The 72,089-nt window shown below is 34.6% G+C and overlaps 1 protein-coding gene and 1 long non-coding RNA gene across 2 annotated transcripts; one reads left to right on the plus strand and one right to left on the minus strand.

The window, feature by feature from the left end:
• The first annotated feature begins 29,660 nt into the window (after window positions 1–29,660).
• Window positions 29,661–30,368, plus strand: LOC105420217 (protein FAR1-RELATED SEQUENCE 9-like). Its single transcript, XM_011622964.1, has 2 exons — window positions 29,661–29,832; window positions 29,953–30,368. The coding sequence occupies exons 1-2, from the start codon at window positions 29,661–29,663 to the stop codon at window positions 30,366–30,368; spliced, it is 588 nt and encodes a 195-aa protein (XP_011621266.1).
• A 20,587-nt stretch (window positions 30,369–50,955) lies between these two features.
• On the minus strand, window positions 50,956–52,164 carry LOC148782070 (uncharacterized). The gene is made up of 2 exons (XR_016055389.1): window positions 51,901–52,164; window positions 50,956–51,717 (listed from the first exon to the last, which is right to left on the minus strand). It is a non-coding gene; the product is annotated as an uncharacterized LOC148782070 (long non-coding RNA).
• Window positions 52,165–72,089: the final 19,925 nt, after the last annotated feature.

Below are 72,089 nucleotides of genomic sequence, written 5' to 3' on the forward strand. Positions count from 1 at the left end.
TGAGCATGAGAGAGATATTTTACGTGAGAAAATAGTAAGTAAAATTTTTATGATATATGTGAGATATATATTGCTCTCTCTCTCTCTTTCCCTAAATATGCACGCATCTATCTATGTCTCTCTAATATGGTATTTCATTCTCTCTCTTAGACATGCTCTCTCTCTCTCTCTTCGCTCTCTCACTCTTCCCTATTTTCAAAGATATGCTAAATTTTGATACGGATATAATACGGTAAGTTAGGAAATTACTCTCGCTATCTCATTCCCCCTAAAATTTATGCATACTTTCTCTCTTCCCTTTCTTCCCCTAAAATATAGGTACCTTCTTTCAAGTAAAAAAAGGAAACTTGCAGAAGTGGGGGCTCTTTTGAGGAAAAAAAAGCATTTCAGATCGTCTTTTTGCTCATTGAAGCAGTCATCCTTTGGTTTGAAGGGAGCTTCAAATTCTTCTCTTTTTACCCCCACCTTCCATTCTACAACATTTTTATCTTTTCACTTTCAGATACACACACTTTCCCTCTAATTGTTTTCCATTGTGATGCTTCACAGATATTGATCGTTTGTTAGGATTAATGGTTATTTTATTTCCCTCTCCTTTCTTGTTTCAGCTAAGTAATATCTCACAGATCGTTATATTTTGAGGAGAAGTATAATGATTTTCATCCTCACATATGGGCTTCTATTGTGCAGCTTAATGATTCGTATTTCGATTCGGCAACAGTAATGGTACCTTTCCATTTGAAGGGAAATAAGAGAGAGGTCAACAAGTAAGACAAATCCTAGAGAGAGCTAGAGGATAGTATAGTCCCTCAACAACCTTTACAATCTCTTGTGAGCCAAACCAAATCTTCAATACATCATCGAGGAAGAGAGAGAGAGAAAATGTTTGCAAGGTGTATTCTTTTACAGTGAGAGATTGGAGAGAGAGCACGTAAGTGTGCCACACAGAAAGGATAAAAGTAGCGAAAGAAAAGAAAAAATCCCTTTTGTTCTAAAATAAAGGAAGTAATTCTGAGGCAACTGAGTAATTTTATTTCACCTTCTCTTCCCAACCCTAATTGAGGTAGAAGCTCTGAAGAGATAAAACACACCACGCTCTTCTAGTGTAGCGAAAGAAAAACAGAGAAATATCGGACAGGTGCGAAGTGAGATTCACTGCGATCTAGCGCCCTGAAACAATGGTTTTCACAGTGTTCTTTGGATCTAGTGTCTTTTTTTTTTCTTTAGTGAGAGACAGAGGCAGTGGAGAAGATGAGATGTTGTTTTGTAAGGGGAGCTTTTGAATTAATGTGGATGAAAAGTTGGAGAGAGATTGGAACAGGGTTCATGAGAGAGGGAGAGAATAGAATGGGGTCTTGGTGATTATGGGTTTCTTCAAAGACGATCTAGTGTTTATGGTGTTTATGTGGTGTTGGTGTTTATGTGAGAGAAAAGAACGTGGTGTGAACAGAGATCGAGGGTACAACTAGATGACTGCTCTCCCAATGAGTTTGGTTTGTGGACAGAGATTGAATAAAGCTGATGAGAGTTGGGAAAAGATGAGACTAGGGAAAAGATGAGATTTGGGAAATGATCTATCGAGAGAGAGATTTTGGTTTGTGTTATGGGTTTCCGAGGAAGATAGATTTTTGAGAGAGAAAACTATAGATCGTAGAGAGAGAGACTACTTATTTGGGCTGAGAGAGAATAGAGATCCCGAGAGAGATTTGGGATGGTGTTTGGGTTTCTAAGGAAGATGATAGTGGTATGGGTTTTTGAGAGAGAGAGAGAGAAATACAGATCGTAGAGAGAGAGAGAGTGACTACATATTTGGGTTGAGCAAGAATAGAGATCGAGAGAGAGATTTGGGAAAAGATGAGAGAGAAAACAGAGAAAATATCGAAGGAAGAAGAGTACCAGTATTGAAGAGACCAGAGAAGGAGCAGGGCACCAATGGTAGAGGCTTTTGGGCTAAGGTGATTACACAGAGAAACAAGTCAAAGAGAGACCAGAGAGGTTGAGAGCAAAGAACCTTGCTCTGATACAAGGTGAGAAATAATGTTTCTCTGTATTGAATGAATCAATAAGATTACATTACAATTGTAGATTTATAGAAAGGGTAAAATCAATACTTACTAAAACTATAGGATACAGTTGCTATATAGATATAGCATATAGTTAGACACTGATACTTCTGAATGTCCAGTTGCAACATCTTTGAATATCTAGTTGCTAAAATTTGTTCACACTCCCCCTCAAACTCAAGATGATTTGAGAGGAATCATGGAGAGTTTAGAATCAAATTATGAGAAAGGATGCGGGGGATGAGACTTTGTGAAGAAATCAGTGAGTTGTGCAATGGTGGGCACATAAGGCAAGGAAATGGTGCTTGCGGGATAGTCCGGTCGAACATAGTGGTAATCGACTTCAATATGTTTCGTGTGGTCATGGAATTCTTGATTTTGAAAATATAAATGGCACTCTTGTTGTCACAGTAAAGTGGAGTAGGAGTGCAATGTCTGCTAGCAACCAACATAGCCAAACAATCTCGCCGATGATTTTTTCCATAGCTTGATATTCAGCTTCCGTTGTTGATTGAGCACTTTGTTTATGTTTCTTGCTTTTCGAGAGATTAGAGAATCACCGAGAAAAATGTAGACTCCCGTAGTAGATTTGCGATCACTCGAATTTCTTGCAAAATCCGACTTTGTACATGCCCGGAGCTCTAGTGAGGAAGAAAAAGAGAAGACTAAGGCCTGGTGACGGGTATGCTTGATATAACAAATGATGCGTAAAATGGCAGCGAAATTAATAGAACGCGGGGCACTCTGATACTGACTAACCATATGTACTGCATAAGCAATATCGCGGCATGAAATTGTTAAGTATATCATTTTCCCAGCCAGTTGTCGATAAAAGGTTGGGTCAGGAAGAGCTTCTCTGTCTGTAGCCCGAAATTTGTCATTGCCCTCAAGAGGGGTATCAACTTTCTTGGTATCATCTGGAGTCAATCATGAGAAACAATCTCATAAGCATATTTTAGCTATGACAATAGATATCCACGAGGAGAGTAGGAAACTTCGTAGGAAACTTCTAATCCAAGAAAATACCGCAAGAAGCCCAAATCATTCATTTCGAATGTGTTATTGAGATTTGATTTGATTTTGTGAATTGTGCGGATATCAAAACCAGAAATAGTCATGTCATCCACATATAGTGATAAGAGAACCTGTCCTTCAAGAGTTTCAGACACAAATAGCACTGGATCCTGATGACTTTGTCGAAATCCAACGGAAATAACTTCATTACGAAATTTCTCAAACCAAGCACGAGGTGCTAGTTTGGGTTCCTATAGGGCCCATCGAAGTTTACACACGTTAGACTCCACAACTTCAGAAGGTAACTTCATTTATACTTCTATATCAAGATCACCATTGAGAAAATATTTTTTGACATCTAATTGATAGAGAGGCTATTGCTGAACAGAAGCTACTGAGATTAGTGTACGAATTGTAGTCAAATGAGCGACGGGAGCAAACGTTTCTGCCAAGTCGATACCATATTGCTGATTGTAACCTTTTGCCACCAGGCAGTCTTTGTATCTTTCGAGACTACCATCTGCGTTGGTTTTAATATTATATAGTCATCGATAACCTGTAGTGGTTTTTCCTTTCGAGAGAGGTTCCAGGTCCCAAGCATGTATACGTTCGAGAGCATTCAACTCATCAGTCATTGCTTGTTGTCACACGGGTTGACTTACAGCTCCTTTATAAGTCTGAGGTTAGGAAAACAAATGAACAGAGGCATCGAAGGCTTGGTGCTGAGGTAAGAAGGTTTGATAGTCAGCAAATCGGGAAGGTGGAACAAATACTCGAGTGCTCTATCTAACAGTAGGGAGAGGCAGAGGATTAGCAGGTGCAGGGTTCTGGTAGAACTGTCAGCATACGGTGAAGTTCCTTCTTGGACTTCAAAAGGAGGCACATGAGTGGAATGACTAGAGGAATTAGGAAAAGAATCAAATAAAGGGATCAAGAAAGAAAGGTGAGAGGGTGAGGGATTGTTCATACTGTCAAATAATAGAATGTACTCAGAAAACACCACATGTCGAGATACCTAAAGTCTTTTGGTCACAAGGTCATAACACCTATATCCTTTTTGATGATCAGGGTAACCGATAAAACAATATTTGGTCGTGTTTGTAGATAACATATCTCTCTGAGTTGGGAGTAACAAAACCAACCAAGTACATCCAAAAATACGTAGTAAGGAATAATCAGGTGAATATGTAAACAATTTTTGGAAAGGTGTTTCGCCAAATAAGTTGGAATGGCAGTATGTTGATGAGAAAGATTGATGTACTCACCACTTCTTCCTAAAAGTCTTTTGGGATAGATGTAGAAAAAAGAAAGGATCTTGTGGTTTCTAAGATATGACAATTTTTACGTTCAACAACACCATTTTGTTATGGTGTATAAGGACAGGTTTTGTAGTGTTGAATGTTATGATTAGCTAAAAACTATTGAAGCAACCCACTGATGTATTCCCCTCCAGAATCAGATCGTAGAGTTTTAATTTTAATGGAAAATTTCTACATAGGAATAAAATTGAGTGAAGATTTTAAAAAATTTAGTGCGATTATGCATAGAGAAATCCCATGTATAACAAGTATGATCATCAATAAAGGTTATCAAATAGTTGAACCTCCTTTAGATGGAATAGGTTCAGGACCCCACACATCAGTATGAATATGATTGAATATAAAAGGTGGAACATAAGTACTTCGAGAAAAATGAAAAGCATGACATTTAACGAATTTGCAAGTTGCACAATGTTGGACATCAGTAAAAATTTTATTTCTAACAGTACCAGGCCCATTGTGGGAAAATAAAGACTGTAAACGAGATGCAGAGATGTGACCAAGACATTGATGCCATAGAGATGTGTGATCAACAGTGGAAACAACACAAACAAAAGAGGTCGGCATATGCAGATAGTCCAGGTGGTACAAATTTCAAACTTTATGCCTAGTCTCAATCACTTGCCCTGACTATCAATCTTAAATGCAGCAAGAAGATGAAGAAAAAACAACATTACAATTTGAATGGGTAATCTGACTGACAGACAATAAATTCGTGGCAAGGGAAGGAATATGGTAAACATTAGAAACCCTTAATTTACCAGAGGGGTAAGAGGTAAGAGATATGGAGCCCATTTGTGATACATTCATAGTGGCTCCATTAACAGTCTAGAAAGTATTAGAAAAAGGCCTACAATCCACTAGAATTGACTCATTGGAGGTCATATGATGAGAAGCTCTTGAGACGATCAGTAATGAGGTAGAAACAGAGTTACCTGAAAAATGAAGGAGTAGGTTCAAAGGCCAGGTGTGACCGAGAAAGCATTGACTGCACTTTTTTTAGTGTAAATGTCAGAAATGGTGAAGCAGGAGTAGGACTGGGACCTCCAATTTGAGTTGGTGGGTACTTGATCAATGGTGGTCTTGTCTCAGCAACTATAGCGGAGATGGGTTTCTTCTTGTTTGGGCAGTTATACTTGATGTGTCCCAGTTCTTTACAATAGTTACATCAGACATATATCATGTACTTGGGAGAGATATAGTACTTGATGTGTCCCAGTTCTTTGAGGCTGGGTTGCCGCAAAAACTGTTTCTCCTTTAAGACTTGAGTTAAGAGATTTGATCTTGATTTCTTCGCAATTAGCCTAAAACATGCTTAATTCAGAGTAGGGAGAGAGCTTTTGTGGACCAGGCCATGTCTGACCATGCAAGTGTGCCACATATAAAGGATAGAAGTAGTGAAAGAAAAATAAAACTCCCCTCAGATCTAAGGACGCAATTCCGAGGCAACTAAGTAAGTTTGCTTCACCTTCTCTTCCCAACCCTAATTGAGGTAAACACTCCGACGAGATAAAATACACCATGCTTATCTAGTGCAGCAAAAGAAAAACAAAGATGTACCATGATCATGAACCCTAAAACTATGGTTTGTGCGGTGATCTATATATGTAGTGCTTTTTTCTTTTTCTTTTTTTTTTTTTTCTTTTTTTTAGAGAGAGACAGAGGTAGTGGAGAAGATGAGATGGGGTTTTGTAAGGGGAGCTTTTGAATTACTGTGGATGAAAAGTCGAAGAGAGATTGGAATAGGTGTCATGCGAAAAGGAGAGACTAGAATGTGGTATTGGTGTTTATGGGTTTCTCCAAGTTGATCTAATGTTTATAGTGTTTATTGGTTTCTCCAAAGACGATCTAGTGTTTATGGTGTTTATGTGGTGTTGGTGTTTATGTGAGAGAATAGAATGTGGTGTGAAAAGAGATCGAGAGTACAACCAATTGAATGCTTTCCCAATGTGTTTTGTGTGTAAATAGAGATCGAATAAAACTGATGAGTGTTGGGAAAAGATGAGAGTTGGGAAAATATGAGATTTGGAAAAAGATTGAGAGAGAGAGAGAGAGAGATTTTGGTTGTGTTATGGGTTTCTGAGGAAGATCAGTTTCAGGGAGAGAAAGAGAAATAGAGATCGTAGAGAGGGAGACTACTGATTGGGGCTAAGACAGAACAGAGATCTAGAGAGAGATTTTTTTTGGTGTTTGGGTTTCTACGGAAGATGATAGTGTTGTGGGTTTTTTAGAGAGCGGAAGAGACTACTGATTTGGGCTGAGAGAGAACAAAGATCGAGAGAGAGATTTGGGAAAAGATGAGAGAGAAATCAAAGAAAAGATCGAAAGAAAGAAGAGTACTAGTATTGGAGAGACCAGAGAAGGAGCATGGCACCAATGGCCTAGACTTCTGGGCTGAGGTGATTACACAGAGAAGTAGGTCAAAGAGAGACCAGAGAGGCTTGAGAGCAAAAAACGTTGCTCTGATACCATGTGAGAAAAAATCTTTCTCTATATTGAATGAATCGATAAAATTTCAATACAATTGTAGATTTATAGAGAGGATATGAAAAATACATACAATTTCTTTATAGATGTAGCTTATAATTAGACACAGATAGTTTTGAATATCCAGTTGCTATATCTTTGAATATCCATTTGCTATATCTGTTCACATGCGTCTTCGTGTTTAAATATGTACTCTCACCCTCTCTCTCTCTCTTTCTGCATTTATATATCTATGTGTGTTCAGGAAATATGAATCGCTCTTGAAAAAGATTGTATTGATTTTCTTCCGATTGGTTGGATCGTTGGTACAATAATATATTTCACGGGCGTGGTCTTTCTCTTTATGCATCTATATGTCTGCAACTATAAGTTGTGTGGTTTGTCGACGTAACACAATTTCAATATCTATCTGTTCATCTATCTAATTGTTTGTGTTTCAAATTTAAATATTATCCCTCCCTCTCTCGCTTGATCGTTTGACCATAATGTTGTAGGTTTCCGAAAATTGTGACTTTTATAATTTGAAGAATTTATTGCTTTGATCTTTTTCCATTACATGTGGAATTTTAATGTGATTATTTAATCAGAATCTCTTACAATTGCAATACTACAATAAAGAAAGGTATTGGTTAGGTTTGCATTATATTTGTTAATTTTTTTGTAGTGCTAAAAAACCTATAGAAGGATCTCTGAAGCATGTTTTTTCATGTTAAATGTTTGACCTGAAAGAGGTTTTGCCTTTGAGTGTTTGCAAAAGGCTGCCCTATTGTTTATGTTAATGTTCAAAAAAAAAAAAAACAAATCAGGCCGATTCTTTCAAAAAATGTGATTAATAACGCATATTGGCCTTAGTGATATGATTATACTTTTGTTGGTTAATGAAAACATTTAAATTGCAGAGCATCACATAAATGGATGTTGGCCAAGGCTTTGAGTAACTCGCCCTAGTCGAACTTGTTAAAAGAATTAGAGATCCGGACAGAAAACAATAATTTATTATATAAGATCCCTTCTTTTACATCATACCTTGAATGGCATGGTGATTAGCTCTGCCGCCCTCACGGGATGCCACTATGCACGAGGTCTGGTGTTGGATTCTTGCAGGCATACAGGCCGAGTAACTCGATGGACTCAGTGGAGTCGCAGCACACTGGTTAATAATGGTTTCAAGTGTTTAGAAAATCGACTCGGCCAAAGTACTCGGGCCTTGACCGAGGCAAGTTTCTCGGGTGAGTCCATTTAACTCTCCTGAGTCCAGCTCTTTTTTTTTTTTGGTAAAGAAGATGAAAAAAAAACATAATATGTATAATTAGTCGGCATGTTTTCACATACATAAAGTTAATGAAATATTGGTTACACTGTATGACATTGAGCAGCCGCCTTGCTAAGAAGTCTCGGGTTAAAATCTTCGAACCCTACAATTTGTTTCTTAAACTTCTATCATATAAAAAAAGACAGTCTTTCAAACCAAAAGGAACACAAGCAAGTTCGAACTCGGACAACGCTAAGAGACATGCATACACCTTACATTTTATATGACTCAAATTTTGTGTGTTAATATAAAAAAGTTTACTAACATGTTGTACAACCTACTCGGCGAAAGCATGCCTCACACAAAGGGCGTGGCCGAGTCCAAGTGCTCTCGGCTGAGTCTCAGAACACATGGGTACCGTAAGAGCCATTTGTTTATGGTTTTATGTGATGATTTATTGATGGGACGAACAAATTACCTGAGGTTATCTTTGTATTTACTATTCAAGTTCAGCTGTATCTAAAGACCAGCCTTCAAGCTTTTTGAGAAAAATAACACAAGGCTTTCCCTGTTCTAGCTTAAATCAGGTACGCCATAAACCATCAATTGTTAAAGGAATACGGTTTCTATATCGTGTTGAGATGTGATGCTAAATCATAACCCATGGTGTTTTCAATATGATGAGAGCTATTTTAGTCATAATGAAACTATTCTTTCTCACAAAGCTTTTTAACTCATTTGAGTTGGGTGAGAGAAGGAGGTAAGAAGAAAAACAATAGGAAAAACGTAGAGAGAGAAGCATTGGGAGAAATTTTGGGGGTTTTTTGCTACAAATAACACCACCATTTGGGTTCTAGTTGTGTCATTTTATCGGAATTTCTTCGCATCTGTGCATCAAAAATAGAAGTCGACTGTAGGTGATTTTGTTGTACAAAGTTCTTTTGTTTGAGCTTTCATTGAGATTATATGTGGATACTCTACATGACCCCAATCTTATGAGTTTTTCTTCTTGATAGTGAATACATCTTTGTCGTCTTACCCGTGGACATCCCTATCTACTTTCAATTACACTTTTTTTTCCAATTACATTGGACTTGTTATTGCATCTTTGGCATGTTATTTGAGTTTTGAAATTATTGTCGTGGGGTGTTCACCACATCGAGTAGGGATTTGAGACATCCTGATTAGCTCAAAAGGGATAATGGGGTTAACCCGATATTAGATAAGTGGTATCAGAGCTCAAGGAATTAGTGTAGTAGTTTTGAAAAAATGGCATCTCAAAGTTTGAGGTGGAGAAGTTAAAGGGGACAGATAATTTTTAAATTTGAAAATAAAAAATGTAAGATTTATTGATACATCAAGGGCAATACACGGAATTACATTTATAAGATAAAAAATTAATCAACATGATGGATGATGATTGGGATGAACTCGATATGAAGGCACGAGCTACTATTTACTTGTGTTTAGTGAATGAAGTTTCGATTAATATGGTTGGCGAAAAGACGACAAAAAATTTATGGGAAAAATTGGAAAGTTTGTATGAAACAAAATCTCTCACAAACCGATTCTAAGGCAAAAACTCTTGTGACAAGAGACCGATCGAATGAATGGGGTAATTCATCAAGGAATCATTCAAGAAGTAATTCATGATTTTGATTAAAATCTAGAGGGCAAACTAACAAGAATTGTTTTGGCATTGTGGGAAGCCCTATCATATAAGGAAGAATTGTTTTAAAAGAAAAGGGGTGAATTCTTCCAAAGCTCCAAATGCAAGAGGTGAAACGTCAAGTGAATCTGAGAATGAAGTAAATCAAGTTCAGGAGTCTACATCCGGATCATAAAAGATGAAGTATTGATGGTGGTATATAACTCTATTTTTTTATCAAAATTGGATACTTGATAGTGAAGCCACCCGTCACATGTGCCCTCAAACATCATCGTTTGACTCCTATGAATCATGTGAAATAGGATCAGTATCCATGGGTAATAACTCAACCATCAAGGTTGATGGAATGGGTTCAGCTTGCCTATGGGTGATAAGGGTATGGAGGTCCTGATTAGAAGTTTTATTCTTATACATAAAATCGATGGATCCGAATTTTGTGAGCATTGTGTCTTTGGAAAACAAAATAGACAACCTATCTAGACCGGGAAACATACAAGTAAGTGCAAACTTGATTACATTCACTCAGATGTGTGGGGCCCTTCACCAACTACGTCCTATGGAGGTGCATTATATTTTTTTTTATTTGTTGATAACTTCTCAAAAAAAGTATGGACCAAATCACTCAAGTCCCAAAGGGATGTGTTTTGTACATACAAGAATTTTAAAGTCGAAGTTGAAAAATCTACAGGGAATCACATCAAAGTCTTTTGGATCGATAATGGAAGAGAGTTTGTATCAAAGGAGTTCAAAATTTTTTGCAAGGTGGAGGAAATTACTAGGAATTACATAAATGCCTACAATCCTCAATAAATGGCATGGTCGAGAGGATGAACTATACTTTGATGGAGTGTGTGTGGTGTATGTTAATCAATGCCCGTTTAGAACAATAATTATGAGCAGATGCTATATCAATTACTTGTTATCTTATCAACCGATCACCTTCGGTAGCATTGGGAAGCAAAACACCCAATGAGGTACGGTATGAAACTCCTAGTGACTACTTTGATTAAAAAAATTTAGTTGCAATGCCTACGTACTTATTCCAAGTTGCCAAAAGAAAAAATTGGATCCAGGGTCAAAGAAGTACATATTTAGGGGTTATAGCATGGGTGCGAAGGGTTATCGGTTAGAGAATCCAAGTACCCAAAAAATAATCACTATTCAGGATGTGCATTTTGATGAATCCAAGGTATTGGCAAAGGGGATGATGATGTAGGATAATGGTCAAAAAGTGCAACAAGAGAGCCCAGAGTTTGAAGGCAACCCCAAAATACTTCCACCAAGTGGAATTATGCCTTATGACAACATACCCGTTGATCATGGTGAAGAACATGAAGAACTTCGAAGTCAAGATGAAGAACTACATGGCCATCATGATGACGTTGTGGCTTTGGCACATAAGTGCTGCACTAGAGAAACTCGTGTGCCCTGATGGAACAAAGATTATGTGGATCCAAATACTTTGCATGCTTTGACAGGTTAAAATGAAGAGCCAACATCATATCTTTCAGCCATTGACTATAACAACATCAAGCACTGGTAAAAGGATATGGAAGAAGAGATATTTGCCCTTCAAAGAAACAAGACTTGGGATTTGGTAGAGCTACCAAAAGGTAGAACAGTCGTTGGTTGCAGATGGGTGTTCAAGATAAAGAAGGGCCTCAATGGCCCACTCGTAAACTATAGGGCAATATTAGTTGCAAAAGGTTTTTCACAAAAACATGGCATTGATTTTGAAGAAAATTTTTCACTAGTTGACAAGTTGGTCTCAATTCACTTCGTGCTTGGGTTAGTTGATACGCATGATTTGGAGCTTGAGAAAAAGGATATGAAGGCAATTTTTTTGCATGGAATACTTGAAGAGGAAGTGTACATGCAACAACTGAATTGCTTCATAGAGAAGGGCAAATTAGGACTTGTGTGTAAATTGAAGAAGTCCTTATATGCACTCAAGCAAGCATCAAGACAATGGTAAAAAATGTTTGATATGTTCGTGATGAATCATGGGTACACAAGAAGTAAGTGTTTGAAGGTTCTTTGATTATAGTACATTCTTGATTTTAAATTTATTTGTAGATGACACGCTTTTGGTGTGCAAACGTGAAGCTAAAATTGATGAGCTCAAGACTACATTGATCAAAAGACTTGAGATGAAGGATCTCAAAGCCGGCATGGCAAACCATTGGTATTTAAATTGAAAGGGATTGCCAAAATTGAATTTTGTCACTACAATATCTCAAAAGGGTTGCATAGAGAGGGTGCTTGAAAAATTAGGGATGAAAGATACAAAGTCGATGAAGACACCCCTAGCGCTTCCCTTCAAATTGTCTTCAAGGAAAAGACCAAAGACAAATGAAGAAATAAGAAGCATGGCTAAGGTGCCCTGTGCAAATGCGATTGAAAGTTTAATGTTTCTCATGGTATGTAAAACACCCGATATTAGGCATGTGGTTGGTGTTCTAGGTCGGTTTATGGCAAACCCCGGAAAGATTCATTAAGAAGCAACAAAATGGGTGCTGCGGTACTTAAGAGACACAACTAGTTAAATAATTACATTTGGCAAGGGCTCAACTCAAATGCAAGGCTTTGTCGATGCAAATATTGCTGGTGATCTTGGTACAGCTAGGTCGACCACCACATTTGCTGTTTGATTTGCAAATGGATCAGTAAGTTGGCTGTTAAGACTCCAAGACACAGTATCATTATCAACTATCGAAGCCGATTGCAAGGCAGCAATGAAGACATCAAAGAAGCTAAGTGGCTTCAAGGATTGATGGATGAGATTGGCATTGCATGCAAGCCCATGGAACAATTTTGTGACAATATGGGTGGTATTCATTTGGTCATGAACCTGGTTCACCACAAGATGTCAGGACACATATTGGCTCAATATCATTATATATGGCAAGTTGTTGAAGATGGAAGAATTTGATTGGTTAAGAGCAAGACTATTGACAACCTTGCGGATATGCTTAGAAAAACCATCGAAGTATAGAAGTTAAAATAAAGCCCAACTTTTTAGGTTTCAAAAAAGGAAAGTGTTGTATATTGTTTTTGACGTATTGTATCCTCGCCACAAATAAGGAGAGAGCCGGTAACAACCTGGTTCTGCCGGTGCCTAAGACACCACCAGACCATGGAAATACTCCAAGAATAAGCAAGAAACTGGGCAATCTCTAAAGAAGTATTAGAACGGCTTCAAAATGAATGAAAATGGTAGTTTGGGTTGCCCTAAGGATATTCACAATGTTTTGACATATTCTGATAAGTTTTGATATGATTCGAATGAAACTCGGCTTTCAAGTTTAGCTCCTTTAATGTTGAAAGTGGACGACATAATACATCCCTATTTTTTGGGTCTAAAAAATGAACCATACCATTGTCATTGAATATAGAACATCGAAAAACCCCCAAGTGCAAACTTTTGGCTCAATCGAACCTTCCGAGAACATTCTGGGCCTATATTACCGTAACAGGGCAAGTTTTACATTATGACGGTGTGGCGTCAGCGAACCAGTTTCCATTTATGGAAAGACCATGTCTTCTCAAATTGGGTTATTTTTCAAATGATCATATCTTCATGGCCCGATCTTTTTGGTATAAGGCACGCATCATTGCGTGAACTGAAGTGAGAGAATTTCAAGAGAGAAGATGAGATCAAAAATTTGCGAATTCATAAGAAAACATCCAATTCTTTGGAAGGCATTAGCTGAAGATTCCAATGACGGATAAATGAAAAAATGGGTCTGTTGTGGCCGTATGTCGAAGAGTTACAATTTGGTACAAGTTTTTTGCACAATTGGTAGCCGGAAGATACCAATTTTGAAGTGGTAAAAGCTTAATTCTAGACGAACACGGATGAAAATTACTGTAAAATGATTGTGACAGTGTCGTCTACAATTTGCAAAGATTATGAAGTTCCGCAAAAAAAATATGTTTCAAGGCTATTAAAGGGTATCAAAATATTCACAGGAATGCAAACATCAATTCTATGATGTTAAATCATCTGAATTACCATTGTAGGTGTCCGAAAAAGCACCCAAAGACTAACCATGGCAAGAGGCCCCTTATGGAGGGATAGTTTTGTCATTTATTGGTAATATTTTTAAGTTAGTCTTTCCTCTACAAAATGATATAATCAGGTAACCTGTTACAACATGTACGAAAAATCTGAAACAAAACCCCCTGTAGTATGCATAGCAAGATCTAAAATCATTGCAGCTGGACGTGTAACCTTTGCAAAATGGTCTGGAAATAGAGAAGAAAGAGATACCTCACCTTCTCAAATTTTCTCATAATGTTGAGATTTCACTTTATTTTTTTTAGAAGATATGCTATCTTCTCTCTCTCTTCCCTTTCTACCCCTAAAGTATAGCTACTCTCTTTCTCTCTTCCCTCTCTCACTCTTTCATAATTTATAATATTGAGCTCTTACTCTCTCTCTCTCTTTCTCTCTCACTCTCTCTGTCTCTCTCTTTCTCCCTCTCTTTCTTCCCTTTGAGTTAGGAATATTCTATCTCCCTTTCTCTCTATTTAAGATATTGAAATAATGTGGAGATATGGAATCAATATTGAGACATTTCTCCTGTGTTTACAAATTCTCTCTCCCTCTCTCTCTCTCTCTTTCTCTCTCTCTCTCTCTCCCTTTCAAATTTAGTTATCCTAATATAAATGCTTATTCTATCTCTTTCCTCTAAGTTAGGAATGTGCCCTACAATCTCTATAAAATCAGGGTCCCTTCAGATTTTCACGACATGTGTCCACCCCATAACTCTAGCTTAATAATATAGTGTGTGTCTATATATATATAAAACACGTGCTTTGCACGTGATTAAAAAGCATTGACTATCTAATGAAAGCACAAATTTTTGAGATAAAAAGATATATAAATTTTTATCATGGTAAACATAAAAAAATTATATTTACGTGGAAAACTCACTAAAATTTTGAAGTAGTAAAAATTTTACTTATAATTTTTGTTTGTTATTGTTTACTCCAAATAGAACATCCACAAAATAAGATAATGTATAATTTAATTCAAAGTAAGTGCTTATAAACTACACAAATCGGTAATACAAAAAAACAAAAAAACAAAAAAAAAAAAAAGTAAAATAAAATACTATGACTAACCATCAATATGGACTTTGTTAAGCTTCATTCAATAGTAAATAACACCCGAAAATCATAAAAACCACATGATAATGTGAAAGAGAGGGCGGTGGACTTTTATATAATTATCGTTGCATTAATAATTTATAATGTATAACTAACCAACCATCGTTATAAGACATATTAAAATTATGATTAATAGAAACAAAGGATGAATATTGTTCATCACCTTCACCAACTAAAAAAAAAACAATAACAATGAAGCTTACAATTAAAAAAAAAAAAAAAAAACTTCCTTTTTGTCCAATAGATCATAACTCAGTTACCAGGATAATTTGATAAACTCAATAAGCAAAATCATAACCACAAATATCTCAGTCTTTGCTATATGTTACATATGCAAAACCAATAAAAATCCTACACCTAAGCGAACTCCCCATTTCAAAGTCACTGGAGAGAATGTTCAGGTAGACATGGCAATAAAAAAATATATATTCTCTAATCGCAATGAAAATAAATTTAGAAGAATAAAGGCATAAAACCCAAAAACAAAGGCATTTAAAGAAAACTTAGATTAGTTAAATTCTACCAATATAACAAGAACCACAAAACATGATAGAATTCGAAAAAAAAAACCAGAATGAGAGCAAGACCCACAAATCAAACGAACACATGAACACGCATAAACACAAAGAGAGAGTGAGACGAAGCACACCTTGAAATAATAAATAGTGTGCCTAATTTGAGAGGTAGCGAGGGGCATGTGAAGGCTTCTTAATCTATTTACATATACACGCATAAACAGATAGAAAGACAGGGAGAGAGAGAGAGACAAAGAGAGATAGAGAAACGAAGAACACCTTGCTACATGAAAAATGAAAAATAGTGTACCTATTTTGAGAGGTTGAGAGGGGACTTCTAAACCTAATTTGAACAAAACATTTCTCTACTTGAGATATATTTTAAGTGATGAAATAGTAAGTATAGATTTAAAGAAATAAATGAGACATACATTGCTCTCTCTCTCTTTACCTAAAATATGCATGCACTTATCTATATCTCTCTAGTATGCCCTTTCTCTCTCTTATACATACTCTCTCTCTCTCTATTTCTCTTCCCTCTCTCACTCTATGCTATTTTAAAAGATATAATATGTTTAGATAGGGATATAAACTGGTAAGTTACAAGATTACACTCTCTCATTTCCCCATAAAGGTTATGTGTTCTCTCTCTCTCTCTTCAGTTTCTTCTCCTAAAGTAAACATACTCTCTATCTCTCTCTTCCCTCTCTCTCTTCTATTTTTCTCTTAAAGTAAACATACTCTCTATATCTCTCTTCCCTCTCTCTCTATGATTTCTTCTCCTAAAGTAAACATACTCTCTATCTCTCTCTTCCCTCTCTCACTCGATCGAATTTTAAAAGATTGAGCATGAGATAAATATTTTAGGTGAGGAAATAATAAGTAGTCATGCATAAATAGAGAGAGAGGGGGGGGGTAGAGAGAGAGAGAGAGAGAAATGGAGCACACCTTGTTGCATGAAAAATAAAAAATAGGGTACCCATTTTGAGAGGTTGAGAGAGGCATGAAAAGGTTTATTAACCTATTTAAGACTTCTAAATCTAATTACATGGTAAGATCTCTATCTTAGAGAGAGATATTTTAGGTGACGAAATTGTAAGGATTGATTTTAAGATATAGGTGGGATATAGATTGCTCTCTCTCTCTCTTTCCCTAAAATATGTACGTAGCAAGCTATCTCTCTAATATGCTCTTTCTCTCTGTCTCTCTCTCTCTTTCTCCCTCTCTCACTCTTCCCTATTTAGAAGATATGATATGTTTAGATAACGACGTAATATAGTAATTTATGAGATTACTCTCTTTTTCCCCCTAAAATTTATGCAATCTCTCTCTCTTCCCTTTCTTTTCCTAAATTATACGTAGTCTATTTTAGATGATTGATCATGAGAGATATTTTTGGTGAGGGAATAGTAAGTATTCACACATAAACTAAGAGAGTGGGGGAGAGAGAGTAAGAGAGACAGAGAGACAAAGCACACCTTATTGCAAGAAAACTAAAAATTAACATACTCAGCACGTGAAGTTTTCTTAACCTATTTATAAGACTACAAAACCTATTTCGCATATGGAATCTCTCTTAGAAAGAGATATTTTAGGTGTGGAAATAGTAAGTATAGATTTTAAGATATACGTCAAGTATAGATTGCACTCTCTCTCCTTAAAATATGCACAATCTTATCTCTCCCATTAATATGTTATTTCTATCCGTCTTGTTGGATTTGGTGCTATCCAAAATCACCCACATAAAGAAATCCCATATTTTGTGGGATTAATTAAGAATAATACATATTATGTGGGATTGAGATATTCCCATATTGATATGTTTCCTCTCGGAAATTGAAATCCAAAAAGGATTAGGACTCTTGGATATATCTCTTGGACTTTTGCGACTGATGTGATATCTATAGATTGAGATATTCCCATATTTTGTGGGATTGGATTTGGTGCTATCCAAAATCACCAACATAAGGAAATCTCATATTTTGTGGGATTGATATATTCCCATATTTTGTGGGAATGAGATTTATATGAATAAGTTTCCTAAAGGAAATAGAAATCCAAAGAGATTAGGCCTCTTGGATGGATATATCTCTTGGGCTTTCGATATATATGTAACATCAATAGGAAGCTCCCTATTTAGTATGGACTCCTAATCTTATATATATGGGATGAAAGTGGAAAGAATTTGTGTGCCTTATTTGGGTCACCATATGGGAATGGTAGTTCCTCTGGAGAGAGAAGGAGCTAGAGCCTCTTGTGCATAAAATGCAATTTCCTCTAAGAGAGAAGAAAGTTGTATTTGGATAGAACATTGTGATGTTGCCTCTTTTAGACTCCCGAAGAATGAGAAGCTTATTTGTGTCTTGTAGAGAAGTGGTTCCCATGGAGATTTTGGGTTGTTTCCCCTTTAGTTAGATAAAGTTTCGATTGCTCTCAAAGTTGTTTTCTTCTTAGACCGTGGTCTAGTTATGGAATAGAGATGAGAGAATCGGCATGGTGCCACTTGGGAGAGCAGGCTTCAAAAGGGTTTTCTCCATTGTGTTTTTGTCGAGGTTTGTTCCAAAATATTTGATGTAACTTTCATTGGTATAGTGGATTTCAGTTTACCGTGCCCATGGATGTAGCCGTGCTGGGGTGAACCACGTACATCTTTGTGTTCTTGTTGTATGTGTTTCATGCTTTATTTCTCATACTTTATTTGCCAAATGTCAATCCATCAGGTTTAAAGCTTCTGCGTGCACAACATCTCTCTTATATTCTCTCTCTCTTCCCTCTCTCATAGTTCCCTATTTTAGAAGATATGATATGTTTGGATAAAGATAAAATATGGTAATGTATGAGAGTACTCTCTCTTTTCGACCTAAAATTTATGTGTTCTCTCTCTCTCTCTCTTCCCTTTCTTATCCTAAAGTATACATACTCTCTCTCTTCCGTCTCTAATTCTTTCTTATTTTAGAAGATTGAGCCTGAGAGAGATATTTTAGGTGAGAAAATGGTAAGTATAGTTTTTTAAGATATATGTGAGATATATAAGTGATGGTCCATATGAGCATGATGGTCCCTAGGGGCCATCACTACTTTCAAAAGCTTTTGGTTCAAGCTTTTTCCTTTCTCTTACCACGTCCTTAGTTGACGTGGGCCTTAATCGTCTCTCACATAATATTAAGGCAACACCTAAGGTATGAGGTGGAGCCTAATAAAATATTATAATAATATGTTATAAGAATTTAAATTCAGAGAGGTGAGGATTCCCACCCTAGAAAGTTTTGAGATCTCTCTCTAGTCGAAACACAGTGAGCTCTTTATCTCTCTAGCCGAATTTTTATCGGATGCTCCCTCTCAAATATTTTAGGTAAATGACTTCATTATCTTGAAAAATAATCCATTTTTTTAAAAAATGAAATGAAATAATTATTTCTGCATATTATCATGAATTTTAGGCGCAATAAATTAAATGCGTAAGGGACCTCATTATTTTGAAAAATAATCTTTTTAATAAAATCATGATATTAGAAATTTTAGATGCTGTAAATTTTTAGAAATAAATTTATTTATTTATTTTTCTATTGTTATCTATTGTTAGAAAATTTTAAAAATAAAATTATTAGAAATAAATGTGATAGTTCTGCTTTTACTAAAATTGTGAGATTTCTTTCTACTGTTTTTGAATATTTAGACATTGTAAAATTCATGTGCAAATGACTGCCTCATTATCTGAAAACTGATATTTTTACAATTGATTATAGCATTGTCTCTGAAATGTTTATTTGCAAATTGACATCCTATAAATTGTGATAATTCCATATTCTTGAATTTCAATAAGAGTTTTTCTATACATTGGCAATTATGCTAGATTGTCTTTACGAACTGCTACATTTCTAAATTTGAGCCCAAAATATTTGATTGGTTATTTTTTAAATGTTATTGAAAGTGACTGTTATTAATGGTTTCTGTGAAATTCATGTTAATGATTTCAATGATATGTTGAGTACATGATATTGCTGCTTTTGAATGTTTAAAGAGATTTAGAAATACTTTAAGTATGCAAGTGGACTCATCCAATTCACCGGTGAGGTATAAGTGGACCTATCTGGGACGCTGGTAGGGATTAGGTGGACTCATTTGGTACGCCGGTGAGTTATAACCGGACCTGCAGGGATTAAGTGGACCTATCTGGGACGCCAATAGGGATTAAGTTGACCCATTAGGACGCTGATGGGGTACATAGGTGACCTACTTGGGACGCCAGTAGGGTATTTTGTGAAATCCTTTGAATTATGCACTGTCGTTAAAATGTTATATGCATTTCAATTATTCGGATTATACTTAATTATGCATTTTTTGAAAGTGAAACTGTTAATGCATTTCTGTTAATTGATCTCCTTTTTGAAAATATTGATATCTTTCAATCATGATTATTTTTAGGATTATGATGATCACTTACTACGTAGCCAAACTCATCAAATTATGGTAAACATTTTTCCAAAATAACTGCGGTTTCATTTTGAGTGCTCGTTAGGATCAACTTTGTAAGATACAGTAGTTGTGCTTAAACTTTCTTTTATTACTTTGTAAGAATTCGCCACTGTAAATTTGTCCTATCAATGAGATGTATATATGTTTTGACAGTCACATCTCAAGAATACCAGCATTGTAAATTCTTGGGGCGTGACAGTAAATCTCTACGATCTCCATATTTTGGCCATTTCCAATGGCATTTGCGTCTAAATACTACCCAAATAGTAGTAATGTATTTCCCAGGTTGCATCTAAATAGTACCCAATTGGTAACAATCCATTTGCATGTAATGTGTTACGCATTATTGTATTATGCCAGTAATATATTTCACAGACAATATATTTTCAGGTATCCAAACAACCCCTTATATAGCTTTTGTAACTATCCCTGCAGTTTTAAATATTTAGAGACAAACTTTTTGTGTTTTTTACTGATTTCATATTATATTGATTTCCATAACTCATATCCATAACTTGTGTACTCATAAGATCTCTATAAATATATATGTAACTTAACATCTGTGCTACTTTATTTCGATAAACTCAATAAAATGCCGTAAAACTCTAAAAAAGAACGTACTCAAATACATAAACGCTCTAGAGAGCATTGCGCTGACACTGTAGTTGAAAATAAGAAATAGGGTCCAAAACAAGAGTCTCTATTGTGGAATACAATGACTCCTAAAATTATCCTGATATGTATTAGAGCGGTGGGGTTTTAATTAACCTTCTAGAAAATCATTTAAATAAGTAATACGTTTTCCTATTGTCATGCATTAAAAATAAAATATGAACCCCCTGGATTTTGTTGTGTGCAAGGGCAAGTTACTTTTTCATATACGGAACCTCGAATAGAAATTTGAGAACTTTATAGAAGTAACACATCGTATTATAGAAATTTCCAAAATAAATACAAGGATATAACAGTGATTTCCAATTTGCAATATTTTTGCTCCCTGAAATGATGAAAAACTATTACCGAGGAATTAGTATTTATACATTCAAGATTAGAGGCCAGGTATATCACTATCCTCCCTCACTAGTACCTGTGGATCATCAACCTAGATTCCTATAATTTTATTACTATGATCCTGAAAAAGAAACTAATAATAGGTTGCATCATCTCAAACAATTAAGCTCTGACTTTATAAAAACTATTCATGAAATATGTTTTCTATATAAACCTTTCGTTACTAAATCTAGAGGTCTTATTGAACTGGGTAATCTTGATGAGTATAACATTGTTCCACACAAAATAGTAATTTAGATTAATGAGTATACAACAAACCTTCTACATCTGAAGTAGCAGTGATCTTGCTTGATGGAAATGATGACAATGAATGTAAACAACGGTGTGCATGGATTAGATCACGATCAGATCAACTTATAATTATACCAGATGGTTTTGGTTCTTATAATCCTTTACAATATCCTCTGTTATTCCCTTTTGGTGAACGGGATGGGAAGATAATATACTATGAAATAAACATCATAGAGATGGGTAACAAAAACATGTTTTACATGCAGAGAATAATAGTGTTATAAAATGCAAATCCGATCTCATGAGAGAAATTTATTGCTACATGCAGGAAGACTGTTTCAACAATATGTAGTCGACATGTATGTCAAAATTGAAACTCAAAAGCTGCTATCAACAAAATAATTAGGAAAAGGTTAGAACTGAACTATATCAGTGAGTACATGAAGCAGTGGTACATGGTGAAAGTCATGCTTGTAATTGGTTGAAGAATTATACTGTCGTCATCTTTTATTGAAGGGCCAAGAGATATGCAAGCACGTTACTAAGATGCAATGGCCATTGTAAGAAACTATGGTAAACCAGATCTCTTTATAACTATGACGTGCAACCCGAATTGACCAGAAATAAAGGCTTTAATGAATGATAATAATGGCACTTTTAGTAGACCAGATTTAACTACAAGAATTTTTAGAGCTAAATTTCAAGATTTTAAACAAACAATTCTGAACTAAGAAATTTTGAAATTTTTGGCATGATACTAGCATATATATATATGTTATTGAATTTCAAAAACGAGGTTTACCACATGCACATATGTTATTAGTTATGAGAAATAAAAATAAAACAAAATCAGTTGAGGATATCGATAAAATTGTTTCACAGAATTAGCAAATAAAGAAATAAATCATATCCTTCATGAAATAGTTAAAAAACGTATGATTCATGGACCTTGTGTTTTAGCTAAAAGAATAACACATTGCATTAAAGATGGAAAATGTAAATTTCAATACCCAAGAAATTATTTAGAATATACAATATTATCTTTTGGAAATGATCTATTCTACACATGGTCAAGACATTGTTCACCTTTTCTACTTAGTGACGATATAATTAATAACAAGTGGGTTGCTCCATATAATCCTTTTTTACTATTAAAATACAATTGTCACATAAATGTCGAGATATGCTCAATTATTAAAGCCAAAATATCTATATATATGGTACAACAACGTACAAGTTGTTGTTCCTCCAGGTAAGGACAATATAGTCACAAATGAGATTGCCAACTTTCGTGATGCACATTGGGTCTCTCCACCGGAACTTACATGGAGGATATTTTGGATTTGAGTTGAGCCACATGTATCCTTCTACCTATCAATTGTTGTTGCATTTACCAAACCAACATTTAGTACATTTCAATGAACACCAATCTTTTTGTAATATCTTGAGAGATCCTGATATATGTAAAACAAAGCTCACAATGTTTTTTGAGGCATGCAGGTATGTCATATAAATTAAAATTTACTACTCTTCGATCTTTTGTAATTCATTGTGATATATAGCTTTAGGCATTTATTATTGTTAAGTTCTTCTTCCATTATAATGGGAAAATTCCTTTAGAGGAGAGTAAAACGTACCAAGATTTTCACAACAAATAATCAAAGAGAGCTCAATAAATCTGATGGTGAAAAATATTGCCTATGATTACTATTGATTCATATTAAAGGACCTACCTCATACCAAAGTCTTTTCACCATAGATATTTATTTATTTTAAACTTTTTAATAAAGTGCTGAAAAAAGATATCTTCTCGAAGGAAATAATGACCTCCTAAAATGCATTGAAGAACACATTAATTACAAAATGCCATCTGCTTTAGAACATTTATTAGTAATTATGTCAATATATTATGAACTAACTAATAATAAAGAACTTTGGAATTTTTCCTATAATGCAATGATTGATGACCTTAAATCAATGGATATTGAAGATGAAATTTTTTAGGAGACCTTGCTTCTTGAAATAAATAACCTCATGATGCACTTAGGCGAAACATTATCTGACTTCCAACTTCTAAGACCTGGGTTTCACTTAGAACTAATCAGGATGTCTCAAGTCTTATAAAAGAACAGAAAATTATTAAAGTCACTGAAAAAGAAAGAAATTTACATTTACATTTAAATACCGAACAAAGATATACATATAACATAATTATCAAGGCAATTGAAAATAATAAGTCGGATTATTATTTCATAGACGACCCTGGAGGAAACAGGAAAACCGTTTCTATATCGATCGATATTACCAACTATTCGGCAAATAGGAAAAGTCGCATTAGCTACTATATCATCACGTTTCGCTACTACTAATCTATTCGGTGGGACAACAGCACATTCAAGATTTAAAATCCAATAATTGCATCAACATGTAACATCGGAAAATAAAGTAATTTGGCAAAACTTATAAGACAAACAACTTTAATCATATGTGATGAGCTACCAATGATGTCAAAATATGCATTCGAGTGTTTAGACCAATCTTTACAAGATATAATGTCAAGTGATATTTTGTCTGGTGGAAAAAAAATTTTACTTGGAGGTGACTTTTGACAAGTTCTACCTGTAATTCCGAAAGCTACAAGAACAAATGTAGTTAACTCTTGCCTAAGTCCTTTCTATGGCCTAAAATTAAAGTCCTTAAACTGAAAACAAATATGGCAGCTATTAATGATCCCAATTTTTCTTCTTTTTTACTAGGCATTGGTAACGAAACAGAAGAAACATTACCTTTTTTGTTAAACTACTAAGTCATATGATATATAAAGATAATAATATCATTAATTAAATGTACAATTTTTTAAAGCTGATATTTAATAACCTCAATACTACAGTCCAATTTTCCACTCATTACAGATTCATGTTATTAGCAACTACAAATGAAACTGTAGATGACATTAATGACACTGCCATATCATAATTTCCAAGGAAAGAACGTATATATTATAGCTTTGATTCTCGCTATTGATGATGAATATAATTTATATCCTAAAGAATATTTTAACACTTTAAAACCAAGCGGCTAACTGCTGCATACATTAAACCTCAAAAAAGAATATTTTAACACTTTAAAACCAAGTGGCTAACTGCTGCATACATTAAACCTCAAAAAGAATGAAGCTATACTACTACATCGCAATTTAAATTCAAAACAAGGCTTATGTAATGGCACTAAACTCATTTGCAAAGCATTTCACAGAATTGAAGCTCAAATAACTATTGGCAATAATTCAAGGGAAATAGTTTTCCTTTCAAGAATTCCAATGCAACCGTCAGAAGATTTCAGGTTACCTGTATATCTCGAAAGAAAACAATTTCCGATTCGCCTAGCTTTTGCAATGACTATTAATTAATCACAGGGACAGACAATCCATAATGTAGGTATATACTAACCCGAAGATGTATTTACACATGGATGACTATATGTTGCATTGTCAAGAGAAACTTCTATTAAAAATAAAAAAAAACTTCATCGAGCTAGCAATAATTGAGAACAAAAATGATTCCTACGTAAAAAATATTGTTTACAATAAAGTTTTTACCTAGAAGAAATTATTGGTTATTTGTTCTAATTTTTTTTTTTATAAAATCTTCCTTTCATATAAGAAATGCGATACCATGTCGTTGGTATTGTTTTTCGAATTTGTGACATAGATAGCATTATGATTAGAATTATAATCTTGGAAAATACAAATTGCGTCATGCTTACTACCGTTGTGTTATAGCGGATGCCTGGAACCTTAAAAAATATGGATGCATATATATCAAATTTCAGCCAATTACGACGATACCAGAGAAATGTCTCTTTCTTATGCAAACTATACCACATGACATTCATATGGTCATTCAAGAACGATCCTGATAAGCACTTCCTGAAATTAATATTCCTTGATGAATGGGCATCTAAACTTAGCTCAAATTAGTCCATATATATATAATAGTTATTTCATATTTCCTTAACATTTACATGGTTGGGAGATTAGTGGTACAATTTTTTAAGGAAGATATCCAACTATTTCTCTCAAAGCTTAAAGATGGATGGATCTATAAAATCTTTAATGCTAGAATTATTATCGCACTTGTAAAACATAGATTGATTCCAAGTGAGCTCGTGATTGGAATACATACAAAAACGACAATATCTGAGGTGGAAACCACAATGAAGTTTTTTATAGAAAAGAATTACAATTTTGTGGTTTTCAATTCTCTTTCTGAGCACATGAATCAAGTGAAAGCACTAGGTAAAACTATGCATATTTAAATTGCTTGTCTAACATTCTTCAGGCATATCTTCCTCAAATATTTCAAATTTGAATGTCTCTTCTATTATATAGTAGCCTTCATTGCATCTTTGCAAATAAATATGTCTAATATTTTGTGTTCTTATCAATTACAAAGACACCGTCGGCATTATCAGTGATATCGGCGAAGTTATCGCCACAACAAATTTAATTTTGAGAAATATATGGATCGTGAATGAAACGTACTCAGTATTTCAAATAGGTATTTCACATGAATAACAACATTCTATTTCGTACTTTCTTTCTTAAGATTTTGTTTCATTCATTTCGCAGAAACCAAAATCTCTTGGTGACCTTATGGGAGAGCATGCCAAAAAGGATTTTGGCGTTCCCTGATTCAAAAACCAATCATCTTCGCTTATATGAACTTCCATAACTTGAAGGAAGGTAAATTACTTGAAATCTCATCTATCTATTAAAAAGCATATGTTAACACCCTCTCATATTGCATATCTAACCTATCAGATATTTAGATAAGCTCCACAAAACTAACAAAGATAATTATATCTTCGAAGAGATCCAATATTTCGGTCTTTGTCCTCTCTGTATGTTGTAGATGCATTTCACATTATTAATCTATGTGCAACTACTTCTCTCGTATCGTTCACTCTTTAAAACACATTAATTTTATATATATATATATATATGGAAACGTCCTCCGAATGTCGATAGGCAAAAAGTAACAGTAATGTCGCCACACTACCATCGACCATCCGTTCAAATTAAATCGAATATTTCATCTGCGAGCAGTTCAGATCTACGAACAAAACCCAGCGCGCGAAAGCTCAAAAGCTTCAAACCTTCCAATATTTCACCTGCTACCCTCCCCTGCTCTGCTAACATCCCTTCTCTCTCGCTCGCCCTCTCTACTACTCTGCGAAGGTCCCTTCTCTCCTGTTGCCCTCTCTACTGCTCCGCGAAGGTCCTCTCACTCTCTTTGTGCTGCTGCCCACATTGTCTCTACGAACTTCTCAAACACTTTAAAGAGAAGAAAGCTTCTTCATGGAGGCTTTAGTGAAGAGAGGGAAAGCCAAATCGCAAGGAGGAGGATGTAACAAAATGCGTGCCACCTCTTAGCTATTAAAGACCTCCCAGTCAATCATGTCTTTCCTGTGGTAAGTTAGAAGTCTTTTTTTTTCTTTTTTTATTATTTCATTAGTTCTATTCATGCAAAACAATTTCAAGGGAATATCGGTTTTTGTTCTGTTGGTTTTATTGTGTATGTGATGAATATTCAGAGAATTATGATGTGGGTTTTTGTTTTTGCTCTGAATCCGTATGTGTCGTGAACTTGCAGGAGATTGGGAAATTTAATAATTGAGTTTCTTTTAGCAGTTCTTCTTTGTTTTTCCAAACTAGGCTTTCTTTCTCATTTTTTTATGGCCTCATAGAGTGTTCTAGATGTTACCAAATACTATTCCACGGGTTTGATTTAGAAACAATTAATTTGGAATCTCATGATTTAAATAACCATTTTTTATATGAAAATGGAGGGTAGTTACATTATTACAGTGGTATTTGGAAGGATTAATGGATAACATGATTTATTTTGGGTGAATCTGTTTTTTCATTTCTCTCATCTTTTGCTGGTCTTTTGATTGGTAATGCAATGAATACAACTGAATCTATAACTTGAAGAAGTTGCACTGAATACAACTGAATGCCCGAAAAGAAAAAATAATTCCTGACTTTCAATTGAAATTTTAATACAATTATTTGGTTTTATGTTATGCTTCTATTCTCTATTTCAAAATGCAACTTTTTCTTTTAGTTTTTATATAAATATGGGTTCAGTATTCATTTCCCTGTTTTGTGATTTTTTTTGTTGGGAATTTGAATTTGACAAATGGAATTTTTGGTCATATTCATTTAATTTATTCTGTCAACTCCACGTATTTTATTTGTTCTCTTTTGGGGAAGTCGGTTCATGTCCAATTGGCTAGTGAGACTAAAAGAAGTGATTTGGGCATTTTTCATCAAAATGCGGGGAGGGGTTCTTGAGTGTTTTCAGCTGATAGAGAGCTGAAATGTTAATGCAGCTGATGGCATGTATATGATTGTTAGCTACTCACCAGTTTTAGCAGTAATGGCCATAATTGAACCAAGATACGAACTTGATTTTCTCCTCTGTTTTATGACAATGGTGAAGTTTCTTGCATTTGAATCTATGATTTGGATGTAGTTTAGCCAAGAACCTGAAGAGATTTTTTAGTGGCCCTTTGATTTTTTGTTTAACTTAAATTCTTAATAGACTGAAATCTAATTTTAGCTTCAGCTCTGGGTTCCGGAGTTGAAGTTTGAAATGAAATCTTGGGGTTTTATGTTGCTTACATACTATTAACGGTGAAAATAAGTTTATGCGAGATGAGCTTTTGTCTCAAGTATTGGAGGCTCTTCTTGTCATCCGGGGTCTTGTAGTACAAAAAACAAAATTGATAAGTGATTGTAATCATCTATTGAATCTATCTCTTGGACAGTGTTCTGCTTGAGAGTAGTGAAAACAAGTGTAATTTCATACGAGCCTGCATTTCTGGTTTGCAGATCCTTGGAGAAGAAAGAAAGGGACAAAAATCTCTGGTATGGGATAGATAAGCAGTAGTCTTTGTTTTCTCTAAGTTGCTTTAGTATTCATTATTGTGTTATTTTTACCAATTAACATTCGGTGTTATAGTGTAGTAGCAGGACATACACCATAGCATAGACTTCTTGAGGCATTCGGCTCACTATGAAAGTATTGTCCAATCCCATTAGCGGAGCCCCAGGAGAACAATGCGAATGATGATCTACTTGGGAACATTGGAGAGAGTAGCTCCCGATCGAAGGATCAGATCCTGACACAGCCCATTACTACACCAGAGCTAACAGAGGAGGTTGGATGGGTATACTATGCTTGTGTCATGGATGCCTCAACATCAACATCTCCTTCCTCTCCCCTCAAGATTACTAATTCAAAAAATGGGAATGAGTGTGGCGCTCAGGCTATAGTGGATGAAGCTTGCCATGATTTTCCATCTGATGAGGACGTAGTTGCAATAAATGGATAAGGAGATCCGTTACTTATAGATGCTGAGGCAACCCTAGCAAGTGGTGCAAGTATCGAACCGGCCATAGGATTGGAACTTACTAACAAAGATGAAGCTTATGATTATTACAATAAGTACACAAAATTGGTAGGGTTTGGTATAAGAAAGGGAAGGACCATATGGAAACATAGTGGAAGAATTAGTTGGAGTTTAGAATGTTGTAGGCAAGGTTTTCATAGTGCGATGTATGATGGGAGTGAAAATGCTCACCCCCACACAAAATGTGGATGTCAAGCAAAGATCCGCATTAAGAAGAATTGGAATAATAGATGGGTTATTGCGATGGTTGTAAAATAACATAATCACATTTTTACAACGCCCAATAAGACTAGATTCATTCATTCTCATCGAAAGATACCACACACAGTGAAAAAGGGTAATCGACACAATGGAGTCTTCTATGGCTAAGTCTAGGGTTATGATAGATTACCTTATTGAAGAGGCTGGTGGGGCAGAAAATGTCAATTCCATTGATAAAGACCTTGAAAATCACATAACTAGAGAAGGAAACAACTGACAGGGAAAGAGGGTAATGTTGTTATGAATTGGTTGCATACGAAGAATGAATTGACCCTAATTTATTTTATAGAGTTCGACTTGATGAGATGGGGAGGTTGTTTGGTGTTTTATGGGTTGTTTCAAAGTGTATATTGTCATACCAATTTTTTAATGACGTGGTAACCTTTGACACCACATACCAAACAAATGAATATAGTATGCCCTTTGGCCCAATCCTTGGAGTTAATCACCACCTTAACACAATTTTCCTCGGATGTGCTCTCATCTTCAATGAAACAACAGAACCTTCATTTGGTTATCTGAGAACTGGCTAAAAGCAATGGGAGGCCGCCAACCAGGTACAATTATCACTGATCCAGCTTTAGCGATAACTGTTGTAGTCAAGACAATTTTCCGAATACCAATCATCATTATTGCAAGTGGCATATCATGGGAAAGTTTAAAACACATGTAATCCATGTTGAGTGTGCACACCCATTATTCTTAGAGGTATTCAAGAAGTGTATTGCAGCCTACACAGTTGAGCAGTTTGAGGTTGATTGGTTAGCTATGATTCAGAAATATGATCTTCAAGAGGAAAGTTGGCGCAAGTGGTTATATGGTTGTCGCACTCAATGAGTTGATGCATACAGAGCTGATAGGTTCACAGCCGGCATGGAAACCATACAACGAAGTGAAGGGTTTAATCACCATTTAAAGGTGTACATCACTTCTCCTACAGGTTTCCAAATATTCTTGAATGCTAGTGAAAAGTTGCAAAACAAGACATTCGGCAAAGAAAAAGAAGAAGACAGTAAAGATCTTACATCTACACCTATTCTAAAGACAACCTTCCTTATCAAGGAGCATGTAGCAAAGACATACACTCAAAAATTATTTAGAATGTTTCAAGAAGAGGTGGTAAGGTCTTCAAATTGCCTTAGCAAATTAATAGAAGGCAATGATGAATTCCCCAAATATAAGGTGGAAGACATTGGCAGTGTGCCAATCCCTCTGACGGTTGCATTCATTGAATCAAGGAAGAATTGTACATGGACATGTCAGTTCTTTGAGCGTGTTGGGATCCCTTGTTCACGTATGCTTAAAGTGTTCAATATGAGGAATGCATTGAAGATCCCATCTATCACATATGCTTAAAGTGTTCAATATGAGGAATGTATTGAAGATCCCATCTAACTACATTTTGAGCCGTTGGACAATGGATGCAAAGAAGGGTGTCAAAGACAAATGTGGTGTTAGTAGTTAGACTATATCTAAATTTCTGAGTTTCATTGGACATCATGAGCTTTATGATCTTGTGAGAACAATTGTAGAGCCAGCATTAGAAAATGATGATCTATTTGAAAAAGTGAAGTTGGGTTTCTCCAAGTTAGTTGGGGAAATCAATGCAACAAGAGAGTCTTTGTCAAATACTCATGCACCATCAGCCCCCACTCATTGCAATACCACTGAAGATGAAGTATGTGGCAGTATTAGATCAGTTGATGCCTCCCCTCTTATACTCGATCCACCATATTCACGAGCAGTTGGATGACCAAGGACTAAAAGGATAAAACCTTCACGGGAGGAAGGGCCAAAAGCTTCTACGCAGAAAAAACAATCGCAGAAAGGGCCACCCAGTGGAAGGAAGTGTAAAGTTTGCAATAAGTGTGGACATGACAAATGTAACTGTCCCGCGAGGGCATGTGGGATGTAGAGCTACTGAGGACCTCGAGCCGAGTTAACTAATTTTTTGACTAATTTATGGAGAATGTAAAGGACTTGAGTAATTTTTTGATTTTTAGAGACATGTAAATACCCCTTTTTGTAGAAGTATTTGGGGGTTATGTGAATATTTAATATTCATGTAATTTTGTGGGCATGTAAAAGGGACCGCTTTATGGGGGCATGTAAATGACCTCTTTATGGGGCATCTAAAGTCTAAAGAACCTATTTGGTGACTTTTTGGTAACATATGTGTGACATTTATTTCTTTTCCACGTATTTCATTAACGTGTGAAATGTGAGCTTTACTTCGATAATCAAATGCATTTATATCCCCACAGTTCTCACTTTATTGTTTTTTATGTCGAGCGTTTGAAAAATTCTCACCTTTTACCACACCAGAGGGTGTGCAGAAAAAAGAACTTGAGAATTTCATTCACAAAAGATTATGTGTGTTTCATTGTAGCTGATGACCAGATCTCTCTCTCTCTCTCTCTCTCTCTCTCTCTCTATCTATCTATCTATCTATCTATGTCTCTCTGTGTATATGTGTCTCACAAAAAAAAAAATTCCAAAAACTGAATAATACCATAAACTAGAAAATTTCATTCACAAAAGATTATCATTAATTCAACAACGACCAATTACAATCATTTACGAACCACATGATTACCATTAATTAAACAGTGACCAATTACAATCATTTACAAACCACTGGAAAGATACAATGAGGTCAAACACCTCATGAAATAGGAAAAAATATACCACCCTTTTTTATGGTAGCTTGTTCTCCAATTTTTCAAATGAGGCTCAAAGTGTTGTATCAGTAGTTCCATGGCTGCTTGTTCTCTGTGAAAGAGATGACCCCCTGCACCATTGCGATAATGTGTAAAAGTTCTATGGGTCATAGCCTTGTCCTTAGCGAGAACATGTAATCCATGGACTAAAATTGTGTTCTCCTCATTTATTGGTTAACTTTGATGGAAAAAATATGAAACCCTATGAGGGTTTGTTGGTCATGGGTGTCATCGAGTGAGATTAAGAGGATGACTATAGTTCAAGATTGCAAGTATAGATGGACTGCCTCAATGTATTAGCCCTTGACCCGTTGGATCCAATTCCTATTAAATTTTATTTAAGTATATTTTATTTGAACTATAAAACGTCAAAAATGAACTTTTTAAATCGAAAATAATTTTTTCGATCGGTTAAACTGATTTTTCAGGACTTCATGAATGCAAATCCATTTTAATATTGGATTTAAAAGATCGTGTCATGTTTTTTAAAAATTTATTTGAGGGTGCGGTGGCCCATATGAGATGGTAGTCACCACGGAGAAGCATGCCTTGATTGGACATACGGCCCAAATGTGTCCCACATAAGTGTTATACCCTCTCTCTCTCTTGATGGCTTTAATTTGTTGAACAACTCTTTTAGATAAGGGATTAAATATTTGGGAAATATCTTGATTGAGAGAGAAAGAATGACATGATTAAGGATTTCTCAAAACTTCTTATTTTCCAGTTTTCGTGCAAACTTGATTTTCCTTATTCGCTAGATTTAAAAAAAATATAGAGAATTTATTGTGTTTTTTTGCTGGTAAATCAAAGGGGATGCCGTAACGGTCGTTCCCTCTAAAAACCATGCAAAATGACCAAGGATTGGCCCTTTTAGCATTCCGGGAAGTCGCTGGAAAACTAGTTTTTTGACACCTTAAATTCGTGCCCAACATGCAAGCTCTAGACATGCATCTTCTTGAACCCCAATCATGATGGTTCTCATCTCAAAACGAAGTTTATTGAGCTACAATCAAAATGCACCCATTGTTTTTTCTTGAGCTGACCTCCGGATGTCACATTGCGATCGTCGAAGCGAGGATAGGTTGCACACACAAGCTTTCTACATAAAGCCTTTTTCATGCGACATTCTCTCTAGGACTTCTGTCACTACAGTCGTGGTTCTCGACTGTGGTATATTTCAAAAGTTTGTGCTCGTCGAGGTGCCCAACATATCTGAATTTGAGCTCCATCCATCTTGCAGATCGTGAGATATGAGCATGACAAGTTTGTCCATTTTTTGATTAAGTTATCAGTTGTTTACTATTACTTGAAACTGGTGTAGCTTGCCATCCTTGAATAGTAAATGGCCTACTCATTTGAAGTGTGCTAAGACGACATTGATGCTAGTCCGGCAACATTCCTCAACTAACATATTGCAAACATGATTCTAGGACTTTTGGGTTGGTGTACTAATCAAAATACATTAATTGTGCATTAGAACTAGGAAACCCTCGAGGAAAGGGTCATTTTAGTCAGTAGAATATTTGTAAATCACATCAATTTGTTGAAATTACTTAACTTCAAGCATGTAACCTGATTGAATTTGCACACTACTAAAACATGTTCTTCAAATAAGTAGCATCGAAAATTGGTTATAGATCCCAATCTACATCCTGTTGATTTTTTACAATTTGCGTCGAAAGCAGTAATCTCATCATCCAAATTGAAAACCCTAGAGTTGTGCTCTCTACTTCTTGGTCTTTCGTATTTATCCTCATCACTCGACTCCCTACATAGAGTGCTAAAGTGAAAGGCATGTACTCGAGATCCGCATGGGCTGAAAGATCATCGTCTCGCCCATTATTGAAGCGTGCGAACTGCAACACTAACTGCTAAAATTTTTTATTGTACAAAATAAAATTCATTCCCAGAATATATATCTCCCAAAATGTGTCATCCACCCTTTTATAAGTTTATGAAACCATAAATTAACTTGACACCAAATTAAATAATTAGGACTGTAAAACACCCCAAAATAACATTAAACTTTAAAAAATACCCTTGTGAAAAATACCACTTGAACAATACCATAACAATAATGGGTGAGTAGTAAATGCAAATAGTGCCATTAATAGTACATGTGAATAATAAATAAAGAAAATACAAGAAACCCTAGAATCCCAAAAAAGATTTAAATTCCTAAAAATAAATCCTAAAACTAAAATCAAAATAATCATCTCTAAAATTCGATTTTATTTAAAAATAAGTATAATTTTTCCCTCCATCATTCTCCTCTAGTTACAGAAAATGTGTCCTCGAGTTTTAAAATGTGATAAAATGCCTTGTGCAACATTTTTCTTCTTTGTTGGTTTAAAAACTATTTGTAATAAAAGTAATTTCTCAAGAAATGGAACTTGATATTTATATTGAAGAGTCATTGCAAATTTATCGGATATGTCTATCCTTAAACTCTTATTAAACATCATGTAGGAAACTACAAACCTAAATTTTTGGTCTTTAGAGGTTTTGTTGACATCTATTTCTTCACTTTTTAAAATCAGGGCCATAATTTACGAATGAGTCAACGGCACTTCCTCTTTGCTACTCTGGTTCCAATGCCCTAAATTTATTGATATCTCTATCTCTTCATTATTAATGAGATCTTCAAAGGCCATGATTTGGCTCAGTCCTTCTGCAACCTTCTTTCCATATTCTTCACCATCTTGATCCTTACGTAGGCCAGATCTCCTAAGAGATCTTTCTGTTCGACTGAATCTATATCAAAGATTGGTGGTGAATCACGATGTATACCTTGCTGATTTTCTATGTAATCTATGTCAAAATAAAAAATCTCGTCCTTCAAATAGAAAATCCTAATGTGATGCACCCCACGTCTAGGCCTCCGGTCTCTATCCTCCTCACTCAACTCCACACGTAGAGCGCAAAAGTGAAAATTCTTGTACTCGAGATTGAGCGGAAAACTCACCATTTTTCCCATTCTGGATGCTGACATACTACTGCACTAGTTGCCTTTCACGTTTCTCGATTATGTCATCTAGGGGAAAATGGAGTGCACACACAAAGATCCCCCTTCTACAGCCCCTTATCGTTGCCATGGGTTAAATCACAAGCCCTAGGTAAATAGTCAACAAAAAACAACTAAAATCATCAAGATCTACGTTGTTTTGGGAAAACCTTAACAAATCCTAGACCCCCACTATAGCTTCCCCGTTTTGTTGTTGACCTAGGGTACCAAAAAATCAATGTTATAGTAACTTTGTATAGTACTACAGAAACTACATACAATGCTACAGTACTTTCCATATAGATCACAAGCTCTGATACCAATTTGATGTAGAAAAGTTGAGGGAATAGTAAAATCAACAAGAAACAAACTAAACAGAAGCATAATTCAAGGAAATCTAGGGTTTATTCTCCTTAGCCCATGCTAGGGTTTCAAAAGCCTAAGCTTTTCTCTCTTGCAAATTCTAAGAGTCATGGGGAATAGACCTCCACATACCTCTTATATATTATAATTTAATGTTTCAAGTACAAAAAATTTACAAACAAATAATTCATTACCCATATATCCTTACTTAACTTAAAATTTGTAATGACAATTTTATCCCTATAAGCCGTTTCCCATGAGCAATATTAGTGAATAGTTCTTATGAGGTAAATAAAAAAATAAAATCTCGACAATCCCTAAAAACTTAAATTCTCTAGAAATAAACCCTAAAACTATAACTGCATGTCAAAAGGTGAATAGTTGAAATTGTTTTTTTTTATTTTGTCCACCATCAAAAGGTGAAAGATGTAGTGTAGGTGTGTCGTGAGGCCTCCTGTATGTCATTGCAGGGAGTGGTCGATATGTAATGCGTAGTATGGCTCCAAGTGGAATGTGTGTGCAAGTGTTGCATTGAGTGGGGAGTATATGTATTGTAAGTTGTTGTTAGAAGTAAGTATTAGGAAAAATGACCTTTACCCCCCTCCCAGAAACATCCCTGCCGATTAGCCCCTTGAGTTCACAAAAATCCCTTGTACCCGCCTAGATATTTAAAATTTTGAGACCGTTAGTCCCCCATAATTGTGTTTTTCATTGTATTTTTTACAAATTTGATCTTTTTATTTCACAAAATTCCCCCCTTCCCTTTTTCTTTTGTTGCATAAAACCAATCTTACCTTCGTGGATCCCACTATATAAATTTAAACATGAAAACAAAATGAATTTTTCTTTATTATTACGATCTATTTTACATTAACATCTTTATCTTTTGAACTTGAAAAATGATTAATCAAGGTATTTGTTACGATAGTTAATAGATTATTACTATTTATTTATTCATTTATTAAAACATTTATCAAAATACCTATAAGATAAGAAATATTAAACAGTTAATATATTATTGTTGTTATTATAATTATTAATTAATTATAAATATTATTATTGTCATCTATTAAAATTTTGTTGGGTTTATGTGGCCTTTAAGGGCCTTATGAGAGCTTGTTTGAGCATTTTATATAGTGAAACATAAACTCAATGGGAGTGTGGTCCTCTTGTGGACCATACTAGACAAAAGCGATTTGCCAATACTTAGACTAGGCTCGACGCACTAGGCAAGCCGAGTTTGGAAAATAACAAAGGTACCTGGGCATAAGGATCTACCAAGAAGGCTGTAGTTGGTTAGCCCTTGATGAGGTTAGAGTACGCCCAGATGAGAGCCAAGGGACTGTGTGGCCCTTGCGTGTGATGAATAGCCTTTAGAGACAAGGCTAAAACCTCATCATTATATCATCACATGGAATGTACATAGATAGCCATTTTAAGATTCGCCAATGAGGGTGAAGCGAGTACATGTACGAGAGATTACCCATATGCACCATAGAGTCATGGTTACATCATGGTTTGGAGGACCATGATTTTTTCAATCTCTAGGGTAGCACCTGATATTCATAAAATGGGATTGCATCCCCTAGTCTATTAGGTGACTTTGGTGGTCCAATCATGAGCCCCTGCAGTGGACTGTAGGTCATGGAAACTGCTGGGTCAGTTTGAGGAAGCTAGGTGGATCGTGGTCCGCAGTTGAAGGTGGAGTGCTCCCGTATATTGATAAATTCCTAGATATAACGGATCCGATTCTCATAAAAAATTAATTAGTGTTAATTAATTTTATGATATATGATTTTCTAGAATGTTTATTTCAATTTTTGTGAATATTCTAATGCTTTATTTTTCCCATTTGTATTTATAAATTGAGATAAATTAACTTTTCAATGTTTTAAATAAAATATAAGATTTAAAATTCTAAATATGAAATAAAATATTTTTAAAAAATATATGGGACCTCCATAAAATATGGGGTCCAAAATTTAAAAACATGTGCATTACGTGGGGCCCACACATGGCCACGAAAAGGGTGGCACGCCCCACCCATTCACATATTTTTCTTGGTAAGAATGTTTATTCATTGTTTGTTGGGTTATCTTTTGGGGATAGCAAACTTACTTGAATTTTTAAAATATTTAATAAATCTTTGAATCGAGATTGCTTGATCTAATAAATAAAGATTGGATATATTAAAATAGAAAATAAGATATATGCTTTCTTTATTTAAAGATTTGATGGGAATAGATCTAGGAAAGGAAAGATATCGCTCAAGCTCATCTCTTTGAATCTTGATAGTGGATCAAACAGATGGATGGCTCAAGTTTCTCACCCCACAAGTCAACTTTGATCGATGATCAAGATTTAACCCTACAAATTGAGGTAAACCCCAAAGGCATAGAAAATCTATGGTCTCTCCTTTCATAAAATGACGTACATAATATCTCCTCTCTTTAAGAATTCTCTCTCTTCCAAAATTTAGTTCTCTCTCTAGATTTCCAAAGGGGAGGCATGCCCCAATTTCGACGCACACCCCAAGTTTTATCTTTTATCTCTCTCGAGTTTTTTCTAAGAGGGTACGCCCAAATCATCTTTCTCTCATTGTTTCTAGATGGCACGTCCAAGCTAAGATTAGCTTATGGTGGTTTGATTTTTGGGTAACAAATGGGAGGATCCCCTTGCTAGTAGATTTCTCCCTCTCTCTTTGATCTATTTCTCATCTCTTAAAAGATCAAGCAAATAGGGCTTGAGAAAGACTATGGCATTGAGGCCTTAGGTAGTTGGTTCTAGATCGATATCCATATGCCATTGAGAGGATTTTGTTATATGGAGGAGAATCAAGTGACCGATCATAGATCCCGAGCACCATCAGAAGGAGGAGACTCGGTGTGGGGTGTAATAAGCCGAGGTGAGGTAATCTTCGGCACTCTCTTTTTGTTTCTTACCATATTTAATTATATTGTATTTATTTTCTCAAGCATAAGAATTGTCGATATTTTCTTTGTTTAAAGAAAATTAGTTTAATGCTATCAAGGTTTTTAAGATCCTAGATTTTTTATTTTTATTTTATTTTAAACAAGAGTTATTGTAATAAGACTACTTGTAAGTGATCTTTACTAAAAGAAATGAAAAAGAACAGAAAAGGGGTGAAAAGAAGAAAAATAAAAAATTATATTCACCGATAAGATCACATTAGTATCTCTTTCATTGGTATCAGAGCTAATGATACTTGATGTCATTAGTTATCTTTTCTCTTTATTGAGTCTAGATCAAGCTTGAGAATAAGATATAAGAAAGTTAATGACCTTTGTGGTCACGTAATACACCCGCGGTTAAAAATAATGGAAATTTTCAAACACCTACAGAGTCACTGTGCAAAATGTGTATTCTAGTCTTTTTTCGAGCACTGATATGAAGAAAATAATGATGTATTTTTCCGTTACATACTCAGTGATATTGTGTACCGTTGGGAGTAGAATCCACCTGCAAAATTTATGATATTGTGTATCGTTGAGAGTAGAATCTACCTGCAAAATTTATGTGGGAGATCCTAAGGGAATGGAGTGTTATAGATTAATTAATGAAGGGTGTCAGTTCTGACTCTACAAATTTAAAGAACTATCTATTGAGTTCTGTGATTTTTCTTACTAATTATATGATTTTATTTCTAGTTGAAATTTGACTGTATTCATCAAATTGAAGCTAATTTCAAAAGAAAAAAATTTCATTAAGAAATTGTTTTTAGTTTAAAAGATAAGGTCTATTTAATAAAAGGTGCACAAGTGCTGTTTTCTGCAATGAAAACTATTTATATGACTTGGAAGTCATGATTTTATTTCTATTCTTAACAGAATGTTTTATAGCCAATCCTAGTTTTTAGATTTATATTCTGAGTCTATTTTCTAATAAATATTATTTGAGAGAAAAATATCTATGGGAAAAGAGGAATAAAAATTTGGGATTAAAGAGAGGTTATCCTGAATTTTTTACAATTTGATATGTTCTTCATTGACACATGAATAACTATATTTATCAAGCCTACATAACAAAATGATATGAGGCTTGTGGAAATATATGTATTATCATTATGTTTCTACTTTGAAACAAAATTGGTTTGAAAGGGAAACTCCATGAGGGTACAGACAAAATAAAATTTTACTACATAGTGTTCATCTTAGAATTTTGCAGTATAATTTATTTTGTGACGTGAATGTCATGTATTTATTTCTCTGAAGAAAAGTATTATTTTGGATTCACACTATGATTTTATGATTTGATTTTGAGTCTAGTTTTCAACACAAAAGATTTTAAGAAGAAATTCTTTGATGATTGAGATAAACAATTTCTTTATTGAGAGCTGCTCAACCTGATTTTCTGTTGAGAAAATTGCATTGTGACGTAAATGTCACTAAAATAAAGACTCACTAAATGGTATGATTTAAGGATGGAACTGAGCACTATTTCATATTTTTGAGTCGATTTCAATACTCAAAAGGATTCGGAGATAAATTCTTTATGAGTTGAGAGATAACATATTTTATCATTGGATGCTCATGTTCGATTCTACAACAAATTAAAAGATGTGGCATGTGAAGGCACATCTTTGGATTCTTCATAATGAAGACCTTCTTAAGGCTCATTTAAAAAGTTTTATAGTATGCTATGAGTATGGTTTATTATAATGAAAACTACAGAGAGAGGTAATACAGAGTTGGCAAGATATGACACTCTTTGTGAAGAGTATTCGATTTGATAATAGCAGAAAGAATAAGAAACACAATACATATAAAAGCATATTGGTTTCTTCGAGATGAAGAGATATATAGAGAGACTTTAGGGTGGCTTTGAAACGATAAAGATCAGTGGGAGAATCGAAATTGTGATATTTGAAATAATGGGATGAAGAAGATTATTTCTTCTCGATGTGAGACAAAGAGAATCTAAGTGCCAAAAGGATGGGCACTTCATGACAGGTGAAACCAATGACCAATATATTCTTCATCAATTGAGTGCTCTTCCAAGATCACAAAATCTTGTCAAACAAGTAAACCAATGAATCAAGAAAGCCTAGGTACCACACTATATCGTTTTGAGATATGAAATCTATCCCACATTACATGGTGATGTCATATTGGGAAAGAGGATTCAGTAACCCGCTATTTTTTTTAAGTTTGATACATTACTTTGATTTTTTTGGCTATTTGTTTTATGAATATGTGTCGAGTGTATGGACATTAGGTGATAGGTGCTAACAAATTTGAAAGAGCCGATTTTGAATACCCTGTGTTTTTGTGCCTCCTTGTGCTTGAGTATAAACTACTTGAGGGAGTGATACACATGGAGATGTGGTTTGATCGAGGGCTTTGAGCCTAAGTATGAAACGCTAGAGATGGGTGTGGCTCATTCAAATATGTAGGCATGAAGGGAGTGTTCTGATGGAACTCGGTCTTAATGACCATCCTCCCAATAAATGTCTATAATATAATGTGTCGCAAGTGATGATAAACTTCTGATAAAATCTCTACTTTTGCCAAAAATGAAGTATTTTGTCAAGGCTTTAATAACCATTCTTTAGTCATGTTTTATTTTGGATAAAATTATAAGATGGTATTTATGATTTGTTTTTTTTGTAGCCATGAACTTGAATTGGAAGTAAATTAAAGGTGAATCTGCTAAAATGATTTATGAAGGGTAAACATGTACTTTAAAATTAAATTAGATGATTTGAGAAAAACCTAAGGTCAATGAATATTGTTCTTTTTAGAAAATCACATAGTATTGCAAGGTCAACTAAGTCTTTAAGAAAAAATCATTTTAAAGCCTCATATTATTGTCTAACTATTGCTTGTGAATGTATATGTATACTAAGTCAATGTTTTTTTTTTTAAAAAAGAAAAACATTGTGTCTTGAAGGTATTTATAAAAATGGGAGCAAAACTGTCATGCACTAGTTTTCAAATACCCATATGCCTTGACCCATATTTCTAATTATTTAGAGTCCTCGATTACATAAGACCTTGAACCATAAGAAATATTGTAGGAAGGTCATCTTGCAAAGTTTCCTTGACACGTGTTGTGTGGATTAGACAACTTGGTTTGTATGGGTTTACAACCACGAGACTAGTGTGGTAGAAACCTTTGTGGTTCTAAAAATGGTTTTATGAAACCAAATGAGCATTGAGTTATTGTTTAGTATGAGACATGTTGTACTATCTCATGTCACAGGCATGATAATGCTGAAATATTATTTCTTATGTGTTATGTTTGAGTGGGAGCTATTAACCATCCCACAATTATTTTTAGCTGTACAGGTATCCGGTTATGAAAAGATCTAGATAAAATCAATAATCTAGTGGGAGCATCGGCTTGTGTTTGATGGGCCAGCTGGAACGACATACCGTTGTTCACCCATGGAACCCAGACGCATAACGCTAATTGTATGGCTACAGAAGGGAGTAACTTGATAGAAGAGATGTTTTAAGCCGACAATAGGTCCATGATTTGTAATGCGACATAAAAGATGGATTACGATCATTTTTGAAATGAGATCCGAGCATAAAAAAGAAAGAGGCACTGCCTCCATAAATCCTTTGTGAAAGAATTGATGACAAAAGCCATTATTAATATAATAAGATAGAATAAGTGAAAAATGCTTGAGTGAGAGAGATTGTAATTGAGGGGATGAGAATGTGAGAAAGAGAGATTGTAAGGCCTCCAAAGGCCAAGTAGAAGATGTTGGGTTTATGTGGCCTTTAAAGGCCTTATGAGAGCTTGTATGAGCATTTTATACAGTGAAACATAAACTCAGTGGAAGTATGGTCCTCTTGTGGACCATACTAGGTAAATGCGATTTGCCGATACTCAGACTAGGCTCGACGTGCTAGGCCAGCCGCGTTTGGAAAAACCCAAGGTACCTGAACATAGGGATCTACCGAGAAGGTTTTAGTGGGTTAGCTTTTGATGAGGTCGAAGTACGCCCAGATGAGAGCTAAGAGACTGTGTGGCCCTTGCTTGTGATGAATAGCCTTTAGATACAAGGCTAAAACCTCATCGTTATATCATCACATGACATATACATAGATAGCCGTTTTAAGATTCGTCAATGAGGGTGAAGCGTGTATATGTGTGAGATATTACCCCTATGCACCATAGAGTCATGGTTGCATCATGGTTTGGAGGACCATGATTTATTTTGTATCTAGGGTAGAACTTGAAATCCATAAACTGGGATTGCATCCCCTCGTCTATTAGCTGACTTTGGTGGTCCAATCATGAGCCCCTGCAGTGTATTGTGGGTCACAGGATATGGGGTCAGTTTGAGAAAGTTAGGTGGATAGTAGTCCATAGTTGAGGGTAGAGTGCTCCCGTATATTGATAAATTTCTAGACCTAACGGATCCGATTCCCATAAAAAATTAATCAGTTTTATTTAACTTTATGATATATGATTTTTTAGAATGTTTATTTGAATTTTTGTGAATCTTCTGATATTTTACTTTTGTCATTTGGATTCATAAATTAAGAGGAATTAATTTTTCAATGTTTTAAATAACGTATAAGATTTAAAAATTCTAAATATGAAATAAAATATTTTCTAAAAATATATGGGACCTCCATAAAATATGAGGCCCAAAATTTAAAAACATGTGGATTAGGTGGGGCCCACACGTGGCCACCAAAAGGGCCCCATTCACGTATTCTTCTTGGGAAGAATGTCTATCCATTGTTTTTTGGATTAGCTTTTGGGGATTGCCAACTTACTTGAATATTTGAAATATTTAATAAATCTTTGAATCAAGATTATTTAATCTATTAAATAAAGATTGGATGTACTAAAATAGAAAAGAAGATATATACTTTCTTTATTTAAAGATTTGATGGGAATAGATCTAGGAAAGTGAGGATAAGGCTCTAGCTCATCTCTTTGAATCTTGATGGTGGATAAAAAAGATGGTGACTCAAATCTCTCACCCCACAAGTCTCTTTAGATTGATGGTAAAGATTTAACCCTACGAATTGAGGTAAACCTCGAAGGCACAAAAAATATATAAAAGGAGGTCTCTCCCTTCATAAAATGATGTACATATTATCTCATCTCTTCAAGAATTCTCTCTCTCTCTTCCAAAATTTAATTCTCTCTCTAGATTACCAAAGGGGAGGCACAACCCAATTTTGAGGCATGCCCCAAGTTTTATCTTCTATCTCTCTTAAGTTTTCTCTAAGAGGGTACGCCCAAATCATCTGTCTCTCAGTATTTCTTGATGGCACGCCCAAGCTAAGGTTAGGTTTGATTTTTGGGTAACAAATGGGAGGATCCTCTTACTAGTAATTATCTCACTCTCTTTTTGATCTATCTCTCATCTCTCAAAAGATCAAGCAAATGGGGCTTGAGCAAGACTAAGGCATTGAGGCCTTAGGTAGTTGGTTCTAAATCGAGATCCATATGCCATTGAGAGGGATTTGCCATATGGAGGATAATCAAGTGACCGATCATAGATCCCGAGTACCGTCGGAAGGAGGAGACTCGGTGTATGGGGGGTACTAAACCCGATTGAGATAATCTCCAGCACTCTCTGTTTGTTTCTTACCATATATTGTGTTTATAATCTCAAGCATAAGAATTGTGGATATTTTCTTTGTTTAAAGAAAATTAGTTTAATGGCATCAAGGTTTTTAATATCCTAGATTTGATATTTTCATTTTATTTGAAGCAAGAGTTATTGTAATAAGACTACTTATAAGTGATCTTTGCCAAAAGAAAAAAAAAAGAAAATAAAAGAAAAGGGGTGAAAAGATAAAAAATAAAAAAGGTATATTTACCGACACGATCACATTAGTCTTTTTTTCAATTTGTATATCAAGTCACACAAAAAAATATTGATGACTAGTGTATAGGTTTAGCATTTTGTAAAACAAAAAGATCAAATTTGTAAAAATAACAAAGAAAAATATAATTGGGCGGCTAATGGTTCCAAAGTTTAAAACTTGAGCATGTGCATAGGATTTTCTTTTAATCCAAAGGGCTAATAGGAATGGAAATGTCAGAAAAAGGCTTAAAGATCATTTCTCCAAAGTATTATTCATAGAGTGTATGTGCGTGAGAGTGTGCACATATACAATCACGGCCTGTCCTGTAAGTTTGGCGCAAGTGTGTGCTATTATACAGTGTGTGTATGAAGGGTGACGCCTTTTGTATTGGAGAGTCCAAAGTACTAGAGAGTGAGTTTCTCTCTCTAAGTTTGATTCACTGCGGAGTATTTTCTACAAGTTATATCAGAGCTTCGAGAAATTCCTACAGCAGCTCTCCTCGCCTTAGTTTGGAAGTGACTCGGGCGACTCTCACGCGAACTGCCCTAGTGACCCTATTCAGACATTTATTAGCTGATGCAAAAGGATTGTGGGAAATTATATCTACCCTCTATTCAATCATCTAACAAGATTAAAAAATAAACAACAAACACAAGAGAAATGGGTTGCAACAGGAAGAACTCTTTTGTTGCACTTGAATAAGTTTACTAAAATAATAATAGTAATAACAATAATAATAAATTAGAAAGATATATTCCCCTCCTTTTAAAAACTTATTCTCTCATCAAATTCCTACTTTTGGGACCATTAGGCCTCTCCAACTTCCTTGTTCTCTCTTCCTTACTACGTATTTCGCCCACTATTTCTTCTATTTATAGGGTGTGGATTGCATAGGGTTGCAACCTTAACTAATGAAATTAAGGTATGCCTTCACGTTTTATCTTGAATGTAATTTTGGTGTAAAAAATTCGTGGGATGGCCGGATAATCGCTTTTTATTTCTATTTCATAAATTTCAAGCTCCAAAAATAGTTCAAATCAAGTAGATATATAAGCATTTGAAAATCTTGAAATGGAAGGTCCACGTAATATGTTTTTTGGAAGGTCCTCTTAATATTTTATGTCCAATTTATTGCAAAACCTGCCTTTTTGAGTAATTGGGTTTCGAAAGTTTGCGATATTTGATTTAGAGAATATTTGATTGGACTATGGCCTAAACTAATTATGGATCCCTGTGGACTTTGGTGTACTGAACTAATACAACACCTAGGGATGAAGTAGACCAAAACATAACCCTAGGTGAAGTAAACCTTATGATCTTTTCAACAGTTCAAGAATCACCGGGAATCTACGTTTAAAACAATCTAGAAAATGATATTTTGGCTCATGCCCAAATGCACCTGGGATGACCCGCATGATACGGAGCGTGTCGGTCAGGCCCGCCCGACGTGCCACCTGTCTTTCAGGTCATCAAGGCCCATGGCGTGCGATATGATAGACCCGGCCCGGCCCTACAACCCTCTAGAAGCGATTTTACACAGTTTTCCAACCCCAAAAAAGGCCAAAAAAATCGAAAAGAAAGGGGAAAACTCCCTAATCCTAATCCTAATCCCAATTGGGTTGGATTAATTTTAAACTTAAACCTATCTCAAACCCATATATACCCCCTCAAAAGCTAGAAAAATTCCATAAGACAGATTCAAAAATTCTTTGGAAAATAGGAAAAACCCTTTGAAAATTCGAAAAAATTTCAAAAAATCTTAAAAATTCAGAAAGAAATCCCAAAATTCGGATTTAATCTTAGGAGCCACTAAAACCTTAGAAAATAGAAGAAAATCCCTCCTAAATCCTCATAAAAGCCTAGATAGACACTACTTAAAATTCCCCAGCTTTTCTCCATGCCTTAAGAACCCCTTAATCTAGGTCAAATTACCTTAGATCTACTAATTTCAGCATGCATAAGCATCTAAAAAGAGATGGTGGTGCAAATAAGAAGACTACTCTGATCCAAGCCCGAAACTTCGGGTTCCGGGTTCTCGAAGGTTAAGCACTCTTTATTTATTCAGTTTTAGTTAATTTTCCTAGCTACTTGACTTTATTTTTATTATGTTCTTATTATTTTTTTAAAAGAGTTTTTAATGCAAATACATAGATCCGGTGAGTCAAGGTGACCCTACACAATTGATATGTATTTATTATTTACTTTTACTTTTCGTTGTTTTGAAAGAGTATTAGTTATTTTTCCTATCTACTTGACTTCATTTTTATTATTTTCTTATTATTTTTTTAAAAGAGTTTTTAATGCAAATACACAGATCCGGTGAGTTAAGGTGACCCTACACAATTGGTATGTATTTATTATTTACTTTTCTTTCGTTGTTTTGAAAGAGTACAAGCGTGTAGGTTACACTTACCACCAGGGTTTTAAAAATCGGCGAGTTGCAATGGAATCGCCCGGGTCGACTCGAGAATCGGTCACCCCTTGTCGATTCTTCTGTAAAACTGGAAATCACCCGATCCTATTAGAGAATCGACGATTTTGAATAGTGAATCGCTCCGATTACGTCATAAATCGTGATTCCAGATGCTGATTACATCATAAATCGCGATTTCAACCGCTTAGTGACATCACAGGGCGAGTCCTTACCTGAGGACATTGTGATAATTTTTTTCAAAATATCACCGCAGGTGTGCCCTTTCTCTCTATCGCGCTAACGTTAAGGCTTTTGTAAAGGTAGTTATACCGTGTAAACTTTCTCCAATTCTTCGATGTGGGACTTATACTAAGCGATATTATGTTGAAAATTCATTCAATATAGGTAATTATTGTAGAGAACTCTTTAGTAGCGTGCAAAGGGTTGTGATGGTTGGTAGCAATGTTTTTTGTGTGACGTCCCAAGTTCGAATCTCAGTTGAGATGCTATTATGCAAATTTAATTTTTGTCTTCATAAGAAAAAAAAGAAATTACGCAAATTCACTTTTTGTCTTCATAAAAAATAAAAAATAAAAAAAGCAGAAGAAGAAGATAGGTTTTTACTTGTCTTAAAAAAAAGCTAAAATGAAGAAAAAAATATGATGAAAAAAATAAAAAATAATATGATGAAAAAAAAAAAAAGTAATACAACAAGAAAAACAAAAAAAGGTAATATAACATCTTCTTTTTTTATTGTCAAAAAAAAAAACAGGTAATACAACAAATATCATATTTTCTCACAAAAAAAAGAAAAGTATTTCTTCTCAATAAAATAAAAGATATTTCTTAGTACAACAAATATTTTTTAATACAAACTAGGAATAACTGATCTAATTATAATTTTTATTTTTATAATATGGTAAGCTTTAACATAAATTTAAGAATATTAATTTTAAGATATGATTCATACACATTTGAAATATTTCTCTGTCTCTAACAATCTCTTCCATTAAATTTATTCTAGAATTCTAAAAAATATATTTTTGAAAATTTGAAGTGCTATTTCGAAAATTGATGCGCATTCGAATAATTTCTATATTGATAATCAAATATTTTATTTATTTATCTGCATTATAAATCTTGTAATGTATTCTTTTTCTTACAATTGTCAATAATACATTTTAAATTAAATGGTAGTATAAAATATTTTAAATTTGTTATTATTTATATAATAAAATGTAAACCAACAATTTTCCTTGCAATATATAATATTATAGTTAGATAGGTTGTAATAATTTTAGATTATAGTTAGTTAGGTTGTAATAATTTGGTTTTTTCTATTTTTTTTTTCGTAGATTAGGTTTTTCTTCCAATTCGAGATTTTAGTGGCCATTTTTCATCGATTTAATCCATTATTTATTATAGTCTATGTATGATTATGTACTTTATCAGTGGTAATTTTATGTTTTTTGTTTTATGTGATGCAAATTTAATGGTTAACATAAGTTCATACAGGGAAAGAACATCTTAATTATTTTTAAATTGATTAAAAATAAAATTTAATAATTTAATACCCGTATTTCTTATTTGATTCTTAAAAAATAACATCTATAATGAATTTTTATAACTTTTTTGGATTTTTTTTAAGGTTTAATTGGACTAATTTGACCGATTCTCGATCTAGATTGCCGATTCACCGATTCGAATGAGTTTTTAAGGTGCCCTATCCGGGACTCCGATCCGTTTTTTAAACCAGTAAGTTACAACTTTTATGTTGCTTGATAAGTGAGCAATGCATTTATTCGCATAAAGCGAAGTTAGATGCTGAGAATGTAAGTCACGAATCATTTAAAGTGAAACTAGCCATTGCATAAGTTACGGTAAAGTGGGCCAAAGCATTATCGAATATAATAAGGTAAAAGTTTGAATAAGGCTGCAAGGTGAAGAAAGGTGCATCTGAAAAATCCTACTGTAGAGAGTGTTCCCACTTAAGAGAACCCTCCAGCTAATCATATGAAACTTGAGATAAATGAAGATGAAGAAAAAAAAAAAATTCCAAATTCAAAAATAGCACATCAGGTAAAAAGTCATCTAAATTGTCTGATTTCAAAATTTTCACATGCTTATTGATCTGCTCGATCTATACTATTTTTAAATTTTAAATTTTTAACCGAATATGAAAATAGATTTTGAAACCATCATAAGATTTTCAACATCGAAACGACATTTCTAAATAAATTTTACAGGTCCACCTGACGTCTATTGTATAAGGATAACCTTATACAAACCTCACCCATATAATAATGTTCTTGAAGTTAATGCTCTTTTTAGGTTTCTCATTTGTATATTATTTAGCACTTTTTCTTTATGTTAGCTAGGAATGTACTATTAGAGAGTTAGAATTCAATTATTTTATATAAGGAAAAAGTTTATATATGGACGAGGCCCTAAGAAATTGAACTAAGAGAACCTCAAAAACCCACTAGAAAAAGATATTTTGATGCCGAAAAATACTCAAGTCGATCATCTCGACCTCAAGTTTTTGGACATGAGAAAAAGTGGATTTCAAGTCTTGAAAATAGTCAATCTTGTAATGTATTTCAGGAGCATTAATTTTAATAATTCTTCAAGAGTTCATAAATCTTGAAGATTCTTCAAGAGTTCATAAATCTTGAAGATTCTTCAAGAGTTCATAAATCTGCTCGATCTATACTATTTCCTAAGATTTAAATTTTCTAATAACATATGAAAATAAAGTTTCATGCCATCACAAAGATTTGCACTACCAAAATGAATGGCCTGACACTATTTAAAGGTGTGCCTTACTTTGATTGTTTGGGGCCACAGCCGTATAGAAACCTCACCCTTTAGATAAGAGGATAATTGTTTCAAGCATACAGCTCAAAGATCTTTTTTATTGTTACAAATAACAATTCGCAAATAACCATATATTATAGAATCATTAAATGCTTTCTTTTAAAAAAAATAAAAAAAAAATTTTGAGTACATTAACACTGACATATTACTGTTCGAAATTGCACAGTCCTTGTTCTTAGGATGTTATTTTTCAGGAAGATAGAGAGTGACATTTATTTATTTGTTTATTTGAGGCCAGTCAATAGGTTAAAAAAGTTACATCCCCAAACTTTGGGAGATAAAAAATACTCTGGTTTTTACTCGGAGTAAATGATGGCCTGCTCCTTGAAATGCAGAAAATTATTTCCCATAGCTTAAAGGATGATAACTCTAGATATATTTATTTAGTTGCATGAGGTAAGTCGAGGGTTCACACCAATAAAATTTAAAGAAATTTATCAGGTCACCAATGAGAGATGACAATAATACCTTGCATTATTTTTCCTAAAATTTAAAATACCCAAAAAAAATACATGTTAAGATGAAATAGTTATAATGTTTTTTTTTTCATGGGTAATTCAGTGGAGAAGACAGGCCCCTGCCCATTTTTTCAAATAGTTTAGAAGTTAGTTTTTGAAGGTATTAATGGGGTGATGTCAATGGCAATGAAAACCACAATGTGGTGATTAAGGTGTAGAGGGGTGCTACCATCACAAATTTATAGAATATTAAACAATTTGTTTCTTACTTGTATCTCGATAAATGATGCAATTTCAACATAGCCGAGGTTTTTTGAAAACAAAAAAACGTCTCACATTAAATACATATCTGAAAAGCACCTTGACCCATTATGAAAATTGAAACTAAAAAATGATATAGATCTTGCGGGTGCACGAAAACTTATTTTTTGTTGAAGTGAGGTTATGTCATTGCCAGTTTGGTTTCATGTCGATGCAACTGAACTCGGTGTGTTTAATACCCATTACAATTTGTGTTTGCTTTCATATGATTTTCATTCCAAGGCCTGATTTTTAAAAGAAAAATATCATAAAACAAGGCAAACTCCCAGTAAAAACAACAAACACAAATGAGAGATAGAGTGCTTGGGTTTGTGTGCTGGAATCCCATTCATGGTGCAAAGGAATGAGATCATATTAAAAAAATTCGAGGATTAGAAACTTAGTGACATTTTAAAACATCATAAATCCATAATTATTTACTCGAAATCACAAGGTGCCACTCTCTCTCTCTCTCTCAATCTCTCTCATTCATATACCTCAGCATTACATCTCTCTCTCTTTTTCAAGGACCGCATCGTTCTCTCTCTCAAAAATTACACCACGTGTTGGACATGTCTCTCTTTAATTTTGCACTATATCTCTCACTCTCTAACATTACACGAATATATCTATCCATCTAGTGTTATATAGAGTGATTGACGTATACACTTTAAATTTTACGGTAAAATACGAAATGTTTCACTTAGATATCAAAATTATAAAGAATGTTGTTAAATTTTTTTTTTTTGTTATTTTTTTTAAAATTACCTTCAGCCCGAAGTTTTCTATTTTTATAATTTTGTTTTAGTTTTTTTTCGTTGGTAGGACAATGCCTTAAAGTTTGAGGGCACTGCCATACTAATGAAAAAAATTAAAATTCAAATTGACTGAAAAAGTAATTTTGAAAAAAATAATAATAATAAAAAAAAAAACTAGTTGACCGTGAGCCGAGCATTTTAGATTTTACCTAAAATTTTGGATAGGAGACATGACACCGGGCGTCCTAATAATTCAAACCAAACCTTCCATTCACCCCACACTACAAACTCTTTTCGTCTTTACACAAGCATAGCTTGTTCTCACTAGCTTTACAGAATCATCTATCTCTCGTAGAATTACACAACCATGTCTCTCCCTCTCTAGTATAGCATTCAATACACAAGCATCTCTCTCTTCCTCCCCCTCTCTCCAGCATTGCACAAGAAACATGAAACCATCACTGTGACTCAAAACCCAAACTTGCTTTGATCACTTTCTGGACGCCCTTCGTTCTATCTTTTCATATTTTCAGACGAATTGGGTAGGTCCGAGATGAGATGTAGCGTCCTCATCGTCCCACTGCAGACGTTCCCACCACTCTCTCCTTGCTTTAAACCTTTTCAGTTTTGGAGCATTACGCATACCTAATGGGAACTTCCTTAGCTCGACAAGTTCACAAATGATGCCCAATTTCGGTAGATCTTGCAGCGTCAAGCGACATAAATTTGGAAATGCGTCGTCTTCCACACCATTATCTTCTATCAACACTTCCATTCCCTCGCAATTTTCTATCAACAAAAACGTCAAATTGTAGAGCAATTTATGCCTGTGGTGAGACGTATCTTTAGCATGGGGCACGTTATCTCCCTTACGTTACCGAAGCAACTTTTTGGTGGAATGCCAATGCATATAGTCTCCAAACTAGGCAATCCAGAAAGGCCCAGCTTTGTCAAGCACTGAAATGCATCCTCCCTGGCATGCTCTGCGATGATCAGCCTCTGCAACTGCTTACAATAGTCGATACATAAGAACTTAATGCACCTTGAATCTTGTGTTAGTGCTATCAAGGCAACATCCTTTATGATGCAATTCTTCAGCGATAGGTCAGTTATGATACTAGCCAGTGGCTTGAACCAATCCGAAAGGATAGCATCTTTAAAACAAATGCTGAGAGAAGACAAACTCACCCGACTCTCCTCTCCATTCCCCGTTTCCTCCTCCTCCTCATGCCAATGCCAATGCCAATGCACTCCACTATTGTTTGTATTCAACACCTCCAAGTTACGTAACCCCGACAGTAGTACCCAATGCGGGATTCTCTCAAGACTCGTGATGTCTATTAGGTCCAGGTTTTTGCAGAAGCTACATGAAAACTTGAGAAGATTTAATGCTGGACAAAGAGACGATGGTTCACAATGACTAGAGATGCTGCAGCTGTAGAGAGTCTGATCATGGAACTTAGGGGTTGTACCTTGTCTTTTATTACTAACTTTTACTTTTTTAATGTTTTGGAAAAACATATTGGAATCTGGATTGCAGCTTTAATACTGCTTACTCAGTGAGTCACCAATACCATATTCCTATAAAGTGAGAGTAGAGTGTACGAAAGCAAGCAATGCGTCATTTAAAGGGAAAGTAGCCAATATATTCTCTAAAGTAAAGGGCGCTAATGCACTGTAATGTTGTTGAAATGAATGGTTTTTTTGACGTTTTTCTTTATTAATTATTTACGTGCTTTTTCTTTATGTCAATTACTGTCTTCGCAAAATCGAACCGTCTAGATATGGGCGTAGAAGCGATTTAACCTGCTTAATCGGTAAACCGGCCAATTCAACCGTTTTAACTGGATAAGTCCGGAATAATTAAAAAATGTTAAAAAAATTAAAAAGATAAAAAAAAATCTACTAAAATTTGAAAAACATATAAAGAATGTGATTAAAACAAAACTCACTCAAATGAAGTTGAAAATTAATGAAAAATAGATTTTAACGAGTCAATTTGTACCTAGGAGTATTTTTTAAATTTTTTAAAAAGATTGGAAAATATAAAAGTGAGTATCAACGACCAAAATATTTTTTAAATTTTTACTACAATGTAAAGAATATTAAAACAGTGTTAAAAACATAGACTTGACCAACTCTTTTTTTAAAGAAAATGTTCTTTCTTTTTTAAAAAAATGATATTTTTTATCTTTTTTGTTCTTAAAAGAAAATGAAAAAAAAATATATTATATGTAATATAAACCCTTATTTTTATCAACTAAGTAGTAAATGGTGAACAAGTAATAAATGGCAAATGGTTTTTTAACCAATTCATAATGTCATATTCTTTTTTAACCAATTCATGGTTTTTTTAAAAGAAAAAACGCATATGGTTTTTGAATCATAATTCATGGGTTTTTAAAATGATGGCGGTGGGATTCGAACCCCGATTCATATAAAAGCTAACCAATATGACATTCCAACATATTTAATATGAATATAGAGTATTGTTCTATTTAAAGTTTAAAATACTGGGTGACCACCAAAACCGGTCAAAACCAGAACTGGTCACTGACCGGTTTCGATCTAGCTAGCCGATAAGCGGTTAGATAGACCAATTTTGCGAACACCGATCTATTATTTATGTACCGTTAAAGGGGGTGTTATTATTTAAATGCTTTTGAGTATTAGAATACTTGAGAAGAGCATAGGATTTTATTACAAATATTTAACGTGCATTATCCTCTCACCGCTTTCTCTCACAAACACCAGAGGTTGAGGATGACGAAAGAATTAAATTACGTGGCAATGGGGTGGAAGATGCCTCAAGCTAACGTTCTGCCCTCCATTACTAGAATTAAACATTTCAAACAAAAAACAAAAGAATTAAAATTAAATTATGCGACATAATAGAGTAGGGAAAATTATATATGGACACTATTTATAAAGTTTATGAAAAGGGAAAATTACACTATTTTTAGAGTTTTTGAAAAGAATTAATTCCTAGAATTAAACATAGAGTAGAGTGCTTTGTACTTTTAAAAAAGTTTTTGAAAAGAGATTGGCATATGGATTGCAGCTTTAATGTTGCTTAGTGAGTAAGCAATACGTTATTCATGTCGTTTTCTCTCTAATGTTTTCTTTGTCTCTCTCATTTATTATTCTTTAGGCAAGCTTTCTATGATGCCCCTATAACATAAAACATATGTATTTCCCCTTATCCAACCATTTATTCTTAATTAGGGTTAAGATGGCTTCAATCACAATGTCACGTCTCCACACTGTTTTATTTATAATATTTTTTATATAAATTATTTTTAGACCAAATTTTGGGCTTCTAATCCTCTATTAGATACTCACTTGTAAAAAATATTAAAAAAAATATTCTCAGTAAAATAAACTATCCAAATTGCACATCAAATATTTAAAAAGTATTTTGGTCATTATATGTCATCGAAAACTTATATTTAATATTTTCATAGGTGCGCCCCAATGAGAAGATAGCTCATACCAAATTTTTTATTCATACAATTTGTAGTAAAAAATTAAAAATAAAATACTCTGAAACGTCGGATCTAAGATCAAACGATGAGTGACTCACATGATCAAATTTGGATGGATGGATGGTAGGAGAAGCATAGATCTTCTATGCCATAGGGAAGTATAAAAACTTTTCCCTATTATTCTCTGTCACTCTCTCTCTCTCTTTCTTTTTCGTCTATTTTTGGCTGTCTTGGTACCGCAAGCCGCATCCTGCCGCAGTCACTCTCTCTCTCTCTCTTTTCTTTTTCCTCTATCTTTGGCTGTCTTGGTACCGCAAGCCGCATCCTGCCGCATCCTGTTCATATGGGAGGTGCGCCTTACAGATGTTTACAGATTGCAACAGCTAACATCATGTCTCTCAATTTTGTGAGGGAAAAGTTTATATAGAGCCTAGGCTCTAAACAATCAAATTAGAGCCTACTTCAAAACATTCATTAGCATAGGTCATTTTGATGCCCGAATATCATCAAATTTATCATCTTGATATCAAGATGGATTGACATGAAAAAAAAATGAATTTCAAGTTTTGAAAAGAAAGAATCTTATAACACATTTTTCGATAGTCAAATTTTAAGAATTTCAAGTTTTCATATATCTGATCGATCTACACTATTTTTTAAGCTTTAAATTTTATAACTAGAGATGAAAATATAATTTAAGCCTATCACAAAACTTTATGGCATCAAAACCGTATTTCTTAATGTAACACTATTTGAAAGTGGACTCAAATTTGATTGCTTAGAGCCCCGGCACTACACAAAACGCACCCATTTTGTAAATGTTGTGCTTTTTCTTTCTCTGGTGGGACCCTTACGTTCCATCCCACTTCAAGCAATCATTTGACATTTTCGTGGTAGTGCTTGTAAAAAATTGGGAAAATTATGTCTATCCTCAAAATGAACATTGTAGAGATTCTAGGTCCTAATATTCACCTAAGCAAAAAAATAACTCTTTTAAATGCTAAACTATCCTTCCCTTCTCTTACCCTACTTATTAAATCTCCCTCTAATACCCGCTTTCTCTTTCTTTTTCTCTCTCTATCCTCCCTCTTTCTCTCTCTACCTGCCCTTCGCTCTTTCTCTCTACCCCCCTATCTCTTTCTACCCATCCTCTCTTTTTTCTCTCTACGTGCCCTCTTTTTACCTTCTCTCTCTTCGCCCAATCTCTCTCTTAATGAAAAATGCGGTCCAAACAAGCTTCTAGCTTTAGAATCTAAAAACCTTATAACCAGCTTTGGCCTCTGAAATTTCATAAGCCTTGTGGTTTGTCCATCACACTTTTGTGCGAAATTGAAGTAAAAATTTCTACAGCACAAAAATGTACCGGACCAGCCATGAGGCTTTTGGAACTCTAGAAGCCAGAAGCAGATCAGGCACAGTTTTGTGCCAGATCGCTCTTTATTTTTTGTCGATCCAACACAAAAGTATGCCAAACCGATCACGAGACATGTAGATTTGCCAAAGCCAGATGCCGGCTCCACATACTTTTTGTGTCGGACTATATTTTTTCAATGCGAGAGAGAGAGAGACAGATTGATGTTGGGGGGGGAGAGAGAGAAAGTGGGAGAGAAACTGATGTTGAGTAGTGAAAGAGAGGAGGGCAGGTAGAGAGAGCAAGAGAGGGAGAGGGCATGTAGAGAGAGATGGTGAGGGCAGGTAGAGAGAGAAAGAGAGGGGAGGGGTAGGAAGAGAGAGATGGCAGGGGGAAAGAGAGAGAAAGACAGAGGCAGGTAGAGACAGATGGTGAGGGCAGGTAGAAAGAGAAAGAGAGAGGAGGGGCGGGTAGAGAAAGAGATGGTAGTGGGATAGGGAGAGAATGTGAGAGGGCAAGTAGAGTAAGAGTGTGAGATAGAGATTCAATGGGTAGGGCAAGCGAGAGAAGAGTAGTTTAGTTTTTAAAATAGTGACTTTTAGACTTGGGGGATAAAAGCAAGAAAAAATAGTACCTAACTTATGGGTGTGATACTGTTTATACAAAGTGCTCTTTTTTTTATTATTTTTTATTTTTATTTTTTTTTCTCAAGAGGAAGGGGTGTGGGGGTGTTTTACTTGGATCATCATATAACATTTCTACTAAATTACCTCATGGAACAATGACAGTAAAAATAATGTTTCATTCGGCTCATTCAGTCTTTTTTTCTTTATTCTAAATCACATTATTAATACTAATAATAATAATTCTAAAGTATAATGAAAAAGGTTTATATAAGCATGTGGTACAAAATTTGGACCTATATCTATTAAAAATTTGGACTTGTACGGGGACCCGAGGTTGGGTCGATCCATTGGGTCCCGGATCGAATCAGGTCTATTGTCATCCCTAGTTTGAATGTTTTCTTTTTGTTCGAAGATGGTCGCTGGGTTGAAGAATATATCCTTAAAATCTTTGAGTCCTAAAAATACACCTACGCTGGCGTTTTCCCGAGGGAGTAAACAGGCAGTACGCTCCTGTTGGAGCATAGAATCTAAAATTGATTAATTGACAGGGCTTCCTTATCCCCATGCTCGAATAATTTTTTTGCTTTCCCTTTAAATAAAGCATAACCTTTCCCGTTTGTCTAAAACAAAGAACAAACTTTCACTTTCCCTAGCAACCCCTAAACCTCTGCTTACGTGCAAAAAAAATATCTCTACTTACTCTTTGTCTTTATTTCCATAAAAAAGAAAAGAAGAGAAAAAGTAAGTAAAGGTATAGGGATTGCTAGTATCATTCATTGTTTTACTACTTCCACCCAAAAAATATTGATGATTTTGATATGTGCATGCCACCCATCTACGAGCTCCTACTTTTCTTATAAATAAATTATGGATAAGAAAAGCAATCAACATTTATTTTGTTTTTATGTTTCTTTCTTTATTGACTTTATTTTGTGTTTATTTTTCGAATATGCTTAGCTTATAGACTTTTGAACAAGGAAATATTTATACAAGGCTGCAATCTTACTTGTCGAAATAATGTTAAAATAATCTACACCATTCATTTTATTTGAATGTTGATTTGATAGTACCTTACGAGATATGCCAATTGTTTACACTATTTTAAAAGGGAAACGTTTATGTAGAGCCGAGCCTCTAAACAATCAAATCAGAGCCTACCTCAAAAATTTCACTAAACAATCAAATCAGAGCCTACCTCAAAAATTTCATTCGAAGAGGTTGGCCGAAATATCATCAAATTGATCATCTCGACATCAAGATGCATGACCATGAGAAAAAAATAGATTTCAAGTTTTGGAAATAGTGTATTTTGTAACACATTTTTGGACCGTCAATTTTCTAGATTTCAAGTTTTCATATATCTCTTGATCTACACTATTTTTGAAGCTTTAAACTTTATAAATAAAGATGAAAATATATTTGAAGGCTATCAAAAAGATTTTCAGTATTGAAACTACATTTCTCGACACTATTTGACGGTAGGCTCTAATTTGATTGTTTAGAGCCTAGGCTCTATAGCAACTACGCCCTTTTAAAAAATTCATGAAATCTACATTATCCAACAAAAATGTATGGTCTCAAACATCACAACTAGGGATGGCAATGGGCCATCAGCCCAGCCCTAAAAAAGCAGCACCTATACAGCAAACTATGGCCCGAGGGCTGGACAAGGGCTAGTGCCGACCCAATTTGGCCCAGACAGGACCTCTCTTTTTCTTATTTTTCTTTATATGTTTTCTCCATTTGTTTTTGGCACGACCCAGCTTTGTGGGGCTTGGGCTAGCCTTAACAGGACATGTACCGGGCCATGGTCAGGACCAGCCTGGCCTAGGCCCCACTGAGTTAAGATTTGTTTTGGGCAACAGAAGGGAAATGAGAGAGAGTCGACTAATGGATGGGTTTGACATTTTGCAAAACAAGAGGACTGAATTTTTTAAAAAAACAAAGGAAAATATAATGAAAATTATTATATAAAATTGCAACCTTAAAATGTTGAATTAAAGGCGCACGTCAAAAATCCATCATAAAAGGTCGTTTGGATGCTGCAAAACCCTCTAATAGATCATCTTGACAACAAGATGTATGAATATGAAAGAAAAAAGTATTTCGACTTGGTGAAATAGTGTATCCTACAATACATTATCTGGACCGTCCATTTTCAAGATTTTCATGTGTTTATATATCTACTTGATTTGAACCTTTTTTAGAGTTAAAAATTTTTATAATTAAAGATGGAAATAGATTCTCAAGTCATCCTAATAAATTTTTATATCAAAATCATATTTAAAATTTAGAAGTGCGCCTTAATTGGATTGTATAAGGTTGCAACCCTATGTAAACCACACCCAAATATAATTCGGGGGGCCAAAATTTTCAACTTTAGGGCGTAAAAGGGATGTTGGTGAGATAATTGATAGGAAGATATGACTTAGAGAAGAATTATTAGAAATCAGAAATTCGGAGGGCGTAAAAGGGATGTTGGTGAGATAAATTGATAGGAATATATGACTTAGAGAAGAATTATTAGAAATCAGAAATTCGGATTAGATCACATTGTATCCAATATGAAATATGAAACTCTTAAATATAAAGAAATAGAAGATTGATTTTTATGTTAATTAAAGAGAGGATATCAATTATGATAGAATTGGTCTAAAACCGAAGGATTCAAACCTTCGAATAACGGGACCAAAGCGTGTTGCCTTACTGCTTAGCCACGCCCCATTTCAAATTCTATTTGACGGTAGTAAACACTAATATCGGCATCGGTAGTTTGTCAATTCCAGCCCATATATCTATAGAATACGTTGTTACTCGGATTCAGCACGTGTAGAATAAAAATGAATTCATTGATAATTATGTATTAATTCAATTACGATTAAGAGAGACCGTTGCAATCCAAAGAGAGATAGTTGCGATCAAAATTGAAGACGAGATTCACAATCTACATTGAAACTCTTATAGTCCAGTTTGATTCTACTTTTGCATTTCATAATTTGGGCTCTGAATTGATTAGAATATTTCCTATTGGATTGGTAAGACTCAAAATGATGCTAAAATGGTTCACGAGCACACAAAATAGTTCATTTAGTAATTCTTAACTTTGAGGGGCTTTAAATTCATTATTTTTTAAGAGGTTGTCCCCAAGTTGAAATGTAACAAAACACTTCTCAGCCACAATAAAGAGGGAAATGTTGATCCACAATGGATAAGTTATGCTGGCCCAGTAGGCATGATTCTTGAAGATGTTTACAAATATATGCTCATGATGTGATATACATATATGACATATCGAGGATTTATTATATGAAGCCCCCAATATGCCTTTAGAGTCGTCATTGTCAGTTAACTCATATATGTCCTGGCTAACGATCAATGATACTAAGAAGTATCCAGCCATTTCAGTTCGAGACAGACTCTAAGATACATATGGCCAATATACATATCTCCACATGACATCAGAGGAGTTTGATATGGTATGATACACTTTTCAATCCGTCGTCAGTTACATATGTACACCTTGGATGACGATCACTTTTAAAAGGTATCAGAGGAATTTGATATAGTGCAATATATCGGAGGAGTTTTAGCTACAGCAATTATACTTGAGGTAATTTAATATGACTACTATGGCTTGTGGGCCAGAGAATTCTCACTCTAATATTTATCTCTTTAAATTTATTATGTTTATTTACAGTCCTTCTTTTAGGTTTTTATTAACTTGAGAGTGTTTTTACAGTATAGCAGGAGCTACGCATTTTAAAAAATTCCAAACATTCATGGTATCAGAGCTTCTGAAAATTCCTAACAACATTTATCCTCATCGTACTTACTGGAGGTCTCTTCGTTTTGCAAGTTTTTAGTTCAAAGGAGACAAAATTATTCTTGGCATGTGAGTTGTGGGATTGGAACTGCACTGATCATTGAGCAAAGACAAGTCTTCAATTGCTAAAAGGTGCGGCTTGCATAGAGCCAAGGCTCTAAATAATCAAATTAGAGCCAACCTTCAAATAGTGTTGAGAAATATGGTTTCAATACTATAAATTTTTGTGATAGCCTTAATTATATTTTTATCTTTAGTAATAAAATTTAAAGCTTAAAAAATAGTGTAGATCGAGCAAATCTATGAAAACTTGAAAATTTTTAAAATTGATGGTCCCAAAATGCATTACAAGATGCACTATTTCTAAAACTTGAAATTCAAATTTCTTTCATGTCCATGCATCTTGATGTGGACATGATAAATTTGATGATATTTGGGCATCAAAACAACCTCTTCTAGTGAAAGTTTTGAGGTAGGCTCTAATTTGATTGTTTAGAGCGTAGGGTCTATATAAACTTTTCCCAATACGAAAATAGATATAAATTTATCAATATATGGAGTTAATCTTGGAGGATATGATCTGGAGTCCAAATTGAACACTTTGGACCCACGGGCGCATGCACACCTCCCACCCTAATTCAAAACCCAAAGATCGTCATGGCCCGTAAGTTAAAGACAGTAAAGTATGCAGGACTTTTCCATGGAAAAGATGAAACTCATAAAGCCATGCAAGAAAGCATGATTTGTTACTCATGGGAAACCTAGCCATCTTACCTGAAAATTAGGGAAAAAAAAAACCTCCATAAAACCTGGGAATAGCATTCAAATGCTTTCCTAATTTTTTAAAGAACATGGAATTTACCACAAAAAGACAACATCATACACACCACAATATTATCAGGTTGCAAAAAGAAAAATATAACTATTTTGAATATGACAAGATGCAAGTTAAAAGAAAAAAGAACAAAAATACCAAAGGAATTATGGGCAGAGGCCATTGCTTGTGTTGTATATTTGTCGAATAGGTGTCCCATAAAAGGACTATGGTATAATACACCCAAAGAAACTTGGAGCTCGTATAAGCCAAATGTAGAGCATCTAAGTATCTTCGTGCATGGATTTTTTAAAATCCCCAAATAGTAAAGGACAAAGCTTGATGACTAAGGAGAAAAATGTGTATTCACAAGCTATGAAGAAAATACAGAGCGTTAAAAGTTATATAATCCCATTACCAAAAAAATATTCTCGAGTAGAGATGTGATTTTCAATCAAAATGGACTATGGGATTAGAATAATAATCAAGAAAATAAACTGTTGAGGTTGATGAGGTGGAAGACAAGGAAGAAGTTGAGCATCAAGAAGGTTCTTTATGTACAATTCATGATTCATCTTCTAGTGATCAACCTATTTCTTTGACAAGTAGTTCAACTTATAGGGCCATAAAAATAAAAATCTTTCAAGAAATTTATTCGGTTACTCGTAATCTTGATGTTGGAAATAAAGATCTCACATTGCTTTGTCCATATGCCAATTCTGATCCCATTTGTTTTGTTGAAGCTTGTACAAGTAAAATATCGGAAAATGCCATGGATGAAGAGATTGAAGCAATTGAGAAGAATTTATTTTATTTTTTTCCAATGGAGAGGAATGACACCAGGGAATTTATAATACTCCCAAATAGTCATGAAATAGATCTACATGACAAAGAGATGTATTAGTAGGGATATTGAAAGGTATAAAGCAAGATTGGTTGCTAAAGGGAAATGCAAATACCCTGAATCGACTATGATGAGGCGTTTGTCCCAATTGTCCGTTTGGAAACTATTGGATTAATTCTTGCAGCCGAAAGTAAATCGATTTTTTTTCAAATGGACATAAAATGAGCATTCTTGAATGGTGTTCTTGAATAAGATGCGTATGATGAATAACCAATTGATTACATGAAAAAAGAAAAAAAAAGAAAAAAAACGAGAAACTAAAGTTTACAAGTTGAAAATGATTTTGTACGGTCTAAAGCAAGAACCTAGGGCATGGAATAGTAGAATAGATAAATATTTTCTTGAAAATAGTTTTTCTAGGTACCTATATGAACGTGCCTTGTACATAAAACAAAAAGATGAGAATGGATATATTTGGTTTATTTGTTTGTATGTTGATGACTTGATCCATACATAAAACAATCCAGGCATGCTAATGAATTCAAGCAATCCATGATTATGGAGTTTGATCCTCATGCAAAAGGAAATTCTCAAAAAATTTAAGATGGAGAATTATAATATGGTAAATACATGTGATAGAGTGGTTTCTAAAATTGAGAAAAGAAGGAGAGGAAGAAATGGTTGATCCCATTTTTTTTCAAAACTCTTGTGAGAGGTCTCTAAGATCTAACATACACAAGATTGAATACTTATGGAGTTAGTTTGGTTAGCCGGTACACGTACACTCCAAATACCTCTCAATTGAGAGCATCAAAAAGGATTCTACAGTATATCAAGGGCACATTTGATCATGGTTTACTTTATCCATGTTCTAATGTTATTGATTTTGTAGGTTTTGTTGATAGTGGTTGGGCCAGAGACTTGGATGATAAAAAAATCACGTCTAGGTCATGTTCTACATGTAGAGTACAACGTTTACATGGTCATCGAAGACTCAACTAATCGGAACACTATCAACTTGTGAGGCTATGTAGCCACCATATTAAGTACTCATCACACATTGTGGTTACCAAATCTTCTTAAAGGGCTTCTAAATCCTTAAAGGGACTCCTACAAAAATCTATGTAGATAATAAATCGGCAATCGCATTGGCAAAAAACCCGGTGTTTCATGAGAGACAAGTATATTAATACACGATTTTACATTTTAATTATTCGGGACCAAGTGAAAATAAAGAACGTTAAACTTGTTTACATAAAAACGCAAGATCAAGTTGTCGATACATTTATGAAACCCCTCAAACATGAAATGCTTCGAAATTGAAATTTGAGTTAGGGGTGACCACGTGGGAAAATCAAGCTTAGATGTTTGGCATTTTAATAGAAAGTGACAGTTTGGGAAATTTATGTGAAGTTCAATTTTGAAATGATGTACAAAACGTTTTGTAGAGTTCCAACTATTTCCAAGATTGTGAGCGGAGTCCTAAGCATGTCCATTGGAATTTGGAATGTATGTAGCCTAAAATTTTCTTGTAAATTCTTTTTTTGAACTTTATTGACATGAAAACTTGCACAGAAGATTCAAGGCGTGTATGTACATTTTCTTGTGTTTTCCTGAAAATTCGTCTATGTACATGGCGTGTATGTTTAGTACTGTGTAGTTGTGCTTGAGGTGTGAAGAAATAGAGTTAATTTGATATTTTGAATGCACAAACAAAGCTTGTTCCTCCTTACTTTCGACAAAAAATTGAGATTCATGTAACATTTTGTTGTATTCAATCGTGCTTATTTGGCTGAGACCAAACAATCGTGATTCATGTAACATTTTGTTGTATTCAAACGTGCTTATTTGGCTGAAACCTCGTTTTGTTTCCTTTCTATCTCTGGACGTCTCTATTTCCTTGTCTTATTTCTATATAATAGGTAGGGTTGGTCTTCCCAATAAAAAATAGAATAAAATGAAATGAAATGGGAAAAACAAAAAGTAGGACTACAACCATAAAGAGCTCCATGGGACAGAATATCCAAAGCGGTGGGAAAGCTCAATTGCGTGGTATTCCATTGATTGAATTCCAGTTTTCAATTGTGGTTTAGAGAGAGAGAGAGATGACATTCTAAGCTCTGAATCAAAATATCTATAATCAAGAAGACTGGTTCAGAGAGAGAGGTGATATGCTATATTTTAAATGAAAATATCTTCAGTCAAGAAGATTAAGGCAGCCGATACTAAAAATTTGATGGCTTTTACAAAGTTGTCCTCTTCATTGCCATTTGGAAGGAAACAATGCCGAAAATTAGATTGGTCCCCGTGATTAGGATCATCCCTCCTGCATCGGCCAGTCACAAAATCTCTCGCTATCATCATTGAGAAACTGGCTCAGAGTTGGCACTTGGTAAGATCCCTAGTTCAATTAGTCCTAGATGTGCTATGATACCATTTGTAGTGCTCGGATACTACTTGTTGTGCGTGGAAGCTCTAAACCTCATGGGTTAATATTTGGCACATAAAGTACAAAAAATGAAACATGAAACATATACAACAACAACACAAACATTTACGTGGTTCACCCCAAAAGGGCTACATCTACTGGCACGGAAAACTAAAATCTACTATTCAAATGAAAGTTCCATCAAAGATTTTGGAACAAACTTTGACAAAAAACCCAAGTCGAGCAAACCCTTTTCAACCCTTCGTTCTCTTTACTTCTGGCAATATAATTAACACCAGATAAAAGACGCGAAAGCAACGAGAAACTGACTTTCTCTCTAATTAAAAAGGGAAACCAATCAAAATCTCCATGGAAACCACTTCTCTACAAGAAACAAGCCTCTCAATTTTCAAGAGTCCAAAAAGGCATCATCACAATGTTTCTCTCCATAAGAAGCTCTATTCTATCTAAGAGGAAATTGCATCTTATGCACATTCGGCTCTAGCTCCCTCTCTCTTCAGAGGAACCACCATTCCCATATGGTGACCCAAATAGGGCACACAAATTCTACACTTTTATCCCATATATATAAGATTAGGAATCCATACTAAATAGGAAACTTCCTATTCATATTACATATATCTCAAAGACCAAGGGATACATCCATCCAAGAATCCTAATCTATTTGAATTTCTATTTCCTTCAGGAAACTTATCAATATTAATCTCAATCCCACAAATTATGAGAAAATCTCAATCCCACAAAATATGAGAAAATCTCTATTCCACAAAATATGGGAATATCTCAATCAATCCCACAAAATATGATAATATCTCAATCCATATAATTTGGGAATATCTTAATCCCATAAGGATTTCCTTATGATAGCACCAAATCCAACAGCACCTTGTGGAAGACTTGGTCAAGTTAGTACAAGTTATAATAATAAAGTATGGGAAAGTTTTTTATGTTTCTCGTATTGTATAGAATATATTTACTTCCCCCATCCAGCTCTCCAATTTAGATAAAATGAACCATTGACCAATTTGATATTGATCGGACACCTTAAAGTATTTTATTTTTAGCTTGTTTTCCACAAATTGAATGATTGTGAAATTTGGTACGGGTCATCATCTAAATGGGCGCATGTAAAAATAGATTAAAAAATATTTTCGATAAAATACAAAGGCCAAAATACCCCCTGAAAGTTTTAGGGGTAGTTTGGTTATTTTCTTTTATTGAGAATAGTTTTTAAATATTTTTACCGTGAGAGTTTAAGAGAGGAGTGGACACCAAAAATTTTGTATCACAATGTTTTAAAATCCAATCTCTCTATCTGTCCTTCCCAATATGAATCTAAAGTTCCTAAATCCATTATCTCTCCCTTTTCCCAACATATATATCCATTCTCTCTCTTCCTATAATCTAAGGTTCCTAAATCTATTCTCTCTCTTCGTGCCTTTTTCCAATGCCAAAATCCATTCTCTCTCTCCTTCCCAAAATAAGGTTCCTAAAATTGCCTCTTTCCAATGCCAAAATCTAGTCTCTCTCTCTTCCCGATAGAGAGATAAATAGAAAAAGAGAGATAAGGTTCCCAAAATTGATGAGAGAATGATATATATAAATGAAAAAGAGAGATAAAGTTCCCAAAATTAGTGAGAGAATGATATAAATAAAGTGATAAGGTTCCCAAAATTGATGCGTGGAGGAGAGCGACCATTGATAGAGATAGAGATAAATAGAAAGGTAAAACGTGGGAGAAAGCCCCTGAAAAGGCACTCAATTAGAACTGAAGAAATTTTCTAATGTAGAAAAAGCCCCTGAAAATGCACTCACTTTGATCCAAAGAAAGTTTTCTATTGTAGGAGAAACCGCTGAAAAGGCACTTACTTAGAGCCGAAGAAAGTTTTCTAATGTGGGAGCAAGCCATTAAAAAAGGGCACTCACTTGGAGATGAAAAATTGAAAGGTACTGGTGAAAACTAGACCAGCCCTTCTCACAAAAAGAGTTCTCGCCACATTGGGATAAAGTCCTCCAAGAAACTCAGTTGGTGCAATAAAATGAGGTGTTCTAATGTGGAAAAAAGCCTTTGAAAAGGCACTCACGCAGAGACTGAAGTATTCCACACCACTAGATAACTCTTTTCTAAAATCTCTCTCCCTCTCTCTATAACTCCTTCTCTCTCCACACATCTCTCTTCATCTGTCTCTAAATCTCTTTCTCCACACATAACTCTGCCACTCTCTCTAACTTTCTCTCTCCATGCATCAAATCCCATACTTTCTTATAGTGATAAGTCCGATTTTTTTCTTCCTATTTACATGGGATTTCCTTTCCTTTATTATTTTCTCTCTACAGTTTTCTCAAATGCTTTCCCTTTCTAGTGATTTTTCATCCTCTATTTCATTGTTCTCTCTCCTATTTATATGATTGTTTTCTCAAATTCTCTCCCTCTCTATTGCTTTCTCATTCTCTATTTCATTGAAGCTTTTTGGTTGTTATCACGACTCCTATGATTTAAAATTTATTATTTTTCCTTGCATAGTCTCTCTATCCTCTTTATTTCTATACACATATATTTTTATAATAATTATAAAAATTAGCTATTGATAAAGAATAATATATTTTTTGTTCAAATCTAATAGTAATACCTAATTTTTGTCCCCAAAAAGTAATTATAAAAAGCAAAAAACCTTGCTATGTGAAAGGTTCAATAATAATAGTAAAAGTAAGTATTGGTAAGAATAATTTATTTTTATTAGAATATTATTGTTATAATTAGATTCAATAATTATAACAGTACTCTCTCTCCTCTTTAACTTCATGATTGGATAATAAATATAATATTAAATTACATTTACAATTATTATTTTGTAATAAATAAATTTAAAATAATCTAATGTAATTATAATTATAATAAATAACAAATTAAATTTAAGTGAGAATAATTTATTCTAATTAGAATATTATATTTATAAATTATCCATGATTCCCTCAAGTTGAGTACGATTTCTATACACATATAATAACATATTGATAAAAATCATATATTTTTTGTTCTAATCTTATAATTATAATTAATTTTGATTCCCAAAAAGTAATTAAAAAAATTAAAATAAAAATAAAAAACTTTACCACGTGAAAGGAAGAAAAATAGATAATATTAACTTTACAAATATTTTATTAAAAATATCTTTTAATGATAAGTATGTTTGAGTGATTAATAATAAATATGAGGTGAGTAGAGAAAACATAGTAACCTTACTCAACAAATATGCAAAAGTCCGGAGTGTGGCCTGGTCCTGCTTTACCCACTCCGTTCGAAAGTAGCAAAACTTTGACCACTCCACCCCTACCTAAAATATTTCCAAAGTATGGGATGATCCGAATTTGACACTTTTAAACCCATCTAAACTTCGAAAATCTTGATACCACAGGCGGCGGTTTGATCATTTCAGAGTGCGACTATCAAACTTTTACATATGTGATACGAGTGTTGTGGTTTCAAACTTCCTTATTTGTTATCAAAATAAAAAATATCCAGAAAAGAAAAATAATTGGACCTATGGTACTGACATTGAATAAGGGAACATAAATAGAATAAAAAATAGCCAAAAAAGAAGGACCTCAGCATTAAATGACCAAATTATGGACAAACAACTAGTACACAATATATTTTGGGCAAGTTTTCTATGTTTCTCTTAAAACATAAAAGTTGTATACTTCCCAATATCCAACCCCTCCATTTTGAATGGAGGGCAGGCAAAGATTGCCCCAATTACAATGTCTCGTCTCTACACTATTTTATTTTCAATTTGTTTTCTATAAACTATTTTGACACCAAATTTTGGACGTCCAATCCTCTACTAAACTTGCGCTAACAAAAAATAAAATAAAAAATACTTTCAATAAAATAAAATGATCAAAATACCCCCGAAAGTTTCAAGGGGCATTTTGGTAATTATTTTTTATTGAAAAATTATTTTTTTATATTTTTATAGGTGCGCCCCAATGAGAAGATGCACATACCATATTTTATATTCATACAATTTATATAAAAAAAACTAAAAATATATAAGTGTCGGATTTAAGATCAAACGGTGAGTGGCTCTCTTGATCAAACAATGAGTGGCTCTCTTGATCAAAATTGGACGGCTGGATGGTAGGGGAAGCATAGATATTCTATGTTGTAAGGGAAGTATAGAAACCTTTCTCATATATTTTTCGTCTGTACATAAATTTTTCTAACAAAATATATAAGTCCAGCTTTCAAACCGCCACTAACATTAGCCGCTTTGTTTGTGGATGGTTCAAAAGTAGGTATTTTGTAAAACCTGACTGGTTCTTTCTTTTATTTCAAATTCAGGCTTTCCAACTACTAAATCACTAGTGTTTTTTTCTCTGTGTATTTTATAAACAGTTTGAAAATTTAAACTTTGAAAATAGGGGAAAATTGAAATAAAAAATTAAAAATTTAGGAAGTCATCTTTTTATGAGTCTGGCACACAAATTTAACTAACAAAAATTATGAATAACAGAGTGATGGAGGATCGTCTCCATCAATTGTTCTGTCTCCTTCTCTCTGAATGTAAGGATGGTTCTTCTTGGGTTGTCAATTCCCCTCCCATTTTGCGTGCTTGCCTGCCTGCCTCATCGAGTAAAGGATTGATTAATGGGCAATCCAACACACGTTTTCTGCTGCATAAACTGCTCAGCTGCAGCAGATCTTTTTGTGACAATTTTCTTAGCTTTGGTTGAGTTAAAAACAATGGTGATGATGAAGATGATCCATTCGTCTCCTTATTGTTGGTTTTTTCTTCTTCTTCAATCAGCTCCTCCAGTCCTCTACAACCGCAAACTCTGATCTCATCTATGTTGGTGAGACTTTGTGCCATGTCCTTCATGAACACCACCTTCAATCTATCACAGCCCCTTCCCAAGGTGTATTTTCCTTAGTTTGCCGGAGCAATGTGGTGGCTGGCAGGACACCGATGAACATATCACATCGAGTCTTGGCAAAGATTGAAGACACAACTTTGTCAAGCTTTGAAAGGAGTTGTCCTCTTTGGCCTTCTCTCCAACCACCAAACTCTCCAATTCCTCACTATCTCTTACCGCAAGTTTATATGAGATGCTAGTCGGCACCCGCCTCGCACCTAAAGATGGCTAGGACTCATCCAAAGTAGTGCACCAAGGGATCAACACCTTCAACCGTAACCAATATAACCACAATACCTCCATACTCCTGGCTAATGGCTTGAACCATTCAGAAAATGTAGTATGTGATAGATGAATGCTAAGTCTGTACAAATGGGGTCAACTCTCCAAAGTTATGGGTGATGTCTTCTCCCTTGGACCCACTCTCCATTTTATACCCCCGGCAGCTGCAACGTTTAATTCCTCTACCTTAAGCAAAAGAGAAAATATACCTCCTGGAATTGCAAAGTCCCAAATTTAAGTGTCTTATCTTTCTCAAATCTCCCCTCAGGCATCTTCTTCACATATTTGTTAGAAAATAGGGAAGAATAAGGCTTACTTTTAGAATTTGTACCATGCAGACAAAAAGACCAAATCAACTTAATTTCTTCACTCTACTTAAACAAAAACATAGTACATATATATATAGACCACTTAGGAGCTTTCTAAACTCTTTCTACACCGTTCTAGTGAAGTTTTCCCTCTCATAACTTACAACCTATATGCTTGGACGAAATTACAAGATTATTCAAAAAATTCTAGAATTCACTCATTCCCAATTCAAATTTGCATGCATTGCATGCTTTGTACTCCTCTCTCCTAATCTTGGGACTATTCTCTCTCAATCTTGGAATTCTTTTTTCTCAATCTTGGAATTGTAACTTTGGAACTCTACACAATTCTTTTACATCATTCCAAAATTACCCTTAAAATAACTTTTCCAAAATGTCCCTTACATTTAAATATAATACCTAAAATACCCTTGATTTTCCAACTTGATTACTCCTAATGTAACTTTCAATTTTTGAAACAATTCATGTTTGAGAGGTTTTGTAAAAAAGTCGGCAACTTGATCTTGCATCAATGTATAAACCAATTCAACCTTCTTCACTTTCACTTAGTCTCGAATGAAATGGATCCGTGTATCAATGTTCTTGCTTCTCTCATGAAACACCAGGTTCTTTGTCAATGCAATTGCCGACTTGCTGTTTACATGGATTTTGGAGGGAGTCTCTTGAGGCTTTAAAAGTTATTTAAGAAGATTCCGTAGCCATAATGCATGACAAGCACTTGATGTGGAGGCTACATACTCGACCTCACAAGTTGATAGTGTCACGATCGGTTGCTTCTTCGATGACCATGTGAATGCCATACTCCCCATGTGGAACATGTACTCGGAAGTGTTTTTCCTATCATCCAAGTCTCCGGTCTAATCACTATCAGCAAAACCTACAAGATCACAAACATTAGAATATGAATAAAATAAACCATGGTCAAATGTGCCTTTGATATACCGGAGAATCCTTTTTGTCGCTTTTAAGTGAGAGTTATTTGGAGTCTCCATGTATTGGCCTACCAAAACAACTCCATAAAGAATATCTGGTCTTGTACATGTTAGGTATCGGAGGCTTCCCACTAAACTTTTGAAAAATGTAAGATGAACCCTTTCTCCATCACCTTCTTTTTTCAATTTGAGATCACTTTCTACCGGTGTATTTGCCGGATTACAATTCTCCTATGTACATTTCTTGAGAATCTCTTTTGCATAAGATTTTTGTGACCCAAAAATTCCATCATCCATTTGTATAACTTCAATGCCAAGAAAATAACACATGAGCCCAATGTCAGTCATTTCAAAGTCCTTCAATATGGATTCTTTGAATTCTTTAAACATACTCGGAATATTTCCCGTATAGATCAAATCATCAACATATAAACAAACAAACAAAATATCTCCATTTTCCTTTTTCTTCATGTATAGGGCATGTTCATATGGGCACCTCGAAAAACCATTTTCAAGAAAATATTTATCAATTCTACTATTCCATGCCCTATGTGCTTGTTTTAAATCATACAAACCCTTTTTCAATTTGTAAAGTTTGGTTTCTTGCCCTGTTTTCACATAATCAATTGGTTGTTCAATATACACAACTTCTTCAAGAACACCATTCAAAAATGCCGATTTGACATCCATTTGAAAACTTTTCCATTTCATTTGCGCTGCAAGAGAAATGATTAATCTAATAGTTTCCAAACGAGCAACGGGGGAAAATATCTCATCATAGTCAATTCTGGGTCTTTGCTTGCAGCTTTTAGCAACTAACTTTGTTTTATACATTTCGATATCCCCATTAGCATTTCTCTTTGTCATGTAAATCCATTTCACACCAATTGATTTGTGGCCCTTAGGAAGTGTTGTAAGCTCCCATGTGTTATTACTCTCAATTGCTTCAATCTCTTCATCCATGGCCTTTTTCCACAATTGGCTTTTACATGCTTCATCAAAAAAAATAGGATCCAAATCTGCATAAAGACAAAGCATTGTGAGATCTTCATTTTCAACATCAAGCCTACGAGTAACTAAATAAATTTCTTGAAGGCTTTTTGTTTCATGGGCCTATGAGATGAACTACTAGTTAACGTAGATTGGCCACTAGAAGAAACATCATGAATATGATTCTAACAGCCTTCTTGATGCTCAAATTGTCCCGTTTCTTCCACTTCATCAACCTCAATAGTTTTCTTTTCTTGATTATTTTTCCGATCCCATACTCCATTTTCATCAAAAATCACATCTCTACTCAAGAACACCTTTTTAGTAATGGGATTGTACAACTTCTAACCCTTTGTATATTATCCATAGCCAATGAATACACACTTTTCTCCTTTGTCATCAAGCTTTACCTTTTTCTCTTCGGGAATTTTGGCAAAAGCCACACACCCAAAGATTCTTAGATGGTCTACATTTGGCTTGTAGGAGCTCCAAGCTTCTTCAGGAGTCTTATACCATAAACCTTTTATGGGACACC

This window comes from Amborella trichopoda, chromosome 5 (genome assembly GCF_054954075.1).
Source record: "Amborella trichopoda isolate Santa Cruz 75 chromosome 5, AtrichopodaSantaCruz75HAP2 v2.0, whole genome shotgun sequence".
NCBI lineage: Eukaryota > Viridiplantae > Streptophyta > Magnoliopsida > Amborellales > Amborellaceae > Amborella > Amborella trichopoda.

Coding starts and splice junctions, on each gene's coding strand:
- LOC105420217 (XM_011622964.1), top strand. CDS start 29,661: ATGGGAAAGTTTAAAACACATGTAATCCATGTTGAGTGTGCACACCCA. Junction 29,833..29,952: donor TTGGCGCAAGTGGTTATATG/GTTGTCGCACTC, acceptor CTTCTCCTACAG/GTTTCCAAATATTCTTGAAT.